This window comes from Chiloscyllium plagiosum, unplaced genomic scaffold (assembly GCF_037043375.1).
Source record: "Chiloscyllium plagiosum isolate Xiang-an unplaced genomic scaffold, Cpla_swu_hap1 HiC_scaffold_1, whole genome shotgun sequence".
In the NCBI taxonomy this organism is placed as follows: domain Eukaryota; kingdom Metazoa; phylum Chordata; class Chondrichthyes; order Orectolobiformes; family Hemiscylliidae; genus Chiloscyllium; species Chiloscyllium plagiosum.
The window spans coordinates 149,359,946-149,432,034 of NW_028270139.1; the positions used below are offsets into that span (position 1 = coordinate 149,359,946).

The following is a 72,089-nucleotide window of genomic DNA, read 5'->3' on the forward strand; positions in this document are numbered from 1 at the left end:
TTCCATACACGCACAACCCTCTGTGTGAAAATATTGCCCTTAGGTCCCTTTAAATGTTTCCCTTTTTACTCTAAACCTATGCCCTCTAGTTCTGGTCTCCCCCACTCTAGGGAAAAGAACTTACTTGTTTATCCTTGCCATGCCCCTCATGATTTTATAAACCTCTATAAGGTCACCCCTCAGCCTCCAACACTCCAGAGAAAACAGCTCCAGTCTATTCAGCCTCTCCCTATAGCTCAAATCCTCCAACCCTGGCAACATCCTTGTAAATCTTTTCTGAACCCTTTCATGTTTCACAACATCCTTCCGATACGAAGGAGACCAGAATTGCATGCAATATTCCAACAGTGGCCTAACCAACATTCTGTACAGCCGCAACATTAACTCTCAACTACTTAAACTTTTAAAACCACACTCTAGAAATAAAAAGCCAACACCACAAAATACCAGGTGAACAGGATCATATTCTTTTTATTTGACGTATAAACAATATATTTGCCTATCCAGTTAAAAGTGTTGCACCAAAATAAAATATCCATGCAAATTGCCACAAAAAGATGTAGAACTCTAAGATAACATATGTGCATATATATTTTTTTAAAATTACTTGGTAAAATGTGAAACCTCAGAGAACACACCAATCATAAAGTTGTTCTAGGCCAAGTGTTGCAACACAGTGTTTCACATAGAGCACTAAGGTGATTGGCGCTTTAAGGCAGTCACATGACCAAGCAACTTGATTCGGCTCAGGGATAATAGTAGAAATTCCCATCAATGTCTGAAAGCATCAAACCAATCAAAGGACCAGCAAATGCTGATGCCAAACATGCAAGTGTGCACCTGGGCTTTTACTGGATTGGAGTGCACATTTTCTAACAGCACTGTGGGTGTACATACTTCACATGCAGTTATTGTCCAATGCAGCAGCTAACCACCATCTTCTCAAGGGCCATGAGAGATGGGTCATAGATACTGGCCATGCCAATAATGCCCACATTCAGTGGAAGGATACCAAATAACTTCATGGGACGAGGAGGAACTAAGGTTGTCGCCCCATTATCAGAATCCCTCTCTTACATGAAGAAAATAGATTAACTTCCCATTCTTCAGACTCTTGTATGGAGGTGATGATGTACAGAATTGCCCAGATAGTCAGGGAGATCACGGAGAATGGAGGACCACAACAAAAGTTAAAGAGTCTAGTCCCATATCTCCCCACCACCAACACACGATCACCTTCCTGGCCCACCCAGTAACCTTGATTTGTGAGTAGAGCTTGAAACAGGTTGCTAGAGGTGCACAGACCCATACACAGTTCACTGTACTTCACGTACAGTTAATATCTGAACCAATTATTCCATAATGATATAGTCAAAAGCAAGGGAAAACCTATTTGGACTCTGGATTTCACAGTCAAGAAGTTAACTGCCTGGTCACTTCAAGGAGAGCTGCCAGGAATTGGTATAATGCCTGAACCATAACCAATTCCTCATCCTTCAAATATAAAGGCAGATATTATTCATTACATGACCCAAGCCAGTTTTCTTTAATATAAAAACAAATAATAGAACAATATTTTTCTGTTTAAAAAAGTGTTAATAAGGTATTTGGCAGAACAATTGATTTAAGGCAAGGTGATCTTCGCAAGTACAGGAAGCCCCAGCTCCCCTCACTCATCACTGAGAGTCTCTGTCTCGGAAACAGACAGATCCATCTTCCAAGCCAAAGTACACCCTTTCTGCCATGCCGATGAATAACCCCGTCTCGACCACTCCTGCAGGGGGACAGAGCAAGTAGAAGTTAGAAGTGTTTCACAGACATTTTGGGACCTTATTCTCTTCCTTCATAAAGATGTTTCAGGATATGAGCTAGCATTTATTGTCCATCCCTTCAGGAAGAGGGTGGCAAGCTACCTTCCTGAACCAGTGTCGTCCACGTGTGGTCATCAGACCCACAGTTTGGGAGGGAATTCCACGATTTCGACACTGGGACAGTGGAAATGATCTTGAAGGTAATGGACGCTCCAATGCATCTTCTACCCTCTCCCCTCATCTCTCAAAGGGAATTGGAAATCCCACAATGCGTGCCAACAACCACTCACTCAAAAGTAGTCTAGATAATGAAAGTTATTTATCTAGGTTTTAGCATAAACAACCAGCTGAACCAACTGGACAGCATCCCAGCCAAATCCCCTCACCTTCCTCCTTCTCCACATTGGATTCAGGTTCGTCAGACTGCCACAAAACTCAGACAGGTTCACCATGAGGAAAGGAAATCTGCCGCCTTTATGCAAGCTAGTGACTCAAATCCCACACCAATGTCAACCCTTAACTGTTCTTTGAAATGATCTAGAAAGACGCTCAATCGCATCAACTCATGGAGCAATAACCAGGGTGACACTCAAATCCTGAGAATTGATACAAACGTAACGGAGTTTGCTGGACTCTAAATTAATATAGAGTAACCACAAAACAGAGGTGGCAACCATTTAGAAGATGCAATTAGTTTGGACGTAGTAGCACAGTGGTAAAGTTATTTGAGTAGTAATCTAGAGGCCAGGGTTAAAGCTCCAGAGACAAGTTCTAATACCTCCACTGTAGCTTGAGATGGCGGGGGGGGGGGGGGGGGAGAAAAGAGGTGGGATTTAAATGCAATTAAGAAAGAAATCTGGAATAAATCTCAGTAACAAAATGACTCGATTGTCAATAATTGAATGACAAATTCCTTTCAGAGAATGAAATCGGACTCCCGTACTCCTGTAGGGCCTACATGTGACTCCAGACCCACAGTAAGGTGGTTGACCCTTAACAGGCCAATCAGTTCACTGGGGCTTCACGGATGAGTGACGAGTGTTGACCTTACACCCCAACAATGATAGAAAGAAAAACGTCAGTATCTGCTAAGAACTGGACGTAACTCTACGACACAGACACAGACACACACTTAGACCGAGAAAGAATGAACATGCAAAATAAAGCCGCAAAATTTTATACATGAAAGAGAAGTAGAAGAGATGGTTAGCATACAAAAAAGAAAGAAGAAAATATGCATACAAATAACAGAGGGAGAAATAGTTTACAATAATCCTCCATATCCAGATCAACCATTTGCCTCAAACAATCAGAATCACATAATATACAAGAAGCCTGAACATGTAGCATTGCTGACTGTACATTACCTACACTCGTCCCACGTTCCTACACTAGGCCCATAGCCTTCAATGTTATGGCATTTGAAGTGCTCGCTCAAGTACTTTTTAAAAGGTTGTGAGGTTTCCTGCCTCAGCTACCCTCCCATACAGTGCATTCCACCACCCGCTGGGTGAGAAAACTTTTCCTCAAACCCCCTTGAAACCTCTTGTGTCTCACTTTAAAATTATTCCTCTTGTTACTGACCCTTTTGACTAAAAAGGAAGTCGCTTCCTATCGACCCTGTCCGTGCCCTTCTATCTTATGCATCTCATTCAGATCCCCCCTCAACCTTCTCTGCTCCAAAGAGAACAATCTGAGTTTATCTCGCCTTTCCTTCGTAGCTGAAATGCTCCATCCCAGCCAATACCTGGTGAATTTCCTTCTCACCCAGAGTATAATCACATCTTTCCTACAGTGTGGTGACCAGAACTGCACACAACTCCAGCTTAACCAAAGTTCTGAGCAACTCCAACATCACTTTCCTGCTCTTATAATCTATGCCACAGCTGATAAAGGCAAGCATCCCATATGCTTCATTTACCCAATTAATCTGTCCTGCCACCTTCCAGGATCTGTAGACAAGCACCCAAGATCATGCTGTTCCTCAGAGCTTCCCAGTGTCCTGAGCATTTATCGAGTACTCCATTGTCTTGTTTTTTTCTTCCATAGTGCATCACCTCACATCTATCAGGGTTTGATTCCATCTGCCACCGATCTGACCAGCTTACACCTTCCTGTAACCAAACAGTTTCCTCCTCACTGCCAACCAAATCGGTGTCACCTGCAAACGTACTTAGCAATCCTCCCACATTCTCAACTCGAATTATTTATGAATCCCTCAAACAGTAAGGGACCTAGCACAGATTTCTGGGGTACACACACTGTGCACAGTGCTCCAGTCTTCACTGTTTCTATACATCGCTCAACTGTTACTAGCAGGCAGTTAACCACACTACCAAAACTCACTTTGAAAGTGACTGCAAACTGCTAATCCATTAAAACAGTGTATCTACACTTAGAATTTAAGCAATTTCCTTACCTGGAATCATTTTAATGCCAACATTCACCTTTCTCCAGTCAGAGACATTATTAAACTTCCAGTCCAGAATGAAATTCCCATTATCTGTCACCACTGGTCCCTAGGAAAAACCGAAATATTGAAACAGTTCAATTCTCTCAAATCCTGGACACTGAAAACCCAAAGAGCACACTCAAGATCCCTGGTTGACACTTGCCATTTCACAAGACATTAACCAAGGCACAGGTGAGAGTACCACCCAATGTGACCCCAAAGATGGGTGAAAATCCCAACGAAGCACAAAATCTAAGAATGACACCAGTGCAGTGCTGGGGGTAGTGGCATACTCTGGATTAGATATTCATCTGAAGGTCCAGTTCATATGGAAATAAAAGATCCTATTTCAGAGAGTTCAGGGTTCTATACTGCTGACCAAATGATCTATGGAGATGTTTCACATTAAGACAGTGATGTAGTGGATGAGCAATCCAGAAGCCTAAGCCAAATGTTCTGGGCAGGAGATATGGGTTCACATCATAGCTGGTAGAACTTAAACTCAGAGATACGGAGCTCACTTCAGTAATGGTGACCATGAACTTATTAACGTTTGTCGTACAAACTCATCTAGTTCACCAAATGTCCTTCAGGAAGGAAATCTGCTGTCCTCACTTTGTCTGGCTTGCATGGGACTCCAGACCTGCAGCAATTAGACAGAGTCTCAACCATCCTCCAAACAAAGTTAAAAATCACACAACACCAGGTTATAGTCCAAGAGATTTAATTGGAAGTGTTGGACTATAACCTGGTGTTGTGTGATTTTTGACTTTGTACATCCCAGTCCAACACTGCCATCTCCAAATCATCCTCCAAACAACCTGAGCAAGCCATTTTAGGGCATGTTTAATGGCAATTAGGGATGAGCAAGACATGCTGGCCATGCCAGTGACAGTCGCATACAATATAGAGCTGTACAGCACAGGAACAGACCAGTCAGTCCAACTCGTCCATGCCAACTAGATATTCTCAATTAATCTTGTCCCACTTGCCTGCATTTGGCCCATAACCCTCTAAGCCCTTCCTATTCATTCTTGATTATCATAGATATCAAGGGTTACAGGGAGAAAGCGGGAGAATGGGTTGAGAAAATTATCAGTTGAAAAATGTGGTGCTGGAAAAACACAGCAGGCCAGGCAGCATCCGAGGAGCAGGAGAATCGACGTTGCGGGCATAAGCCCTTCTTCAGGAGCCCTGCTCCTCGGATGCTGCCTGGCCTGCTGTATTTTTCCAGCACCACATTTTTCAACTCTGGTACTCCAGCATCTGCTGTCCTCACTTTCTCCTCTTTGAGAAAATTATCTGCCATGATTAAATGGTGGAGCAGACTCGATGGGCTGAATGGCCTAACTTCTGCTCCTATGTCTTATGATCTCATATACACGTCCAGATGCCTTTAAATGTTATAACTGTATCAGCCTTAACCACTTCCACTGGCAGCTCATTCCATACAGCTCATCCTCTGCGTGAAAAAGTTGCCCCTCGGGTCCCTTTCCCCTCTCACCTTAAACCTATGCCCTCTAGTTTTGAACTCCCCTACCCTAGAGAAAAGTCCTTGGATATTCACCCAGTGCATGCCCTTCATGATTTTGTAAACTTCTATAAAGATACCATTAAAGAAAAAAAAATAAGCTTAAACAAGACCTGCTTCTCTTTAAAGAGAAAGATCCAAATACCAATGTGCCTGCTCTATCTAGAAGAGAATTCTTGGTTTCGAGTGGGTTCGGCTAAGGTCTGTACTTACAGCTTTACTGACAGCCATTCGCAATTCTGCTTCCCCACCAAATTTAGCAGCAATTGCCTTGGTTACTGGCACATAAGCCATCGGGATGACTTCAATCGGAACGCCTTTTTTCCATTTTTCACCAAGGCTTTTGGAATCCTTCCTTGAAAAACAAAATTCAAAAGATGACATGGCATAAAACAAAAAAATCTGTGGAAACTACGGGAATTCAAACCACAATGGGATTGAAAAGTCTTCACCTGAATCCAGAAAAGACTTTGAACCACCGGAGGATTGCCATTTACAAAGACACTTTCTCTCTGTAGGTGAAAAAAGAAACCGGGGCCTAATGATCCAGCGAGCCACTCACCTGTAATCTGCAACCACAATGAACCTCTTGGCACAGCCAGCAACAATCTTCTCCTGAGTCAAGCATCCTCTATTGGAAAAGGCCAGGGGAGAAAACGGTGTTAGATTCAAAACACACTCTATCATCCCTGCCCAGAAACTTTCCGATGGACTGAACCGCCGCCACTAGCGCACTGACACCTCTACAACGCTGTGGAAGATTGGCTTGCTTGGCCAAACAATTGTTTCATAAAGAGCAGCCCAGGCCTTTTTGCCTCAAAGCATCGGTTCCGAGCTCTGGTCACACGCAGAGAATTCCTATCATGCAACATGCTTAGAGCGACCCTCAAACAAAGCCGGGGGAATTTGCTGAAATTGGAGCAATAAGACATCACTCCCACAGTGAAAGAATGACTGAAAAAGTCACACCAAGGAGATTAAGCAAGGCTAAGAAGGAATTCTTGAGCATTATTTATAGAGGTTCACAGAAAATCTATACTGTCGGAGCAGGCCATTCAGCCCATCGAGTCCACACCAACCCTTTGAAGCGCATCCCACTCAGACCCACGGCCAATTCCCATAACCCCATACAGGGCAACCTTGATTATCAGAGCAACACTGGCGGGGAGTAATTTGTTCAGACAATCAAAGGTTCAGATAACAGTTTACCCAAGCATCGGGACCTTGAGATCTAGTTCAGATAATCAAGGTTGTTCTGTATTTACCACGGCCAATCCACCTAACCTGCATGACCCTGGATACCAAGGGCAATTTAGCATTGTCAGTCTACCTATCGTGCCCATCTTTGGACTGTGGGAGGAAATTGGAGCATCCAAAGGAAACCCACGCAGACACGGGAAGCACATGCAAACACAATGCAGAGTCACCCGAGGGTGGAATTAAACCCAAGTCCCTGGCGCCGTAAGGCAGCATGTGAACACACTGAGCCATCTCTGTTAATGTCTCTATGAAGTTAATTTGATTAACATTATGGAAGGATTCAACAGCAGAGCCTCTCACACAAAACAGAGTGGATGGTCTTTAGTCAAATGGAAGAGGATGGGGCTCTGCAACCGTTCTTGTTGCAAGGAACATTCCGCACTTTTTGATAAACAGCAGGCCCTTTTCCATACCTAATTTTCAAAGAGCAAACACTCACCCTCCACCTTTGATTAAGTTCAGGTCACAATCCACTTCATCTGCACCATCAATAGCAACATCGAGCTAACAGAGAAAATAAAAAAAACATGTCAATCCTGTTAATGCACAGCAATGCCGCTGTCCATGCAGATGGATTAACACGTTATACAAGGCACTTTTGTTAAGATGAAGCGGCAGAACTAGGCCATTCAGCCTAATGAGTCTGCTCCCTCGTGCAATGAGATCGTGGGTGATCTGGTAATCCTCAACCCTACTTTCCGGCTTAACTCTCGATCCCCCTACTGACTAAAAATATATGTCTGTAACAGCCTTGAATATGCTTAACAACCCAGTACCTTCAGCCCTCTGTGGTAAAGAATTCCACACATTCACTACCTTCGGAGAAACAATTCCTTAACGCTCTTAAACGTGTAACACATTCCTGAGATTATGCTCTCTGGTCTGAGACTCTTCAAGAGGAAAACAACCCTTTCCTAAAAAAAAAACAAATTTAATTCATTTGTGGGAGGTGGGCATCGCTGGCTGACCAGCATTTATTGCCCATCCCTAGTTGCCCTTGAGAAGGTGGTGATGATCTGCCTTCTTGAACCGCTGCAGTCCACCTGCTGTGGGTTGACCCACAATAACTCTCAGCATCTACCTTGAAGAAATCACTAAGAATCTTGTATGTTCCAATAAGGTCTCGTATTTCCGTAAACTCCAGTCAGTACCGGTCCAATCTACTCAACACATTCTCATAAGGAAATCCCTTCACATCTGGAATCAACTTTGTGAACTTCCTCTGTACTACCTCCAATGACAGTATATCCTTCGCAAGATAAGGGAACAAAACTATTCCCAACATTCCAGCTGTCCTCCGACTACTGCCTGTGCAGTTTGAACAAAGAACAGCTTTAGTTGGGTGGTTGCTTTACCCAAAACACTACTCAGGTAGTGCCTCTCACCCATCCTCCTCCTTTAACCAAAACAAAACGTTCCGTGCGTCGGTTGGTAAGGTGACAAGAATTTCCTTTTGTGTTCCGTTTGTTTTTTTTCCCGGCAGTTTATTTGGGAATTTAGAATAGCAGGAATGGAGGTTGGGGCAGTTGAACGTTCCTCCTGCAGTATGTGGGAGGTAAGGGTCACCTCTGGTGTCCCTGCTGACCTCATCTGTGGGAAGTGCACCCAACTCCAGCTCCGAGAGAATTGTGTTAGGGAACTGGACGTGGAGCTGGATGAACTTCGAAGCATTCAGGAGGTGGAGGGGTTATTGAGAGGAGTTACAGGGAGGTAGTTATTCCACAGCCACATGAAAGAGGTAGATTGGTTACCGTCAGGGGTAGGAAAAGGACCTGGCAGGCAGTGTAGGGATCTCCTGTAGTGGTTCCCCTCAACAACATGTATACCGTTCTGGATACTGTTGTGGGGGGGGGGAAAGAAAGAGAGAGAGAGAACGACTTACCAGGGATAAGCAATGGGGCACAGGTTTCTGGGGCAGGGTCTGTCCCTGTTGCTCAGAGAGGGAAGGGGGAAGAGGAGATGAGCTTTAGTCATTGGGGACTCCATAGTTAGGGCGGCAGATATGAGATTCTGTAGGTACGAGTGAAACTCACAATTGGTGTGTCACCTCCCGGGGTTTGTGATTTCTCTGGTCGCGTTTGAGACTCTTGAGGGGAAGGGGGAGCAGCCCCAAGTCATGGTCCACATAGGCACCAACGACATAGATAGGAAAAGGGGTGGGGATATAAGGCAGAAATTCAGGTGGAAGCTTAGTGCTAGAACAGAGTTGTCATCTCTGGTCTGTTGCCCGTGCCATGTGCTAGTGAAACGAGGAACAGGGAGAGAGCAGAGCTGAGCATATGGCTGCAGGGATGGTGCAGGAGGGAGGGTTTTTGATTCTTAGATAATTGGAGCTCTTTCTGGGGAAGGTGGGACCTCTTCAAACAGGATGGTCTTCACCTGAATCAGAGTGGTACCAATATCATGGGGGCATGTGGGATGTTTGTTGGTGTTTCAACTAATGCAGCAGGGGGATGGGAAAAGAGGGGAGGGGCATTGTTAATCAGGGGTAGTATTACTGCAGCGGAAATAACATTAGAGGACTCCTCCACTGAGGTAGTTTGGGCCGAGGTTAGAAACAGGGAAAGAGGGGTCACTCTTTTGGGAGTTTTCCATAGGCTCCGAATTGTTGAAGGGATGTAGAGGAAAGGATAGCAAAGATGATTCTCGATAGGAGTGAGACAAACAGGGTAGTTGTTATGGGGAACTTTAACTTCCTCAATATTGACTGGGAATACGATATTTCAAGTAGTTTGGATGGGTCAGTGTTTGATCAATGTATGCAGGGTTTCCTGACACAGTATGTTCAGACCAATAAGGGGCGATGCCATATTAGATTTGGTACTGAGGAATGAACATGGCCAGGTGTTAGATTTGGAAGTAGGTGAGCACTTTGGCAATAGTGACCATAATAGCAATGGGCATGAATAGGTATATATCACAGGGAAAGAGGTATAACTTGGGGAAAGGCAATTATGAAGGATTAGGCAAGATTTAGGATGCATTGGATGGGGAAGGAAACTGAAGGGAATGGACACACTTGAAATGTGTATCTTATTCAAGGAACAGCTACTGTGGGTCATTGATAAGTAGATACTTATCAGGCAGGGAGGGAGATGTTGAGAGAGGGAGCCATGGTTTACTAAAGATGTTGAAGCTCTTGTCAAGAAAAAGGAGGCGGCTTGTGAGGATGAGGCGTGAAAGGGGTGTGAGAGTTATAAGTTAGCCAGAAAAGATCTAAAGAGAGGGCTAAGAAGAGCCAGATGGGGAAATGAGAAGTTGTTGATGAATAGGATCAAGGAAAATCCTAAGGCATTCTATAGGTATATCAGGAATAAAAGAATGACGAGAGTAAGATTAGGTCCAATCAAAGACAGTAGTGGAAAGTTGTGTGTGGAACTGGAGGACCTAAGGGAAGCGCTTAATGAATACTTTTCGTCAGTATTCACATTGGAAAGGGCAATGTTAGTGAGAATACGAAGATACAGGCTACAAGATTAGATGGGATTAAGGTTGACAAAGAGGAGGTTTTAGCAATTTTGGAAGATCTGAAAATAGATAAGACCCCGAGGCCGGATGGGCTTTATCCTTGGATTCTCTGAAGCCAGGGAGAAGGTTGCAGAGCCTTTGGCTTTGGTCTTTATGTCATCGACAAGAGTCGTGCCAGAAGTCTGGAGGATAGCAAATGCTGTTCCCTTGATTAAGAAGGGGAGTCAGGGCAACCCTGGTAATTACTTTGGTTGTGGGTAAGGAGTCGGAAAGGTTAGAAGAGATAGGATTTACAACCATCTGGAAAGGAATAATTTGATTAGGGACAGTCAACATGGTTTTGTTAAGGATAGATTGTGCCTCACTAACTTTAGTGAGTTCTTCGAGAAGGTGATAAAACAGGTGGATGAAGGTACTAGTGGTGTGCCAAAGGATCTGTTTTGGGGCCACTGATGTTTGTCATTTTTATAAATGGTTTGGAGGTGGGCGTCGAAGGATGGATTGGTAAATTTGCAGATGACACGAAGGTAGGCAGAGTTGTGGATAGTGCTGAAGGATGTTGTGGGTTACAGAGGGATATAGATAAGATGCAGACCTGGGCTGAGAAGTGGCAAATGGAGGTTAATGTAGAAAAGTTCACTTCGGAAGGAACAGGAATGCAGAGTCCTGGGTTAATAGTAAAAGTCTTGAGAGCAGAGAGAGCTCGGTGTCCAGGTGCATAAATCCCTGAAAGTTGCCACTCAGGTTGATAGAGTTGTTAAGGAGGCATATGGTGTGTTGGTAGAGGGATTGAGTTTCAGAGCCATGAGGTCATGCTTCAGCTGTACAAGACACTGGTAAAGCCGCACCTGGAATATCGTGTGCAGTTCTGGTCACCACATTGTCAGAAGAATGTGGAAGCTTTGGAAAGGGTGCAGAGGAGATTTACTAGGATGTTGCCTGTTATGGAAGGAAAGTCTTATGAGGAAAGGCAGAGGGAACTGGAGGCTGTTTTTGTTGGAGAGAAGGCGGCTGAGGGGTGACTTAATAGAGACATATAAGATAATCAGAGGGTTAAATAGGGGGACAGTGATAGCTTTTTTCTTCAGATGGTGAAGGCTAACACACAAGGGGATGTAGCTTTAAATTGAGGGGTGATAGATTTAGGACAGATATCAGGGTAGTTTCTTTACTCAGTGTAGTAGGGGCATGGAATGGCCTGCCAGCAACAGTTAAGGGCATTTAAATGGGCATTGGACATACATATGGATCATGATGGAACGATGTAGGTTAGATGGGCATCAGATTATTTTCACAGGTCGGCGCAACAGAGGACTGAAGAACATTACAGCGCAGTACAGGTCCTATGTAAAACCTTACCACTTTTATCTTCCATTCTGTTTGAAATAAAGATCAACATTCTATTTGCCTTCCTATTACCCACAGAACTTGGATGCTAGTTTTTTGCGATTCGCGCAGTAGGATCCCAAAATCCCTTCTTGCTGCAGCTTTCTCCATTTAAATAATAGTTAGCTCTTCTATTCTTCCTACCAAAGAGCATAACCTCACATTTCCCCACATTTTATTCCCTCAGTCATTATCACTACTCACCTTCCCAACTTTTTTATGTCAAGTTTAAGTTCTAAACAGTTCTTGCTTCAGCTGCTTGTCAAAGTGTAAGGAGAACTGAATACCAAAGGGGTTATGCTTCAGTTATGCAGGGAACTGGTGAGCCTACATCTGGCATACTGGTCACCTTATTTATGAAGGATATGAATACAGTGGAAACAGTTCAGAGAAATTTTCCAGGATTAATGCCTGCAATAGGTGGGTTGTCTCATGAGGAGAGGTTGGACCAGCTATGCTTGTATCCATTGAAATTCAGAGAACCAAGAGGCAATGACTGAAACTTACAAAGTCCCAGAAACTTTCAACATGGAGAGAATGTGTCCTCTTTCAGGAGAAACTCAAGACAAAAGGTCGCTATTTATAAATATGAGCCACCTATCTAAAACACGCAAGTTGGAATTTCTTCTCAAGAGACTTATAAATCTTTGGAGCTCTCTTTCTGAAAAAGCTAGAGAGCGCGGAGACATTGAAAATTTTTAAGGCTGAGGTTAATGGATTCTTGTTAAACAAGGAATTGAAAAATTAATCAGGGTTTGGTGAGAATTTGGAGGAGGTTGTTATCAACTCAGCCTTGAGCTCATTAAATGGCAGAGTAATCTGAAGGGGCAAATGGCATACTTTGATTTCTTGTTCATACGCTTATAAGGAATACAGGTATATTTTGAAGTGAAGATAGTTAGCAATTTAGAGGGGGGTTTGGAATGGATTGTGTTCCCACATAACTGCTGTCCCTGTACGTGGTAGTGTTCAAGGTCCTTGATGGATGAAAAGTGGACAGTTTTATTTCAAGTTCATGTGTGTGGAGCACTTCTGTGTAATACAGTTTTGCCTGATTTTTACACTGCTGAAGAATCTACAAACGAGCATTCTGCTTCCTGCATTCACTGTTCATATTACATGCAAGCAATCAGGTCGTATCTGAATACGAAAGCAGAAATAGTTATTCAGTATGAACTGACAATCTCTTTCAAAAAGGAAACACTAACTCCATTCCTTTCTCCACAGATGCTGGCTGAATGCTGTGTTTTTGTGTCGATTTCCTGCAGCCACAAAGCAGCACAACAAAAGACAGAAAAACATGCCCTACCTCCGGGTGTCTGTCCAGGTCACTGAGAGTCAACTGATGCTGTAGGATTAGCTGACGAGCCTGAAGGAGATGAATGAAGACCAATACAGTTAGACACACCATTCTCACTATCTGAACACTTCATCTGAACTATCAACATCCTTTCCCCCTTTGCACTCTACACTCCAACCCACCTCCCCCCATTAACGCTGCCCCCTCCACACTTCATGTCGTCTCTGATGAAGAATCATCTAGACACGAAATGTTAGTGTGCTACCTCTCCATGGATGCTGCCTGACCTGCTTTCATTTCCAGCATTTGTTGTTTTCAGAACAGGAGCTAAGAAATTGGGTAGAATGGGCTGCAGTCCGACTGTGAGGAAGCTGACTGGCAGAACACTTGCATGGAAAGTTCTTTTATGGTCAAACGGTCCACACAAATCTCATGCAAAAGGTACCCACTCTGAGATACAACAATTATTTCAATCAACCTGTTGTGAAATTTCTGATAAACCTGGGTCTTGAACCAGGACTTTCGGGCTCAGGGTTAGAGATGGTATCACTGCACCGCAAGGCTCTTTTTGGAGTTGTAGAGATGTACTGCATGGAAACAGGCTCTTCACTCCAACTCATCCACGCCAACCAGATATCCTAAATTAATCTAGTTCCATGTGCCAGCACCCGGCCCATATCCCTCTAAACCCTTCCTATTCATATACCCATCCAGATGCCTTTTAAATGTTGTAATTGTACCAGCCTCTACCACTTCCTCTGGCAGCTCATTCCATACTCACACCACCCTCTGAAAAGATTGCCCCTTTCCTTTGAAATCTTTCCCCTCTCACCTTAAACCTACGTCCTCTAGTTTTTGGACTCACACATCTAGGGAAAAGTCTTTGGCTATTCAACCTATCCATGGCCCTCAAGATTTTATAAACTTCCATTAGGGCATTTCTCAACATTCAACATGCCAGGGAAAATAGCCCCAGTGAGATTACAATTTTCTTGCCAGAGTCACAGGCATCACCAGAAATATTTTGAAATTTGAAAGAAGATTAATGTTGATATACGGCCTCTTGACCTTAACTTTCATTCCATTCAAGACAAACTCTGGTTGTAATTCAGAAGTTACAACTGACCCAATGCCTGAGAGTTAGGGAGAGATTATCAATGGCTCATAACCATCAAGTGACCCAGTGGAAAGGGTATGGGTAGACAGGAGAGGATTTAAAAAAAAAATCATCTCTCTCTTTCACAGTGAGACTCGCAATGCCCAGGTCAGCCAGGAACAGGCTTCAAGTGAGGAACTGAACCTAACTGGGGAGTAACAGCCGCCCAATTATTATTCAATTCAATTCATTAGTTTGCAGAAAAAAATAAAAAGACTGACGGGTGGTCACTTCAAAGTTGCCATTTGCACCTTTTTTTTAAAGAAATAAAGTGTTCTATCAACAAGGCAATGACAGCCAGCTGCTTTCAAACTGATTTGCATTATCCATCATATTCTGTTACTGCTTATGTTATCACAAGAGTCAAACGGCTTCTCCAAATACAGGAGGAACACACATGACAGATGCACAGTAAACTGGTGGTGAAGGGTTTGCCTCACAATAACTCCTGATCATGCACCCCTGCAACATGACTCAACCCTTCACATGCAATGAATTACTCAGAGCATAAAATACTACAGCACAATAACAGGCCTTTCGGCCCACCACATCTTTGGCAATCATAATACTCCAAACGAAACCCATCTGCTTGTACACGGGCTGTATCCCTCAATTCTCTGCCTGTTCATGTGCCTGTTTAAACACATCTGCTTCTACCACCTCCCCTGGCAGCATGCTCCATGAACCTACCACATGGTGTAAAAACTTGCCTTGCACACCTCCTTTACACGTTCCCCTTCTCACCTTAATCCTAAATTAGCGAGTTTTGAGAAGATTTGTTTTGCCCAAGGCCTACTGAAGATGTTACCTAGTAAGGTAACGAAACGTCTGGAAACTAATCTTGCAGCTCAGCGAGCAAACCTACATCCACATCCTTAATCCTATGTTCCCGAATATTTCACAATTCCACCCTGAGAAAGCGACTCCAATTATACATCCTCCTGTCTCTCAATTTTCTACACTTCTATCAGGTCACCCCTTCAGCCTCCGACATGCTATCAAAAGCAATCCAAGTTTGTCCAACCCTCTTGTAGCTAATACACACCAACCAGAGTAACATCCTGGAAAACCTTTTCTACACCGTCTCCAAAACCTCCACATCCTTCCTATAGTGTGGCAATCGGAACTGCGCACAGTACTCCGAATTTGGCCTGATCAAAGTCTGATACAGTTTTGATTAGATTATTAGATTACATTACAATGTGAAAACAGGCCCTTCGGCCCAACAAGTCCACACCAACCCGCCTAAGCGCAACCCACCCATACCCCTACATTTACCCCTTACCTAACACTACAGCCAATTTAGTATGGCCTGCACATCTTTGGACTGTGGAGGAAACCGGAGCACCCGGAGGAAACCCACGCAGACACGGGGAGAACGTGCAAACTCCACACAGTCAGTCGCCTGAGGCGGGAATTGAACCCGGGTCTCTGGCGCTGTGAGGCAGCAGTGCTAACCACTGGGCCACCGTGCCGCCCACATAATTCAACGTAATTTGCCAAATTTTATACTCAAAGCCCTGACCAATGCCATAGACCTTCTTTGCCACCTCACCCATTTGTGTTGCCACTTTTTGGGAGCTATGGACTTGGACCTCAGATCCTGCTGTATATCAAAGCTGCTAAGAGTCCTGTTATTTACTATATACTTTCCTGTTGCATTTAATCTCCCAAAATGCATCAATTCACTTTTGTCCAGATTAAGTTCCATTTACTATTTCTCCGTCCAGTTTTCCAACTGATCTATACTCTGCTTCACCCTTTGATGTCCTTCCTCACTATCCAGAACTCCATCAATTTTGCATCTGCAAACTTACTAACCAGACCAACATATTCATCCATGTCATTTACATATATTGCAAATAACAGAGGTTCCCGCACTTATCCTTGCATAACACCACTGGTCACAAATGTCCAGTCAGGAAAACAGCCCTCCACAACTACCCTGTCTTCTATGCCCAAGCCAATTTCGCATCCAATTTACCAACGCACTACAAGTCTTCTGGTCTTCTGATCAAGCCTACCATGAGGAACCTTGTCAATTGCTTTAGTGAAGTCCGTGTAGACAACATTCATTGCCTTATACTCAATCATCTTTGTCACTTTCTCAAAATCTCAAATTTGAGAGACAAGACCACCCTGCATAAAGCCATACTGACTGTTGTGAAAATGTCCATTCTCCTCAAAATGAGAAGATCCTGACCTGAAGAATCTTCTCCAATAATGTCCCTACCACTGTTGTAGGGCTCACTGGCCTGTACACATCTGTATTATCCTTGTTACCCTTCTTAAATAAAGAAACATCATTGGCTATTTTCCAGTCCTTTGAGTTCTCGCGTATGATCATTCGGTATTCAAAGACTCCATTTTGCCTGTAGAGCAATCTCACAAAAGCAGAGATATGATTTTTTTTTTTAAATCATTCACAGGATGTGGGTGCAGCTGGCTGCAGAGGGTAATTAAGAGTCAATCACATCACTGTTTGTCTGGAGTCACATGTAGGGCAGATCAGGCAAATACAACAGCTGTTGTTTTTAGTGAACCACTTGGGTTTCTTCCCGACAATTAACAACGGTTTCACGGTCATCATTAGACTCTTAATTCCAGAGTTTTATTGAATTCAAATTCGACCAACCGCCAAGGCGGGTTTCGAACGCAGGCCCCAGAGAATTACCTAGGTCTCTGGATTAACCATCTAGCGATAATACCACGAGGATATCACCTCCTCAGCCAATTGAATGACCAATTAATCTAGTGTTTGGTAATGGCCAACCGTCAACTTGGATCTATGCCCATTGTTGAAGTGCAACACAAGACACTTCCTTGTGGACGGAATTTATTGACTAGCCAGACATAACTAAAATTAGATTTTCAGAAAAAATAAGTTACATATATCTATGTTCATGTTTTTGGGGTGGGACATGTAACATAATGGTATGGTCACTGGGGCAACAATCCAAAAGGATCAGATAAATGCTTTCGGAACTACACCTTAAATCCCACCACAGCACCTGGAGAAATCGGAGTCAAAGAAAATTGAAATTAAAAAAACTAGCCTGATAACAATCCATTGTAGATTGTTGGAAAAACAAACCTGTCTGGTACACTAATGCCCTTTAGGGAATTAAATGTCATCCTTACCTTGTCCGGCCTACAAGTGACTCCAGATTTAAAGCAATGTGGTTGACACTCAACTGTTCTCTGACAAGCCACACAGTTCAAACAGCAATAAAAGATGGACAATCAATCAGTACTGACCCAGCCAGCAACACCCAGAGGCCTTTCGTTCACACTTGGACCAAGGTTGAAATGAGGTCAGGAGCAGAGTGGTGCTGGTAGAAAACAAATTGAGCATCAATGCGCAGGTTACCCTTCAGCAAATGGACAAAACAGCACTTTCGACAATCCCATCACACTATCAGAATGCCAATCAGTCTGCTGTGTTTCGCTATTCGCAAGCTGCCAACACTTCCCTTCTCTTTTCCATGAGCCCTGCAAACTCTTTCTTCAAGGCCTTATCTATTTCCCTCGAAAGCCATTAGGTGAATCTGCCTCCTTCAGACTCTCAGACAGTACAGTCCAGGACCTAAACTTGCTGCATATAAAACATTTCTCTCCTAATGTGTGTCCTTTTGCATTCACTGAAAATCGGTGCCCTGTCTACCTCCATCCTTCCGCTAAGCAGAACAGTTCCTCATTATGTATTCTTTAAATAGTTCTCATAATAAATATTTCTATCAAATCTCCTCTCGACGCTTTCCCTTCTCTTAGGCGAATAGCAGTAACTTTTCAATCTATTCACGCAACCAGAGCTCCTCATCCCTAGAGCTTTTTGTTTAACGTTTGTATGTATCCGCTCCATAATATTCACGTCCTTTCAAATGTTGCCGGAATGGATACAGCATTCAACTTGGACAACCAATGTTTTACAAACAATCACCATAACTTGTTTGGGCAGCATGGGGGCTCAATGGTTAGCACTGCTGCCTCACAGCGCCAGGGACCCAGTTCAATTCCAGCCTTGGGTGACTGACTGTGTGGAGTTTGCACATTCTCCCCATGTCTGCGTGGGTTTCCTCCGGGTGCTCCGGTTTCCTCCCACAATCCAAAGATGCGCATGTTAGGTGAATTGGTCATGCCAAATTGGCTATAGTGTTCAGGGATGTGTAGATTAGGTACATTAGTCAGAGTAAATGTAGAGTAATATGGTAGGGGAATGGGTCTGGATGGGTTACTCTTCAGAGGGTCAGCGTGGACTTGGGCCAAATGGCCTGCTTCCACACTGTGGGGATTCTATGGAACTTCTATACCTTGTAAGCAAGACTATAAAAGCAAAGATTCCCATTTGTTTTGAGCCACTTACTCAACCTGCCCTCACACTTCAATGATTTGATTTGATTTATTCTGGTCATATATATACAGGTCCAGTGAAAAGCTTGGTTTTGCAAGTAGTACAGGTAGATCACAGCAAACAAAGATATATAGATCATGAAGTGTTTAGACAGAGCGATGAATACAGGTTACACTACATAGGAAGTGTGTGAAGCAAGATCAACATTATTTGAAGTTAGCAAGTCCATTCATCAGTCTAATAATGGCAGGGAGGAAGCCATTCTTGAACCTGTTGGTGTGTGCATTCAAGCTTCTGTATCTTCTGCCTGAAAGAAGAGGTTGTAGGAGAGAATTACCGGGGTAAGATGGGTCTTTGATTATGTTGGCAACGAGAAGTATAAATGCAGCCCATTGATGGAAGGTGGGTTTCCATGATGGTCTGGGCTGTGCACACCACCTGCAGTTTCTTATGGTCATAGAATATTTAGAGTGAGGCATACAAGGTGACACTGCACAAGAGGTGCACAAAGCAAGATTAACATTATTTGAAGAAAGAGAGTCCATTCGTCAGTCCAAAAAACAGCAGGGATGAAGCTGTTCTTTAACCTGCTGGAGCATGTTCAAGCTTCTGAATCCTGCAAGGTTTGTAGCTCAGGTTGAGGTTTAGGGTGTAGGTTTGCTCGCTGAGCTGTAGGTTTGATATCCAGACGTTTCATTACCTGGCTAGGTAACATCATCAGTGGCGACCTCCAAGTGATACAAAACTGTTGTCTCCTGCTTTCTATTTATGTTTGTGTCCTGGATGGGGTTCCTGGGGTTTGTGGTGATGTCATTTCCTGTTAGTTTTTGAGGGGTTGATAGATGGTATCTAGATCGGTGTGTTTGTTTATGGCATTGTGGTTGGAGTGCCAGGCCTCGAGGAATTCTCTGGCATGTCTTTGCTTAGCCTGTCCCAGGATATCCTCTGCCTGACAGATGGGGTTGTAGGAGAGCATTGCTGGGATGGAAGGGGTCTTCGATGATGTTGGCAGCCTTTCCGCAGAAGTGAGCTGTGTAAATGGGGTCCATGGATGGGAGGTTGGCTTCAATGATGGCCTGATTTGTGCACATATAACCATAGATAATGCTCTTCCTGCATCCCCTTAAAAACTGTACCCTTTACTTTATATCACACCTCCTTGTTCTTCCTGTTAAAATGTATAATTTCTCAAATATCTACATATTAGAGAAGAGAATCAGAGTTATGGGGGCGGGGGGGGGGGGGGGGCGGTGGGGGTGAGGTTAGATGGAAATGTGGAATTCAAAACAGGAACAGATCAGCTGCAATCTTAATGAATGTCAGAGCAGGCTCAAGACTGCACTGTTGGAGGGTCAATCTTTTGGATGGGATGTCAAACCAAGACCCGTCTGTTCTCATTATTTCAAAAAAAAGAGGGCAGGAGAATTAATTGTGCAATATACACTCATCATGCAACATCACTAAATTAAAAAAACACTACTTGGGCAGCACATTGTTCTCTTCGGAAGTATGTTATGTAGACATTGGCTGGTCTGTTCACTACAGTACAACAGTGACTGAGCTTTAAAGCTAAGTCACTGACCATAAAGTGTGTTAAGATGGAATCATGAACAGAGCTGAAACAAGTCAAACTTTATCATCAGGCCATTGCAGGAACTTCGATTTGTGTTTCAAATATCGAGAGAGGAACTGCACTGAATGTTTGTGCTCTAGAATATTAACTTCAGTCTCACCTGGAATGAGGTAGGTACACAGACTATTTTCAGATTTTCATCTTGAACCCGTTTAGCTGCAGAGAATTGAAACAAGTTTTTAAAATAGGAGAAACCACCAGAAATACCAGTGTGTTCTCTTCACATAAAAGAGGGGTCAGTATATGGACTCAATAGAATGATTTAATTTATCAAATACACACACAACCCTATAAATTAACCTTACACTAATTATTCTTTAAAACCATGAGTACTTCAATTATATCAGTCAGATACCTGCTGTAGGTAAGATGTTGTGAAACTTGAAAGGGTTCAGAGAGATTTCTTAGGATGATGCCAGGGTTGGAGAGTTAGAGGTACATGGAGAGGCAGAATAGGCTGGGGCTGTTTTCCCTGGATGATTGGAAGCTGAGGGGTGACTTTATAGAGGTTTATAAAATCATGAGGGCATGGATAGGGTGAATAGTCAAGGTCTTTTTCCTAGAGTAGGGGAGTCCAAAACTGAAGTTGAGGCGAGGAGGAGGCTAAGATTTAAAAAGTACCTAAGGGGCAAGTTTTTCACACAGAGGGTGGTGCATATTTGGAATGAGCTGCCAGGGGAAGTGGAGGACGTTGGTACAATTACAACATTTAAGAGGCATTTGGATGTATATATGAATAGGATGGGTCTCGAGGGATAGGGGCCAATTACTGCCAAATGGGACTTGATTAATTTAGGATATCTGGTTGGCATGGATCAGTTGGACCATTTTCTGTTTCTGTGCTGTACAACTATGACTATGAAAAGAAGATGAAAAGGGAAGTGGTGGCTTTTCAGACTGCAGGAAGGTATATTTTTGGGTTGTGTTGGAGCTTCTGTTTTTCATCATTTATATGAAGCAGCACACAATTTCAACATCTGATGACAATACAAAACGTGAAAGTACACAGCAGCAAACCTGACTAAAGGGAATTGGCAAATTAGATCAAGGCATAGGTCTAATTGCATGGTAGGCATTTCAGGAGATATTTTAGAAAGACACACAAAAGACACATTCCAAATGAGAAAGAAATATTCCAAGATGAGAACCCACCATCTGTGAATAACTAAAAAAGTCAAAGATTGCATTAAACTTTAAGGAATAGTTGATAGATTGTTATTATTTACTGCAAGGGAAATTGTAGACAAAAGTGAGATGGTTATTGTTTGTGCAGAGCATTGGTGAAGCCACATCTGGAGTAATGTGGATAGTTTTGACTACTACATAAGGAAAGAAGATTACTTGCTGGAGGCAGTTCACAAGACATTATCTGGGATGTTTGTGACTCTGTGGAATCCCCTGCCCAGTGAAGCAGCTGAGGCTGCCTCATTGCTTGGTCTTAAGGTAGAAATAGATAGATTTTTGAACATGAAGGAATTAAGGGTTATGGTGAGCTGGAGCGGTTAAGTGGAACTGAGTCCATGAAAAGGATTGAATGGTGGAGCAGCCTTGGTGGGCCAGAAGGCGACCTCTTGCTGTTATGTTCTTATTGCCAGTTGTCTTATGAGGAAAGGTTAAGCTCGTGCCTGCTGGAGTGTGGAAAAGCAACAGGCCACTTGATTGAAATACAGGATCTTGGGGTGCCTTGGCAGGATAGATATGGAGGGCGTACCTGCTCTTATAGGAGAATCAAGAACTTGGGGTCACTGTTTAAAAATAAGGACGAGGTCAGAAGTCACATGACACCAGGTTATAATCCAACAGGTTTATTTGAAATCACAAGCTTTTGGAGCGCTGGCCCTTCGTCAAGTGAAGTGAAGTGACTTCTGACCTTGTTCACCCCAGTCCAACACCAGCACCTCCACGTCTTAAAAATCAGGAATCATCTACTTAAGGGAAAAAGAGGAAAAGTTTTTTTTCTCCGAGAGTTAAGTGTCGTTGGAACACTCTTCCACTAAAGATGGTGGCAGCAGGGTCCTAGAACATTTTTAAAGGCATTGTCAGATAGATTCTTGAGAAACAAGATAAAAGGTTATCAGGAGTAGACAGAAATGGGGAGCAATCAGATCAGCCCTGAACTTATTGAGTGACAGAGCAGGATGAGGGGCTCCTGTATTAAACCATTTGTTCATATGTACTGTCACAGGAAGTTAGTGATAAACTTCAGGAGGGCCTCAGAGTATGGGAGTGGCTTGGCACTATATAATGGAGACAAGTGTGAAGGAGGAAGAGTTGAGAGAGATAATGAAAAAAAGGATACAATTCTAAAGGAGTTAGAGGAACAGAGCAACCTGCACAAACAGTAAAGGTTGCTGGGTAGGCTGAGAACTCAATTAGTGAAGCATATGGGATCTTAGGTGGCAAAGAGTACACAAGTGTTGAAGGGGTGATGATGCTGTATAAAATGCAGGCTCAGGCTCAAGTCGGACACTGCGTCCTGTTCTGGTTACCAAACTTCACCGCAGATGTTAAGGTGTTACAGAGGGTGCAGAAACGATTAGTGAGCACTAGCTCCAGGGATGAAGAACTTTAGCCACCTGGACAAACTAGAGAAGTTGCGTCTGTTCCTCTCAGCGAAAAGAAGATTAAGAGGAGATTTGACAGAAGTGTTCATGAGGAGTCTGAGGGGAGTAGACAGGGAAATAAGATTTTTGTTAGGGGGAGAAAGAGCAAACCAGAGGACTTTGACTGAAGATGACTGGCAAAAGCAGCAGTACTCAAAAGAGAACCTTCTTTTAAAAAGCAAGTGGTTAGGATCAGAAATGAACTGCCTGAATGTGTGGTGGAAGCAGGATCAATCTAAGCTTTCAAAAGGTAATTGGATACTTGTCTAGTACAGAAAAGAATGGTCAGCTTACAGGGGAGTGGGGCTCGCTGAATTGTTTTTATCATCAGCTAACACCGGCCTCCTTCCACACTGCAGCCATTCTAGTTATTAAAATATAAACCAAATTTATTATTATGTTAAGAAGGAGAAGACAGGGAAATGCTTCATTGGTGAATTTGAGGCTGTGATACTGGCAAGTCATGCATTTTTAAAAGAGATGCATTTAATGAGGTTTCATAACTTTGTGGGAGATAAGACTGCACAGGCTAGATGTGCAAACAATGTACCTGACATTGAGAAGTCCAGAACTGGGGGTCACAGTCTAAGAAGAAGGGATAATCCCTTCAGAGGAAGGATTTCTTCACTCAGTTGTGAACCTGTGGAATCCTGAAGAAGCTGTTGAGGCCAGTTCATTAGATGTAAGCAAGAGGTGGAGGACATGGCCCTTGAGGCTAATGGGATCGAGGGTATGGAGAGAAAGCTGGAATGGGATACCGAGATTGCATGATCAGCCATGATCGTATCGATTGGTGGTGCAGGCTCAAAGGGCCTATTTTCTATGTTTCTATGTTAATGTACACTGGCAGCCTCTTGTCAGTGTATTCAATGACAGATATCCACACTTAAAAGAAAATCAAAGTTAGGATCTAACAAGCCAGTTTTCATTCTGATTTGTCCAGTACTAATATCAGCTGGGACAATATCTTCACTTTAACCATCTCTGCTTTGGTAAATGCAATCCTAAGTTTTCCAAGTCTTTCACCATAGCTTTATCTTATCTTTCATAATCACTTCAGTAAATTGACACAGCATGGCTCCGATATCCTTTCTAATCAGTTACTCTGCCTAGCTCACTCAGATGATCAGGACTGGGAGGTGGGGGGGGGGGGGGGGGGTTCCCTGTAGCCCTGGCTCTTGCTCATCATAGTTTGGTAACCCTTGCTGGGCTGCGGGATTGGGTTGTCCATTCCTGACTCCACACAGCATCACCTGAGAACCCACCAACTCATTCTCAGGCTCACTTCTGGGGAATGGCATTCTATAACCAAGGAGCTGCAGCACGCCACAAGGCAACACCTTCAAATGAAAAGACAAACTAAACAGTTAAAAAAAATCTTCCATATCGACAAAGCATCGACAGAGATGGTTACCTGATGTTATTCATCAACCAGGATTGCCCAAATCATATGTCGACAGTATCCACGTTCCATCTTGGGGCCCAGGTTTGTCAATCTGCTGCTGTGGGCAGTATTATCTAGTTTGTATTGCAGGAAGGACCTTGAATCATTGACCCTTTCGTGAGCATACAAAGGGATATGACATCGGGTGTGTGGTGCTAAGACAAAGTTTTCTGTGAAAGTCAATGTAAAATGGTGGACTGGCAGATCCCTTCAGAACTCACTGCGCCCACATTTCCTTCCCTCAAGGACATCAGTGAAGTTTTTGTTTAAAAAAAAATCCAGTGGTTAACTGATATTGTTACAGGCTGTTAGCAATACTAGTTTTTAATGCATATTTATTTAATAAACACTATTTAAATTCCCCTGCCACTATTTTGGCATTTGAGCTCAATCGATCTTCAAAGTGTTAGGGAATCAATTAGCTCAGTTGGCTGCATGGCTGGTTTGCGGTGCAGCAATGCTAAGGTGGGTTCAATTCCCATAGAAATGGACGTCACCACAACCTTGTCCCTCACCTGAGGTGCGGTAACTCTTAGGTTAGGCCTTCAAATGAGAAAGCAGCTCTATGGTCCGGTAGGACTATAGCAACTTTGTTTTTTCTTAAAACTTTCATCTATTTCTTTCGGAAATGGGCGCCAGCACCCAATATTGCATGCTTATAAATCAATTCGTTAAATTCCTGCTGTAGGAATGTGTCAATTCTGGGCACCACACCTTAGGAAGGATGTCAGGAACTTAGAGAGGGTGCAGAGGAGAGTCACTCAGCAAGCCCCAGAAACGAGAGACTTCAGTAGGGTGGAGAAAATTACAAGGAGAAATCACTGAAGGCTTTACAGATTAAACATGAAGAAACTTTCTCCCTGCCACCAACCCCCTTCCCCTACCATGGGCGACATGGTGGCTCAGTGGTTAGCACTGCTGCCTCACAGCACCAGGGACCCAGGTTCGATTCCAGCCTTGGGTGACTGTCTGTGTGGAGTTTGCACATTCTCCCAGTGTCTGTGTGGGTTTCCTCCAGGTGCTCCAGTTTCCTCCCACAGTCCAAAGATGTGCAGGTCAGGTGAATTGGTCATGCTAAAAAAGTGCCCCTTGCATTAGTCAGGAGTAAATGCAGGGTAGGGGAATGGCTCTGGGTGGGTTACTCTTCAGAGGGTCGGTGTGGACTTGCTGGGCTGAAGGGCCTGTTTCCATACTGTAGGGAATCTATTCTAATCTACAGGCAGGAGGGGCAGGAACTAAAAGTGTAAAAAATAATTGGCAAAAGATTGAGGGGGGAGGCCAGGAGAATTTACACATATGTTGGGCATGTGGGGAGAGTGAGCTGGCAAGTACATAAGAGTATACTTGCACAGCACAAAAGAGCTATAGACTTGATATGTATAGTACAGCTTTTAAAAAACAAAATCACAAGGTGGGGGTTGCAGAATAACTATATTGGAATAAACAGAAAACTTCTGTCAACTATCACTCAGCACTTCACTAAATAAATTCACAAAGCTAAGGGTGAGGTGTTGGTGGGGGGAGTGGGGTGGTAGGGGTTAGGAATTATGAAACAATACTTCTTTCAGATACAGTAGCAGGGACAGCAACAACAAAACAAAGGCTATAGAAAATTAGCACCCACCTATTCTGTCCACAGCATACACGATCGTTGATCCACTTCCAATCCCCAATGCTTGATTGTTCTGAGACAAAGACAACAAACAGGGTCAATCTTTGCAGTTTAAATTGGCATTGTATTGTTTGTTGTCAGGCGTGACTGCTCTCGCTGTAAATATTCACCAACAAAAATAAACTAGGTCCTAGAAGTGTAATTTTCTGTAATAATGTGTTGAATGGCTCACAAAAACAGCAGTCGCCAATTGTCAACCCAAGGCATTCCTAACACCATTACCATGCTCCTGTTTGCACATGGAATTGATGTAGACACTTGTGATTATTGCATATTTTAACACTTAGTTAACTGACTCGTGGGATGTGGGTGTCGCTGATTGGCCAGCATTTATTGCCGCTCCCCAGCTGCCTTTGAGAAGGTGGTGAGCTATCTTAGTTAAATTAAATTCAGAGTTCCTGTTCAAAGACTTGAACAACTGGCTCAGCAGCAGTCCTTGATAGCACGCTTGGCTAGTTATCAGTTCACCACTTGCTCCCAATGATATGTCAGTCTAGTTACTGCACTCCAAGTTGACCTGAATGATCCTCAGTGTCACCCATTCTGGCCGACGTACCGTATCATTTGGACAAGTTGGTACTTATTGTGATTTGAGTTTTATTAACCTTTGCTAATATGTTATAAGGTTGGCACGTTGTACTAAAAAACTGAAGCATAATTCGTTGAATATAACCGAGAACAGGGAATTGCTGCAGATATTAGATCGAGTGTAAGAGCAGAGTGAAGGAAATGCAATGGGAAATTCTATAATCTGCAATTTAAAGTAGAAAAGTCAGCCTATTGCATTTCACACAAAGTGATGTCCAGAAATAATTTAGATTGCACGGTCAAAAATCTGGGAAAATGAAAATCCTGTCTCAGTCCTAAGAGTAGCAGACCATAAACGTGGGACCTGCAGTACAACAAACCAACCAAAACTAACCAACTTTCATCTTACGCGTGGACCTGCACTTGCTGCAGAAACTCTGGGAAATCAAAGTCTGCACTGTCAGGAGGTGCTGACTTTCCAGGTGAGACAAACAAAACTGCAAATGCTGGAATGCAAAGTAGACAAGCAGGAGGCTGGAAGAACACACCACGCCAGGCAACATCAGGAGGTGGAGAAGTCAATATTTCGGATGTAACCCTTCCTCAGGGCTTTCTAGAGAAGACATTAAACCTAGGCCCCGTGAGACCACTCAGTTTAGTGCCAAGAGCTAGGGAGTTCTGCATGCTATCCTGACCAAAACCTATCCTTTGTCCAACATCAGTGAAATGAGTTGGCCCATCATTATCACTTTGGGAGCTTAGCATATTTCCAACATTGTAACTACATATGCTACACTTCAAAACATTTAACAGGATGTAAAGAGCTTCAGGACATTCTGGTGTTGTGAAAGATGCCGAAGAAATGGATGTTTTGTTCCTTCTTTGTTCAATGTTCATCCAATGGGTTGGTAGGATCTGTCAGGGGTTTAGCTTTCTGACCTCCTGGTTCGGAGAGGTACAACAGCAGAACCTTCATAAGCTATCCTAATGGAGGCAATATTGTGGAGGGGTGCCTCTCTTTCTCTCTCCTGGGCTGTTAGTTATAGGGCAGTTCCCACAGCACAACTGAGGCACAACTAAATTTTAGGCAGTGCATGCAGTTGATAAGAGTACAGAAGTCTGGCTCATCTAAATAACTCAGACAAATCTTCATTTATACAACTCACACTAAACAGAAGTTAGGTGATAAAACCCACAAGAAGTCAGTCCTTCACAAAATGTGACCTGGGGCTGTAAGTACTCAAAGGTGAATCTCTCTTTGCCCCTTTTGCATTTTACAAGATTTTCATCAAGAGTAAACGAATCTAAAGATTCACCCAAACTCTCTCTGGCACCCTGTGCACTTTTAGAACTGGATTTCAAGACTTTACAAAAGGAGGGAGAAGTTTGCTTTCAAATCAAAAAACACTACATATAAAACACACTTCTGAATTCCCCAGACCTGCTTAATGTTGAGTAGTACAATCAGTAATCTAACGCAGGATTGAACATACACACCATTAGTTTAGTACAGGGTGATAGCCATCCATAGGAAACACATTATCAACCCTCCACTCTATCTCCACCCCGTGTAGTTCAATATTATCCAAAGAAAACCGACAAGTCTGTGAAATATCACCACAACAGTTGACTTGATGCAATTTTTTTTTGAGAAACATGAATTAAAATGCATTTATGATTGCTCACTTGCACGTGATTATCCACAGCCATGTAGCCAGCTTTCCTTTTTGCCTCTTCCTCCATGCTTTTGCTGAACTTCCTCTTCAATAATAAAAGCTGCTGTTGCTGCCGGCGCCGGGGAGCCGCTCTGAGTCCGAAGCGCAGCTCCAAGGAGCGGAGTCCAGGAAGCCTCAGCCACATTGCCCCTCCCTTCCCCACCTCACACAGCAGAGCAACTCGGGACTGTGCTGCAGCTCACAATCAACCCCCTTCCTCAGCTGGGAAATGTAGTCCTCCATGCTAAACAACTAAAACTACACATCCCAGCCTGCACTGCCTTGCATTGCAATTGAATTGCCACTACAGCTGAATTTATTTTTTTTTTGCAGCAATTTGTTTTTCTGGAACCGTTAGTGTTTCATGCATTCTAGAAAATATTTAGTGATTATTTGGATAAAAATAATGTGCAAGGGTATGGGTGAAAAAAGCAGGAGATTTGGCTCGAGGTAATGATGCTTATTTGACTAGCTGGTGCAAATATGATGGATCAAATTGCTTCCTTCTGTGCAATATCGCTTATGGTTCGGCTTTATTTTAGCATGTAATCTGTTTGGCAAAGTGGTGCAGTAGTTAGTGCTGTTGCCTTACAGGACTAGGGATCTGGGTTCAATTCCAGCCTTGGCTAAATCACAAGGTATAGGAGTAGGATAACACCATTTGACCCATCAGGTCTACTCTGCTATTTGATGTGGGTGATATGCTCTTCACCCTACAACCCCCCAATTAAAAATCTAACTCCTCCTTAAACTTACTCACTGACCCAGAATCTACCACATTTTGGGGTGGCGAATTCCAAAGATTCACAACCCTTTGGGAGATTACGTTTCTCCTCAACTCTGTTTTAAACTTGCTACTCCTGACCCTAAGACTATGATCCCTCATCCTAGAATTCCCCACGAGAGGAAGCATCACATTCCTGGTGAAAAGCTTACGCTTGAAACATTGACTCTCCTGCTTCTCGGATGCTTTTCCAGCACCGTACTTTTTGACTCCGATCTCCAGTATCTGCAGTCCTCACTTTTTTCCAAGAGGAAGCATCTGTCTATTTTATCATCTTGAATACTTCAATTTAATCTCCCCTTACTCTTCTAAATTCCAGAGAGTATAGACTTAAACTGTTCAATCTCCTTTCATACAACATGCCCCTCATCTCTGGGAACAATCTAGTGAATCTCTTCTGAACTGCTTCCAATACCACATCTTCTCTCAAAAAAGGGAACTAAAACTATGCACAATACTCCAGGTGCAGTCTCACCTGAATGTGTGGGTCTCCTCCAGTTGCGTTGGTTTCTTGACACAGTCCAACAACGTGCAGCTTAGGTGGATTGCCATGCTAAATTACCCTGTGGAATCCAGGTATGTGCAAAATAAGTGGATTGGCAATGGTAAATGTTGAATTGAGAGTGTGGAGCTGGAAAAGCACAGCAGGTCAGGCAGCATCCGAGTTGAAGGAGAATCGACGTTTTGGGCATAAGCCCTTCATCAGGGCTTTCTCATTCCTGATGAAGGGCTTATGCCAGAAACGTGGATTCCCCTGCTCCTCGGATACTGCCTGACCTGCTGTGCATTTCCAGCATTACACTCTGGACTCTAATCTCCAGCATCTGCAGTCCTCACTTTCACCTGATGGTAAATGCGGAGTCATGAGAATAGAGTCATAGAGATGTACAGCATGGAAACAGACCCTTCGGTCCAACCCGTCCACGCCGACCAGATATCCCAACCCAATCTAGTCCCACCTGCCAGCACCCGGCCCATATCCCTCCAAACCCTTCCTATTCATATACCCATCCAAATGCCTCTTAAATGTTGCAATTGTACCAGCCTCCACCACATCATCTGGCAGCTCATTCCATACATGTACCACCCTCTGCGTGAAAAGGTCTCTTTTATATCTTTCCCCTCTCACCCTAAACCTATGCCCTCTAGTTCTGGACTCCCTGACCCCAGGGAAAAGACTTTGTCTATTTATCCTATGCATGCCCCTCATAATTTTGTGAATCTCTATAAGGTCATCCCTCAGCCTCCGACACTCCAGGGAAAACAGCCCCAGCCTGTTCAGCCTCTCCCGACAGCTCAAATCCTTAAACCCTAACAACATCCTTGTAAGTCTTTTCTGAACCCTTTCAAGTTTCACAATATCTTTCCAATAGGGAGGAGACCAGAATTGTACGCAATACTCCAACAGTGGCCTAACCAATGTCCTGTACAGCTGCAAAATGACCTCCCAACTCCTGTACTCAATACTCTGACCAATAAAGGAAAGCATACCAGGCGCCTTCTTCACTATCCTATCTAATTGCAACTCCACTTCAAGGAGCTATGAACCTGCACTCCAAGGTCTCTTTGTTCAGCAACACTCCCGAGGACCTTACCATTAAGTGTATAAGTCCTGCTGAGCTTTGCTTTCCCAAAATGTAGCACCTCACATTTATCTGAATTAAACTCCATCTGCCACTTTTCAGCCCATTGGCCCATCTGGTCCAGATCCTGTTGTAATCTGAGGTAACCCTCTTCGCTGTCAACTACACCTTCAATTTTGGTGTCATCTGCAAACTCACTAACTGTACCTCTTATGCTCACATCCAAATCATTTATGTAAATGACAAAAAGTAGAGGATCCTTGTGGCACTCCACTGGTCACAGGCCTCCAGTCTGAAAAACAACCCTCCACCACCACCCTCTGTCTTCTACCTTTGAGCGAGTTCTGTATCCAAATGGCTAGTTCTCCCTGTATTCCATGAGATCTAACCTTGTTAATCAGTCTCCCATGGGGAACCTTGTCGAACGCCTTACTGAAGTCCACATAGATCATGTCTAATGCTTTGCCCTCATCAATCTTCTTTGTTACTTCTTCAAAAACTCTATCAATTTTGTGAGACATGATTTTCCACGCACAAAGCCATGTTGACTATCCCTAATCAGTCCTTGCCTTTCCAAATACATGTACATTCTGTCCCTCAGGATTCCCTCCATCAACTTGCCTACCGCTGAGGTCAGGCTCACCGGTCTATAGCTCCCTGGCTTGTCTTTACCACCCTTCTTAAACAGTGGCACCACTTTTGCCAACCTCCAGTCTTCCAGCACCTCATCTGTGACTATCGACAATACAAATATCTCAGCAAGAGGCCCAGCAATTACTTCTCTCGCTTCCCACAGAGTTCTCGGGTACACCTGATCAGGTCCTGGGGATTTATCCACCTATAACTGTTTCAAGACACCCAGCACTTCCTCCTCTGTAATGTGGACATTTTGCAAGATGTCACCATCTATTTCTCTACAGTCTATATCTTCCATATCCTTTTCCACAGTAAATACTGATGCAAAATATTCATTTAGTATCTCCCCCATTTTCTGTGGCTCCACACAAAGGCCGCCTTGCTGATCTTTGAGGGGACCTATTCTCGAGGTAAAAACAATGACTGCAGATGCTGGAAACCAGATTCTGGATTAGTGGTGCTGGAAGAGCACAGCAGTTCAGGCAGCATCCAAGGAGCTTCGAAATCGACATTTCGGGCAAAAGCCCTTCATCAGGAATAAAGGCTGTGAGCCTGGAGTGTGGAGAGATAAGCTAGAGGAGGGTGGGGGTGGGGAGAAAGTAGCATAGAGTACAATGGGTGAGTGGGGGAGGGGATGAAGGTGATAGGTCAGGGAGGAGAGGGTGGAGTGGATAGGTGGAAAAGGAGATAGGCAGGTAGGACAAGTCTGGACAAGTCATGGGGACAGTGCTTTTGTCCTTAATATATTTGTAAAAACCCTTTGGATTCCTCCTTAATTCTCCTTAATTCTATTTGCCAAAGCTATCTCATGTCCCCTTTTTGCCCTTCTGATTTCCCTTTTAAGTATACTTCTATTTCCTTTATACTCTTCTAAGGATTCACTCGCTCTATCCTGCCTATACCTGACATATGCTTCCCTCTTTTTCTAACCAAACCCTCAATTTCTTTAGTCATTCAGCATTCCCTATACCTACCAGCCTTCCCTTTCACTCTGACAGGGATATACTTTCTCTGGATTCTTGTTATCTCATTTCTGAAGACTTCCAATTTTCCAGCCGTCCCTTTACCTGCGAACATCTGCCTCCAATCAGCTTTCGAAAGTTCTTGCCTAATACCATCAAAATTGGCCTTTCTCCAATTTAGAACTTCAACTTTTAGATCTGGTCTATCCTTTTCCATCACGATTTTAAAACGAATAGAATAATGGTCGCTGGCCCCAAAGTGCTCCCCCACTGACACCTCAGTCACCTGCCCTGCCTTATCTCCCAAGAGTAGGCCAAGTTGTGCACCTTCTCTAGTAGGTACATCCACATACTGAATCAGAAAACTGTCTTGTACGCACTTAAGAAATTCCTCTCCATCTAAACCTTTAACTCTATGGCAGTCCCAGTCGATGTTTGGAAAGTTAAAATCCCCTACCATAACCACCCTATTATTCTTACAGATAGCTGAGATCTCCTTACAAGTTTGTTTCTCAATTTCCCTCTGACTATTAGGGGGTCTATAATACAATCCAAATAAGGTGATCATCCCTTTCTTATTTCTCAGTTCCATCCAAATAACTTCCCTGGATGTATTTCTGGGAATATCCTCCCTCAGCACAGCTGAAATGCTATCCCTTATCAAAAATGCCACTCCCCCTCCTCTCTTGCCTCTCTGTCTATCCTTCCTGTAGCATTTGTATCCTGGAACATTAAGCTGCCAGTCTTGCCCATCCCTGAGCCATGTTTCTGTCATTGCTATGCTATCCCAGACCCTTGTTCCTAACCATGCCCTGAGTTCACCTGTTAGGCCCCTTGCACTGAAATAAATACAGTTTAATTTATTAGTCCTACCTTGTCCCTGCCTGCCCTGACTGGTTGACTCGCTTCTATTCTCAACTATACCAGTCTCAGATTGATCTCTTTCCTCACTATCTCCCTGGGTCCCATCCCCCCACCTTACTAGTTTAAATCCTCCCAAGCAGTTCTAGCAAATTTCCCTGCCAGTATATTAGTCCCCTTCCAATTTAGGTGCAATCCGTCCTTCTTGTACAGGTCACTTCTACCCCAAAAGAGATTCCAATGATCCAAAAATGTGAATCCTTCTCTCATACCCCAGCTCCTCGGCCATGCATTCATCTGCTCTATCCTCTTATTCCTGCCCTCACTAGCTCGTAGCACTGGGAGTAATCCAGATATTCCTACTCTTGAGGACCTCCTTTTTAAATTTCTGCCTAATTCTCTGTAATCTCCCTTCAGAATCACAACCTTTTCCCTCCCTATATCGTTGGTTCCAATGTGGACAATGACCTCTTGCTGGCCCCTCTCCCCCGTGAGAACATTCTGCACCCTCTCTGAGACATCCTTGATCCTGGCACCAGGGAAACAACACACCATTCTGCTTTTTTTCTGCTGGCCACAAGAAACATCTATCTGTACCTCGGATTACAGAATTCCCTATCATAAGACCATAAGACATAGGAGTGGAAGTAAGGCCATTCGGCCCATTGAGTCCACTCCGCCATTCAATCATGGCTGATGCGCATTTCAGCTCCACTTACCAGCGTTCTCCCCGTAGCCCTTAATTCCTATCACAATTGATCTCTTGGAAGCCGACATGACCCTCGTTGCATTACAGCCAGTCTCAATACCAGAAACTTGGCTGTTCCTGATACATTCCCCTGAGAATCCATCACCTCCTACATTTTCCAAAACGGCATACCTGTTTGAAATGGGTATATCCACAAAAGACTCCTGCCCTAGGTGCCTACCTCTCTTACCCTTCCTGGAGTTAACCCATCTATGTGACTGTATCTGAGACTTTCCCCCCTTCCTATAACTTTCATCAATCACATACTGTTGCTGTTGCAAATTCCTCATCGCTTCTATCTGTCTCTCCAACCAATCCACTCAATCTGATAAGATTCGCATCCAACAGCATTTATGGCCGATATAATCCGCAGTAACCCTTAAATTCTCTTTAAACTCCCGCATCTGACAAGAAGTACATATCACTGCAAAGGCCATTTTTGCTCCTTCACAATCTACAGACCCAAAAAATAACACCGTCTTATTCCTCTACAAACACTGCCCCAGGTTAAATTAAGAGCTATGGCTTATATTTTAAGTTTAATCAAGAGACTTATTTTCAAAAACATATAATCAAGAAAGAACCCACTGTACTCACTAAGACAGCCTTTCTCTTGGACAGACTTCAAACAACAATTAACTTATCTGATTCTGTGTTGTGAACTTCGCCCAAACTGGTTCCTCCAAGATTAGTTGTGAAATTCACTGTTTGTTAATTTTCCCAGATGCACTCCGATGTCCAGCAACACATGAATTCAAAAACAGCAAAGGCAGTAACTGTGCAGGCTCTCTCTCTCTCTCTCTCCTGCACTGACCTCACCATGTGCTTCCTTTGTCTGTTCTTCTCCCTTTTAAAACTGCTGTTGTTTGACTTTTTTTTTCCAAAGTTCCAAAACAATGCAACAGCATATAAAACAGTAATTGCTGCACCTGGAATTCGAGGAAATCACCTCCAGCACCTAAAATATCTCAAAAAAAGGAGCTTCTCTTACAGCCAGAAATTTTTCCCGTCCACCATCTTGGATAATAGGGTCGGGGTTTGGGTAGGATGGTCTTCAGAGGGTCATTGCAGACACAATGGACCAAATGGTGTCTTTCTATGATTCAACGTGTTAAATTGGAAAGTTGGATTTTCAAATCAACCTGCTCAGAGATGTTATTATACACCTCTGGAGTGGGGGTCTTAAATCCTGGATACCGCCACTGACCACAAGAGCCTCTAAAGAGTTAGATCTCATCGCTATTAGTGTTCACTCACTTGTTCGTGAAAGGATATTACTATTTGGAACAGACCACAATTTTGACAATACAGTTGTGTCTTGAGAGGGGAGTATTGCACAGAGAATAGCAACAGGATGCAATCCTAACACCTTTTACAGCCAGTGAAGTTATTGCTGTAGTGTAAAAACCATCAAGTTGGAAAACTAGTACAAACAGCAAAGTCATAATGACCACATAATCTGCTTTTGTTATATGAATATAATTCAGCTGAATTTCCAGAATGGGAACACATTGATCACATCACTTGCAAACATTTGGTACCTCAGTTCCAAAATAGAAGTGATAACATTAATAAATATTTCCTAACTAACTTGTGTAGAGATGTTGTTACACACTCCAGGAGCAGGTGTGATTTGAATCTCAGTCTCTTGGTCCATAGATAGAGTCACTACCACTGCACCGCAAAAGCCCAGACTGATGTTTGCCTAGAAATCTCCGAGTGTTCCAACTCCAAAATTTTTACAGTTAATGGATCATTTCTGCAGAATGTTAGAGCAGTGACTATATTTACATCATCAGCTGTATAACGCCTGAGGTGATGTAAGAAACCAGAGCAAATGTACATTTCAATTTTCTTTTACCATCATTCCAACTGATTCAGAGAAAAACATAGTTCAATTGCTGGTTATTAAAAGCAAAATATTTATCTACTGTTTGAAAGGAAAGGCCATAGCACGCAAGCTTTAGAACAATATATATTGAAGCCAGTTAATAATAACTAATACCTGGGATAATGGAAACAATAAAGTTACTCTCCCCATTACAATAGTTCTCAGGAACTATCTCACCCTACGGGAAAGGGACTGAATGTTCCATCCTATTGAGTTTGTATAAAGATCAAAGGGAGAGGTCAAAATATAACTTCAGAACCTGAAAGAGGTGGATTAGATTATGTCATCTATGGGCAGTCACAGAATATTTACGCTGCAGAAGGAGGTTACTTGGACAGTTGTTTTGCTCTTTACAGGAGCAGTGCAGCCTGTCCCACTCTCGCTGCCACAAGTTACCATTAACTGCTCTCTTGGTGATCCTCTCACATGGTGAGAAGTAAGGAGTGCAAACTCTTGCTGAGCAGTAAGGGTCCAGAGCCAACGCTATCCCAGCTGAGGTCTTCAAAGCTGGAGGTCAGTACCTGAACTCTTTCAGTGTATGTAGGAGCAAGGGAACATCCTACCAGACAGGAAGATGCCTCCATTGCTCCACTGAGCAAGTGGAACTTGTCAAACTCACAGCAATTATCGCGGAATCTCAGTGTTCTCCATCACCTGCAAAATCATGATTGAAATCCTTCTGAACTGCCAGGATCCCACAATAAATATCTGTTGCTAGCAAGTGAGAGTGATTTCAGAAAAGGTCAAGGTATCACCGATGGGATGTTTTCAGTTAGAAAGCTCCAGCAGAAATGCCACACACAGAATAGAGACCTCTGCGCCACTTTATAGAATCCCTATAGTGTGGAAACAGGCCCTTCGGCGAAACAAGTCCACACCAAACTTCTGAAGAGTAACCCAACCAGATGCATTCCCCTACCCAATATTTACCCCAAGCCTGAACACTATGGGCAACCTAACCTGCACGTCTTTGGACTGTGGGAGGAAACCCTCGCAGACACGTGGAGAATATACAAACTCCATACAGACAGTCGCCTGAGGCCGGACTCAAACCTGATGCTGTGAGGCAGCAGTGTTAACCAAGGAGTCACTGTGCCACTCCTGTTGACTTGACCAAGACCTTTAACGCAGTGAATGCGAAGGCCTTTGGAAGGTCATGCAGAAATTCAACTTTACTGAAGAATTCATGGTGGCTCAGTGGCTAGCCCTGCTGCCTCATAGCAGCAGGGTCCCAGGTTCAATCCAGCCGACTGTTGGTGTGGAGTTTGCACAGTCCAGGTGACTGTTGGTGTGGAGTTTGCACAGTCCAGGTGACTGTTGGTGTGGAGTTTGCACAGTCTGTCTGTGTGGGTTTCCTCTGGGTGCTCTTGTTTCCTCCCACAGTACAAAGATGTGCAGATCAGGTGAATTGGCCATACTAAATTACCCATAGTGTCAGGTGCATTAGTCAGAGGGAGCTGGGTCTGGATGGGTTACTCTTTGGAGGGTTGGTGTGGACTTGTTGGGCCAAAGGGCCTGTTTCCACACTGTAGGTAATCTAAAAATAAAGTTCCATGACAATATGGTCATTATAGCAACATCGCTGTCTGTGAGATGTAAGTGCTTCTCTTTTTTATGACTAGACTTCTCAACAACCTATTTTTTTTTTCCCTGTTAATTAACTGTTGTCCACTTGCCCAGCAGGTGTTTTCGCGTTTGCTCACAGAGCTTCAATATGTTCGCTTACTTGCCAAACATCTAACGGGATGCCCCTACAGATCCTCCCTTCCAAGTGGATTCAGTCACTGCTTTGTGGGACTAATTATTCAAGCCCACACTGCATCTTCTGCACTTCCTCACAGGTCTGGAGTAATGGCTTTAGCGTGAGCTGCTGTTTGATCCTTGTTGGTCTTTCCACCTGGCAAATTCACCCTGAACAGCCACCAGGACCTAACAGAAACAGGACACAGTTAAATGGAGGAATAATGAGCCAATATATGGAGGAGGTAGAATCTGTCAAGAGTTCCTTCTTCAGTCACAGATTCAGTCTGTCCCAGATTGCGGTTCCAGCACTTCCAATGACACACTGCCTTCCACCTGCTCTTGCTGCACCTCCACAGACAGAAGCTACAACTGGGGTAGCAACAGGTAGGAAACCTGTGACTGGAGGTGATGCAGCATTGAAGAAGAGTCATTGCTGGACTCGAAACGTTAATTCTATTTCTGTCTGCATGGATGTAATTAGACCTGCTGAGTTTCTCCTGTTTTTATTTTGGATTTCCAGCAATTGCAGTATTTAGCTTTCATTGTCATGGATGATGACCCATTTCGCTCTAAGATTTTACCTTCTGCAGAAGTATGAAACTCAAACTTTTAACATCCTCTGGGATAATGCAATGATTAAACAAAAAGCAAAGGAGAAATAATGGAAGCCTGGAATGGGCCATAAATCAAGAAAGGAGCAGGATTGTGAGGTGATAAAGTTGGTATATTCTATGTTGGCACAGTGCTCCTTTCAGAGGCGAGTCATGTAATTACTGATGAATCACAATGCTGAGTCATCAGCCAGCTTCGTTGACCTGTTCAGAGTTGATTTATGCTTTTACATGCCTGTAGGAAAAAACCTCCCTCTATTGGGTTGTAATACACATTGGATTCACATGTTCTTTAGTTCTGGCTAGAGCCTAATAACAGCCTAATACACAATAAAGACCAGACCCAGAGAGCCAGCTACCCCAAAGACAGAGACAGCACTTAGCAGAGAGGAAGGCTTCTGTGTGGGGCCAGTGGTGAACGAAGTTGGGGACTAAGGAGGCGGTGGGAAATGAGAAGGGTCCTGTCCAGATTGATTTCGTTTTCCACAAACACAGCAAACCTGTTTGTGCCGAGCTAGTTTCTGTTTTGTTCCACCAAATAGTTAACATATCGGATGGACTTGATTATCTTGGTTTATTACTGTCGATTAATAATTGTTTTAGGCAATATACCAAAACCATTCAGATGGCAGGAATTACTGAAGCATCATCCACCATAAACCAGTGTCTTCTCCTACTGTTGCTACTGCATGAACTTTATTCTATATGATTTGTACCAACTACATGAAATGTTGAAATGTGTGGTCCCTTTGGTGAACAGAACAGAAGGAGAGTCATATTGGATTTGAAACATTAACACTGCTTCTCTCTCCATAAATGCTGCTAGACCTCTGGTGGAAGATGTAAGACCTAATCATCACTGTTTAAAATTAAAAAGTGTCTTCCATTTAAGACAGAGATATGGTGAAATCATTCTTGACAGAGAGCCATTAGTTTTTGGAACTCTTACATTCAAAAAGCAGTGGAAGGCAAGTTTTTGAATATTTTTAAGGCATTGGTGAATAGATTCTTGGATAAGGAAGGGGATGAAAGGTAATTGGGGTTAACGGTTATGCAGTGGCAACCTGTCTGACCAATTTCATTCCTTTGAGGGGTAACGTGCTGTAGGTAAAGGTCTATGTATTGTTCTTAGATTTGCAGAGGGCATTCAATAAGGTGCCATGTCAAAGCTTATTGCAGAAAGTAAAAACTCATGGAGTAGGGGATAACATATTGGCATGGATAGAAAACTGACTGGTTAACAGGAAGTAGAGACTAGCTGTCAGTGGATCGTTTTCAGGTTGACAAGATCTAATAAAGTGGTGTGCCACAGGTAACAGTGCTGGGACCTCAACTGTTTTTAACATATCAAAATCATTTTGATGAAGGGATACAATTGTCAAATCTGCTGACAACACCAAGATAGACAGGAAAGTAAGTTATGATGAGGATGTAAAGAGGTTACAAAAAGACATATGCAGGTTAAGTGAGTGGGCAAAGTTGTAGCAAAAGGAGTATATTGTGGGAAATGTTGAAACTGTCCATTTTGACAGGAAGAATAAAGAAGTGGTGTTTTATCTAAATGTTAGGAGATTGCAGCGTGCTGAAATGTAGAAGGATCTGGGTGTCCTTGTTTATGGGTTGCAAAAGATTAGTATACAGGTACAACGAGTGAAGAGGAAAGCTAATCATACATTATAATTTATCAGAGGAATTGAACACTGAAGTAGGGACGTAATGCTTAAATGGGAATGTATCTGGAGAACGATGTACAATACTGGTTGCCTTATGTAAGGATGTCAATGTCTTGCAGGCTTTCCAGAGTCAGTTTACTAAACTGATACTTAGAGTGGACAGGTTATCTTTTGAGGAAAGGTTGGATTGGCTAGCACTGTATCCAATAGTGTTTAGAAGAGTAAGATCTTGAGGGGCTTTGACAGGGTAGATGTAAAGAAGACATTTCCTCTTGTGGGAGAACCTAGGTGAGTTTAAAAATCAATGGGCGCCCATTTAAAACAGAGGTTACGCTCAATGTTTCCTCTCAGATGGTTCTGAGTCTTCGGAACTCTGTCCCTGAAAAGGTCGTAGAAGCAAAGTCCTTGAAGGTTTTAAGGTGGAGGTAGATGGATTCTTGTTAAGAACATGGATGCAAGATTGTCAGGCTTGGGCAAGTATGTGGAATGGAAGTTGCAATGAGATGGAGTTGAGGAATGGTGGAGTTGTGTCTCAGCTGGTTGAAACCCCTGCTCCTGCTCATGTGTATGTATTAAACCTCTGATGTCATAGTGAGATCAGATCACAAGGAACTGAAATCTGAGTCTGTAAAGTTCTGGACACCAGTAATCTCTGACCATGCCTTGTAAATTTTGTTGATATTCACACAGGTGAGTTACCACACTGCCTACCTTCAGTTGGGATCTACAAGATGAACGGCTGAAATTCAACAATCCTTAGATAACACCTTCCCAACCCACAACCACTTCCAGAAGATACAGGGAATAACATCACCTGCAAATTCCCCATCAAGCCATACACTATTCTGACTTGGAAGTATATTACCATTCCTTCAATGTTGTTGGGCCAAAATCCTGGATTCCTTCCCTCGGGGCATTGTGGGTCTACCTGCAATGCTCAAACTGCAGCGATTCATGAAAGCAGCTCACTCCCACCACCTCCTCCTCCAGAGTGAATAGGGATGGGGAATAAATGTTGGCCCAGCCAGCACCATTCATGTCCCACAAATGATTAAAAAATATTTCTCCTTATCAAATCCCATCTTAATTTTTAATACCTCCATTAAACATCCCCTTAATCTTCTCTGTTCTAAGCAAAATGATATTAACCTTAAAAATTCACTTCACATAAATTAGTTCCCTCAATCCTGGTATCATTCCAGTTAACATAGAACATATAACAGTAGAGCACAGAACAGGCCCTTCAGCCCACGATGTTGTGCTGACTATTGATCCTCATTTGAGGTAAACCTAATGTACGAACCCTCAATTTTCTGTGACCATATACATGTCCAGCAGTCTCTTAAATATCCCCAATGACCTCTCTTCCACAACTGCTGCTGGCAACACATTCCATGCTTTCACAACTCTCTGCGTAAAGAACCCGGCTCTGACATTCCCTCGATACTGACAATTTCTGCCCTGGGAGAAAGATTCTGGCAATCAACTCTATCTATGACTCTCATTATCTTGTACAGCTCAGTTAGGTCCCCTCTCTTCCTTTTTTCCAATGAAAAATGTCTGAGCTCAGTCAATCTCTCTTCGTAAGATAAGCCCTCCATTCCAGGCAGCATCCTGGTAAACCTCCTCTGAACCCTCTCCAAAGCATACACATCTTTCCTATAATAGAGTGACCAGAACTGGACATAGTATTCCAAGTGCGGTCTAACCAAAGTTTTATAGAACTGCAACAAGATCTCACGGCTCTTAACCTCAATCCCCTGTTAATGAAAGTCAAAACACCATATGCTTTCTTAACAACCCTGTCCACTTGGGTGGCCATTTTAAGGGATCTATGTACCTGCACACCAAGGTCCTGCTGTTCCTCCACACTGCCAAGAATCCTGTCTTTAATCCTGTACTCAACTTTCAAGTTCGACCTTCCAAAATGCATCACTTCGCATTTATCCAGGTTGAACTCTATCTGCCATCTCTCAGCCCACCTCTGCATCCTGTCAATGTCACGCTGCAGCCTACAACAGTCCTCTATACTGTCAACAACATCTCCAACCTTTGTGTTGTCTGCAAACTTGCTGACCCATCCTTCAATCCCCTCATCCAAGTCATTAATAAAAATTACAAAGAGTAGAGGCCCAAAAACAGAGCCCTGTGGAACACCACTAACCACTGACTTCCTGGCAGAATATTTTCCTTCCACTACCACTCACTGTCTTCTGTCGACCAATCAATTCTGTATCCAGACAGCTAAATTTACCTGTATCCCATTTCTCCTGAACTTCTGAACGAGTCTACCACGGGGAATCTTATTAAATACCTTACTGAAGTCCATATACACCACATCCACCGCTTGACCCTTATCAACCTGTCTAGTAACATCCTCAAAGAACTCAATAAGATTGGTGAGGCATGACCTGCCCCTCACAAAGCCATACTGAGTGCCTTTAATGAAGCCATGCTCTTCCAGTTGGTCATAAATCCTATCCCTCAGAATCCTTTCTAACACCTTGCAGATGACAGACGTGAGACTGACTGGTCTGTAAGTGCCGGGGATTTCCCTATTTCATTTCTTGAAGAGAGGAATTAGATTTGCCTTCATCCAGTCCTCAATTACGACTCCGGTGGAGAGCGAGGATGCAAAGATCTTAGGAAGTGGCGAAGCAATCACATTTCTTGCTTCCCAAAGCAGCCAAGGACAAATCTGGTCTGGCCCTGGCGACTTGTCAATCTTAATGTTTGTCAAAATTTTCAACACATCAGCTTCCTCAATCTCTATCTGTTCCAGCATGCTTACCTGCTCCTCGATGGTTTCATTCACTATAAGGTCCTTTTCTTTAGTAAAGACAGAAGCAAAAAACTCATTTAGGGCTTCCCCTACCTCCTCAGACTCTATACACAAGTTCCCTATGCTATCCCTGATCGGCCCTACTCTTTCTTTGATCATTCTCTTATCCCTCACATACATGTAAAATGCTTTTGGAATCTCCCTAATCCTTCCTGCCAAGCCTTTTTCGTGCCCTTCCTGGCTCTCCTCAGACCATTTTTGAGCTCCTTCCTCGCCTGCCTGTAATCCTCTAGAGCTGAGCAAGACCCTTGCTTCCTCCACCTTACGTAAGCTGCCTTCTTTCTTTTGACGAGAAGTTCCTCCGCTCTCGTCATCCAAGGTTCCTTCATCTTACCCCTTCTTGCCTGTCTCAGAGGAACACATTTGTGCATCACTCGCAACAACTGTTCCTTAAACAGTCTCCACATGTCTATAGTGCCCTTTCCATGGAACAGTTGCTCCCAGTCCATGCGTCCCAACTCACGTCTGATAGTATCATAGTTTCCTTTTCCCCAATTAAATATCCTCCCATTTTGCCTAATCCTCTCCTTCTCCATAGCTGTGTAGAATGTGAGGCAGTTGTGGTCACTATCACCAAAATGCTCTCCGACCGCAAGATCTGACACCTGCCCCGGCTCATTCCTGAGCACCAAATCCAAAATGGCCTCTCCCCTCATCGGCCTGTCAACGTACTGAGTTAGGAAACCCTCCTGAACACACCTTACAAAAACAGCTCCTTTCAAACCATCTGCTCGAAGGAGGTTCCAATCAATATTGGCAAAGTTAAAGTCACCCATTACAGCAACCCTACTACATTCACACTTTTCCAAAATCTGCCGACCTATGCTTTCTTCAATCTCCCTGCTGCTTTTGGGGGGCCTGTAGTAAATCCCTAATGAGGTGACTGCTCCCTTACTGTTCCTAATTTCCACCCATACGGACTCAGTAGGCAGACCCTTCTCGACAATGGAAGCTTCTGTAGCTGTGATACCCTCTCTGATGAGCAGAGCTACATCTTTCTGCATTCTCTGCAATGTGCATTAATTTTCTTTGAGGTTTGGTTTTGTGCAACTCATCTGCCCATCAACAATTTGCTCACTCAAGATAACAAGCTGTAATTTTATTGATTTGGTTCAATCCTGATGAATTAGCAAACCCTGTGTTTCAACACACACACACACACACACAAAACTGGTGACACACAATAGCCAATGAATTTGCAACATCATGGTCATTATTAGAATAATTTATTCATTTTTCAGCTATGCACAATCTATTTCCATAATTTAAAAAAAAATCCTGTTGGAGTCATTAATGAAATAAACTATTTGTCAAAGCTGCATCCATCCATTCTCCGCCCTACTCAGCAAAATTCACCAAATGTTAAAAGTCTCTGCATTCACTAAGGGTTTATATAGCTCCCAGCTCCTCTTCACTAAAGTGTGGTGGGAAGCCCACAGGAGAGGTCACATCCAGAGTGTTCATCACTCCTTGCTTAATACCTTGGGGAAGGTCTGAGATAAGAGCCAATCACCACCCTTGCAGGGTGTCACCTGATGCAGGTGAGGAAGTTACCAGGCATGTGGTTCAGGCAGTGACAGAGAGCAGGAGAAGCAGGCCCAGCACTGTGGATGCAGTTACTGCCTGGAATGGGAAAGGCTTCTGGCTGGCTGGGTGAGCTCAATGTGTGGGATGAGGTAAGGGATCTCACAACCCAATTCAGACTACTCTCCTACCACACACCCATTTTTAAAACCCAGAAGGGAGATCGAGCAGCTGTCAACACAAATTAGAAAACAGTTTCAAATTTTTATTGTCTGAGATCTGCCATCAGGCCTGGGTACCAAAAAGCATTAACTTCTGAACTTGGGGAATCCAAACTGAAATTTAGCACAGCTTTCAAAGATCTTGCAAACTGATTTGATTTATTTATTACAATTACAGTGAAAAGCCACTTTCTGGCACCATCTTAAAACACAAAAAAACCCAAAAAAAAACAAAAAAAAGGGATGAAATGCCAAAAGAAAAACCAGTGTGATCCTGGAAAAGCACAGCAGGCTGGGCAGATTCCAAGGAGCAGGCGAGTTGATGTTTTGACCAAAAGCTCTTCATCAGGAATGAAGAGCCTATCCTTGAAATGTTGACACACATTCCTGATGGACACCTTATGTTCGAAACATCGACTCTCCCGCTCCTCGGAATCTGCCTGACCTGCTGTGCTTTTCCAACGCCACACTTTTTGACTCTGATCTCCAGCATCTGCAGTCCTCACTTTCTCCCAAAAGAAAAACCAACAAAGTTTGTCTCATCTCAATAAAGTTATGTGGGTCTTTGGAACAGCTCCCACTTCAAGCTCAGCCATTGGCCTGATCCAGGCTCCTCCATCCAAGTGCTGAGTCCATGCTTCTAAACTAATGACCCTGCTGCAAACGCGCTTCACCACCGTTACTGGAACAGAGAGTTGTTACTCTCCGGCCCCATCATGCTTCCCAAAGCCGCCAACGCCATGAGTTGTTGCTGGACCAACCTCGCCGATGCAGCCACTGCCAGTCCCGCAGGGTCCTGCACTGGAACCAAACCTGCAGCCATCTGCCACCTTCTCTGTAAGGTGCCCGGGCCTAGCTGTGGACTTGGCACCTTGGGTCAGCCTGTGAGTCTGGACAAGCGGGTCCTCCACAGAAGTTCCATGGCCGTAGAGCAGAGTCTTTGGTTTGTTGAGTCGGTGCCCGTCTATTTAATAAGGAAGAGTCAGCATGGATTTCTCAGGGAGAAATTGTATTTAATTTAACTGCATTTTGCAGAGGTAACAGAAGGGCTCAGTGATGTTGATATTGCTTAGATGACTTTCAGCACGTGTTTCGTTGAATGGCACAATAGGCCTGAAGAAGGGCTTATGCCCGAAACGTCGATTCTCCTGTTCCCTGGATGCTGCCTGACCTGCTGCGCTTTTCCAGCAACACATTTTCAGCTCTGATCTCCAGCATCTGCAGTCCTCACTTTGTCCCACAATAGGCCTGTCAGAAAAGTTATGGTTCATGGAATAAAAACATACAGTGACTGCATGGAGACAAAATTGTCTGAGTGACAGGAAACACAGAGTAATGGTCAATGGATATTTTTCAGGCTAGAAGGTTTGAAGTGGAGTTCAATGTTTGCAGATGACAAAAATCTCGGAAGAACTGTAAGTTGTGAGGCGGACTAGATAAAACTCCAAAAGAACATCGACAAGTTGTTGGGGTGGGCGGATAGGTGGCAGGTGAGATTCAATGGAAAGAAGAGTGAGGTGATGCACTTGGTTAGAAAGAGGTTGGAAGGAGGTTGAAAGACAAAATAACATCACAGCTACAATTCGAAAGAGGGTGCAGGAGCAGTCAGCCAAGTTGTATATGTGCACTGATCACTGTTAGCAGCAAGAGAGGTTGAGGGAGCAATAAATGTGCATCCAGTATGCTTGGTCTTATTATTAATGAGACATAAAATACAAGAAGAAAGAGGTGGTTGTACTTGTGTCAGACACTTGATTCAGCTCAGTTGGAGTGTTGTGTCTGAGCACCAAATTACAGTTTCTCTTTTTCTTTATGTGATGTGGGTGTGATGTCTAGGCTGATATTTATTGCCCACCTCTAATTGCCCAGAGGGAAGTTAAGACTCAGCCACATTGTTGTGGAGTAACATGTGGGTCAGACCAGGTAAGGTTTGCAAATTTCCTTACCATAACGACGAGTAAAGTAGGTGGGTTTGTATCGAGAGTGTGGTGTTGGGAAAGCAGAGCAGGTGTGGCAGCATCGGAGGAGCAGGAAATTCCTGATTCCTGATGGAGGCCTGTGACCAGTGGTGTGCCACAAGGGTCGGTGCTGGGTCCAATGCTTTTTGTCATTTCTATAGATGATTTGGATGTGAACATTAGAGGTTTTGTTCATAAGTTTGTAGATGACACCAAAATTGGTGGTGTAGTGGAGAAGGTTATCTTAGTGTACAATGGGATCTTGATCAGATGAGCCAATGGGCTGAGGAGTTTAATTTCGATAAATCTGAGGTGCTGCATTTTGGAAAGGCAAATCAGGGCAGGACTTATATGCTTAATGGTAAGACCCTGGAGTGTGTTACTGACAAAGACACCGAGGAGTGCAGGTTCATAGTTCCTTGAAAGTGCAGTTGTAGGTAGATAGGATAGTGAAGAAGGCATTTGATATGCTTACTTTTTTTGGTCAGTGAATTGAATACAGTAGTTGGGAGATCATATTCTGGCTGTACAAGACATTGATTTGGTCACTTTTGGAATATTGCATGCAATTCTGATTACCCTCCTGTAGGAAGAATGTTGTGAAACGTGAAAGGATTCAGAAAAGATTTATGAGGATGTTGCCAGGTTTGGAGGGTTTGAGATATAGGGAGAGATTGAATATGCTGACGCTATTTTCCCTGGAGTGTCGAAGGCTGAGGGGTGACCTTATAGAGGTTTTGCAAAATCATGAGAGACATGGATACGGTAAATAGACTCGATCTTTTCCCTGAGGTGGTGGAGTCCAAATCTGGAGGGCATTGGTTTACGGTGAGAGGGAAAAGATTTAAAAGGGACCTAAGGAGCAACGTTTTCATGCAGAGGATGATGTGTGTATGGAATGAGCTGCCAAAGGAAGTGGTGGAGGCTGGTACAAGTACAAAATTTAAAGGAAATTTGGATAGGTGCATAAATAGGAAATGTTTAGAGGGATATGGGCCAAGTGCTGTCAAATGGGACAAGATTAAAGTAAGATATCTGGTTGGCATGGATGAATTGGATTGAAGGGTTAGATTATAATGCTCTTTTACTCTAAGATGAAGGCCATCAAGGAATTTCCAAGACCATCCTTGAAGTAGGAAGTGCTAAAATTTTTCGGATTGAGTGGACTCTACAGAAGTTATCATCACTATCCTCTTCATGAAGCCTAACATCCAACTTCAACCCCATCTTGTTACCTTGACTTTCCTGCCTAATTAAACAGCTTGTGAGGCCTTGGGTTTTGTTTTCATTTGGAACATGAGAAGCAGCCTGAATGGGTAGGTCAAGCTCCCCCAGAGTCAAGATTTTTTAAAAAAGTTAACCTTCAGTAGCAGGTGCTGAGGTCTTAAAGCTGGATGTGGAATCTTTTATCCCTCCCTCTGTTACAGCAAAAAGCTGGGGTTCTCTTCCTGCTGCTAGAATTGCATGTGAGACAATCTATTTTACCGAATTTGCATTTGCCAAAGGTGTGTTTATGGGATGTGACTATATTGGAGCAGTTAATTAGTAGTAGTTAATATACATATTACTTTACTAATCATTTCAATAGAGTTTCAGTTAAGTTAAAGCTTTTCTTTTTATTTTGTCTGTATTTTAATTATAGTGCCTGAATAAAGTATGTTTTGTTTAAAGCCTGACAAATTGAATTGCATCTGGAACACAACACTTTACAGTTACATTTAAAATAAGAGAAAAATTAGGGCCTAGACTATCATCTTAATATATTTTGAAGGAGTTTGGCCTGGTCCATGACAATAGGCAAACCATCAGTGTGGATTGACAGCAGCATCCCTGTCTGGCAAACACCTTTTGTGCTGTTGCTACACAGTAATCGTGTGAAATCTGTTCTTTAAATAGTTGTGATGCTTTACCTTTGGATAATCTGACGTAGGCAGACACTTTCTTTGGTCTTGTCTTTGCTCTTATGTGATGTTTGAGTGACCATTGTACTGAGGGAGCTGTTCTGCATTTTTAGTGAAAGGCGTATTTTCTCACATCTTTGGGAGAAGGTGATAATGACCCTTTCTGCGTGAGCATGCAAGAAACTTCATCTGCACATCGAAGTTCAATGATTGAAGTTGCAATATCTTTGTAGCTGTATTTTCCACAGGAGCCACTGTGTGACAGTAACATTCTGTGTTTGAACTCGAATATTAATCAGCAGCTTGATGTTAGCTCAAACGTTATTCTCTGGCTCAGTTAAACATCATCAGGCACAGCCTCATCGGTGAGATCCTGAGCTCGATGATCTCCTCCTGGAACATGTATCACTTGCTCGACTTCATTTCTCAAAACCAGATCCAAAATGTTTTCCTTCTTTTGTGAACTGGGCAGATTTGCAAGATCATCTTGTCAAATCTTCAAAACTCTTTTCTTCCCCAAAGCTCTGTACTATGTTCATTCCTGGTTTATATTAGTGTAACTAATATCCCCTAATGCTAATACTTTGCTTTGAAACTTGCAGAAAAATTACAAATTTTATAATTCTATTTCCTTTTCCACATTATGCTCAGAAGCTTCCATCAATTTGAAAGCTCCCTCTCAGTCTCACAAAGCAAGACGTTAGAGCTATAATATCGACATTGTCAGGGCCCTCTCTTTTTCCTTCTCTGTCACTCCTGAATAGTCGGAAAGTAGATTCAGAAAGTGTTGGAGAAACTCATCAGGTTTGGTCGCATCTGCAGAGAGAGAAACAGAGTTCATGTTTCAAGTCTAGTATGACTGTTGTTTGAACAGAAAGGGGTTGGAAGATGTTGACAGGGCGGGGGCGGAGGGGTGGGGGGTGGGGAGGAGCAAGTGGAACCCCACACAGGGTAAGATTAGAAGATGGGATAGAGGCAGAGGTTAAAGGAGCACAGGGAATCCAGAGGGTGTTGGTACCTGTGAGAGTTTGGAGCTTGCCTTTCTTAACACCTGGAAAGGGAGGGATGAAGCTTTACTCTTCCTTGTACCTCCCCTCTCGGCAACAGCATAAAAACCACTATTGTCCAGTCCCTCTCACTTCACAGACAAAGGCAATTTCCATTTTTATTTCAGATTTGCAGCATCTGCAGTGTTTTGCTGCCCATTGGAGAGTGAATCAGTAATATGTGGCTCTGGGAAAAGCACAGCAGGTCAGGCAGCTTCCAAGGAGCAGGAAAGTCGATGTTTCCGGCAGGACCCTTCATCCTGAAGGGTCATGCTTTAATGAGTCTGACTCTCCAGCATCTGCAGTCCTCACTAATGCCTGAATCAGTAATATGACTATTGACTGAATTCGGAGAGTCCTGGGAGACAAAACTGATGAAGCTCACCTCTTGGTTGGTGAATTAGTACACCTCTATGTTGAACACCATTTGGAGGAAGCATTGAGTGTGGCAAGGGTACAGAATGGGTGGGAGAGTTGAAAGTCCACCAGCAGGAATGGCTCAGCAGCAATATTACTTATCGAGCTGGTCGGGTCCCAAAGGACATAGCTGCTAGACTGGGTCTGCGGCAGGTGGTGAGAGATATAACAAGAGGGAAATCCATATTTGGTCTTGTCCTTGTGAATCTTTTCAGAGCAGATCCGTCCATGATAGTATCAGTAGGAGTGACCACCGCTTAGTCCTTGTGGAGGGATTCTTTTATGAGCATAGACTAAACAGGTCTGGACTTTACTCACCAGAGTTGAGAAAAATGAGAGGTGAAAGGATTCTTAATTGTCAATGTGTTACAATTTGTGTCAAAGTGTGTAGTTCAGGAAAATAGCCCACAGCCAAGGGGAAACTAAAAACAAAAGAACTTTCACCAACTAATAACAGGAGGAGTGGGTAGGATGAGCCAAACCGCCTTAAAAAAAACTGGGCACAGTGGTTAGCACTGTTGCTTCACAGCGCCAGAGACCCGGGTTCAATTCCTCGGGCGACTGTCTGTGTGGAGTTTGCACATACTCCCCGTTTCTTCATGGGTTTCCTCTGGGTGCTCTGGTTTCTTCCCACAATCCAAAGATGTGCAGGTTAGGTGAATTGGCCATGCGAAATTCCCTGTAGCGTTCAATGAAGGGGAATGGGTCTGGGTGGGTTGCTCTTCGGAGGGTAGGTGTGGACTTGTTGGGCCAAAGGGCCTATTTCCACACTGTAAGTAAGGGATTTGTCAAGATAAATGCTGAGAGGATGTTTCCCCTCATGGGAGAGCTTAGCACCAGAGTGCATAGTCTAGAATTAAGGGACATCAATTTAAGACTGAGATGAGATGGAATTTCTTCTCTCAGAGGCTTCTGATTCTTTGGAACTTCTTCTCAAAGAAAGCTGTGGGGCATCGTCCTTGTGTATATTTAAGACTTGGTACTTTATCGTTCATGAGAGCAATCACAGGTTACTGGGAAAACACAGGACAGTGGACATGAGGAATCTTGGATAAGCCATGATCCTATTGAATGGTGGAGGAGGCTTGATAGGGCCGAATGGCCTACTCCACTTCATATTTCTGAAAGGCCTCGTGGCTTTGTGGAGATGAAGCCCTATCTTTACATTGAGGATACATGCCATTGTGTTGTGTGGAACCATCAGCATGTTAAATAGGATAGATTTCCAAAAAAAAATAGGCAATCAGGACTACATATTCAGAAGATGCTACTCTCAGCAGCAGAGTTTTATTCAACTACATCTGTTAACTTAAAACTGGTCTATGGCATACTCTGCCATTACCATCAAGCCAGGGATCAACCCTGGTCCAACGTAGTGTACAGGAGAGCTGGTCAGGAGCAGCAGCAGGCATACCTAAAAATGAGATGTCTACTTGATGCAGTTGCAGCACAGGAATGCACGTGTGCAAACAACAGAATCAGTTTACAACTGAGTGGACAAAGCGACCCCAGAAATAATGGATTCAATCTAGGTTCTTCTGTCCTGCCACATCAAATCATGAGTTGTGGTCGACAATTAATCAAAAAACAGGAAGACAAGTCTCCACAAATGTCCTGATTGTCACTGATGGGGGAGCCCAGCACAAACATGCAAAAGCCAAAGCTTAAGCATTTGCAAACATCTTCAGCTAGTAGTACCAAATGGGTGATCCACTTTTGGCCTCTTCCTGATCCCCTGTATCATAGATTCAGTTCATTCAATTCACATAATATTTTGAAAAGACTGAAGTCAACAGATAGTGCAAAGGTTATGAGTCCTGATGATACTCCTGCCATTGTACTGAGGATTTGATCTCCAGAATTAGCCATGCCCCTAGCCAAGTTGTTTCAGTAAAGCTACAGCACTGGCACTTAGCCAGCAATGTGGAAAATTGCCCAGTCAGGTCCTGTGCACAAAAAGGAAGATAAATCCAGCCAGACCAATTACTGCTCCATCAGTCTGCTCTCGATCATCAGTAAAGTTATCGACAATGCTATCAAGCAGCATTTACACAACATAACTTGCACAATGAAACTCACCAGGGTCATGCACCTCCTGACCTCATTATAGCCTACACCAATCATGGACCAAAGAGATTAACCCGCAAGGGCAGTATCATAGATAAAGGCCTAAAATTAGCTAGGTTTGTTCAAACAAAATGAAATGAAATGAGAAGAAAAAGCATATGAAGCTGCATGGTGACCTAATAATTAGAAAGGTCATTGGTTTTAATGTGTCACTGGTCTGAAAGAATATGTGTGTGTTTAAGTAATAATGGACTGAACTATCAGAGTGACTCTGAAAGGCCGAAATCTTGGTTGAATAAACAGTGATAATAAGGACTACTTATCAACTTCTTGGTCACAAGCTCAGTTGGACTCCAATGTTTGTTTGTTTCTTCATATGCTACTGTACAGAACTGAACTGCTTTAGTGACTATGTGTGCATATAAAGATATTTTTATGACTCAAGCATATTTTTGAAATTAAAGAAGAGTTGGCTGGCATACAGTGACACCAACAGCATGAATTTAATTCCTGCATGGCTGAAGTTACAATGAAGGACTTTCCTTTCAACCTCTCCCTTCACCTGAACCTCAGGTTAAAACACCACCAGTCTTTAATGAGAGAGCAGCCCGATAGTCTGTTAAGACTATGGCGATCTTGCCTTACCTGACTTGATCACAGGATTGTGCTGTGCATTTGATGACATAAAGGTGACAACAGCCTGTCAAATGTAAGAGGTAAGCCTCCTTCCTGGGAAAACAAACAAGTAAATCAATCAAACCAGCCATGGAAAACGTGACACATTTCTGATTCCTGCCAGTGGTCAAACTGATCGTTTGCTGAGACTGGACAGTGTAAAGCTTTGGATGCACAACTTCTCTGTATGGAACAGCATATAAGAGAGTTTGCCTCAGAGTATAATCAGGTAGCTCTCAGAAGATCATTTAGTCAGTGGCTAGAAATGGGGATGGAGCAGGCTGATCTCCTGTTTCAGTCTGATCCTTGGACAAGTCCATGTAACCTGGTTCACTTGTAAATATAAGCAGTGTGTTACTAAGATTTTTTTGCAGTATTTGGTAAAGTACTTTGCTTTAATGAAGAACATTGGGTATATCCCATTGTTAGTATTGCCTTGGGTTATTGATCGCCAAAGTAAACCCAATAGTCTAGGGAAAGTAGGAATAAAATCTTACAGTATGGCAACATGGAGACCCAGCCAAACTGGAGTAAATTGAAATCAATGGGAAAAATAGAGCAAGATATCAATGGAAGTTGAAGTCAGTCATCTCAGTCAAAGGTCTTTTTCCTGGGTAGGAGAGTTCAAAGGTAGAGATATTGGTGAGAGGGGAAATATTTAAAAGGGACCTAAGGGAAAAATGTTTCAAGCAGAGAGAGAGAGGGTTGCACGTATGGAACAAGCTGCCAGAGGAGATGGTCAAGGCTGGTACAATTACAACATTTAAAATGCATCTGGATAGGTTTTTGAATAGGAAGGATTTAGAGAGATATGGGCCTTATGCTAGCAAATGGGACTAGATCAGTTTAAGACAACTGGCCGGTGCATTTAGAGTCTTAGAGTCATAGAGATGTACAGCATGGAAATGACCCTTCGGTCCAACCCGTCCATGCCCCAGATATCCCAACCCAATCTAGTCCCACCTGCCAGCACCCAGCCCATATCCCTCCAAACCCTTCCTATTCATATACCCATCCAAATGCCTCTTAAATGTTGAAATTGTACCAGCCTCCACCACATCCTCTGGCAGCTCATTCCATACACGTACCACCCTCTGAGTGACAAAGTTGCCCTTTAGGTCTCTTTTATATCTTTCCCCTCTCACCCTAAACCTATATCCTCTAGTTCTGGACTTCCCCACCCCAGGGAAAAGACTTTGCCTATTTATCCTAAACATGCCCCTCATAATTTTGTAAACGTCTATAAAGTCACCCCTCAGCCTCCGACGCTCCAGGGAAAACAGCCCCAGCCTGTTCAGCCTCTCCGTGTAGCTCGGATCCTCCAACTCTGGCAACATCCTTGTAAATCTTTTCCGAACCCTTTCAAGTTTCACAACATCTTTCCGATTGGAAGGAGATCAGAATTGCACGCAATATTCCAACAGTGGCCTAACCAATGTCCTGTACAGGTGCAACAATGACATCCCAACTCCTGTACTCAATACTCTGACCAATAAGGGAAAGCATACCAAATGCATTCTTCACTATACTATCTATCTGCGACTCATGGGATTAATTCATGGGATGTGAGCATCATTGGCTCATTTATTGCCTATCAGAGGACAGTTAAAAGTCAACAACATTGTAGTGGGTCTGGAGTCACATATAGGTCAGATTATATTAGGCTGGTAGTTTTTCTTCCCTGAATGACATTCATAAATCAGATGAGTTTTTAAAGCAATTAACAGTGGTTATCATTAGCCTAGCTTTTTATTTGCATATTTTTCCAAAATTGTATTCAAATTTTGCCACCTGCCATAGCGATATTCAAACCATCATCTATAGAACATGCAGGGCTCTATATTACTAGTCTACTGACAATGGCACTACATCACGACCTCCCCCAAATAGTTATCATGCTCAACATTGCATTCACAGGCACATCAGTGTTGGGGCTAATCTTAAATTAAAATTTAGCTAACTTGTTCTTTAAGTGACCCAAGGTAACATGAGTATGCAATCTTTATATCCTTAGGTACACAATAAGGTACAGTGAATTGAATTGATGTTATGAGCATATTAAAACTCCTAAAAGGATAATGGCATACTGATGCTGGGACAGCCCATGGTCAGTAGTGGCACAATATGGTCAGTCCCCAGGGCCTGATGGTCTACATCTCAGGGTACTGAAGGAGATGGCTCGAGAAATGTGTTGGTGATTATTCTTCAGAGTTCGATAGATTTGGGATCAGATTGGAAGGTGGCTAATGTTGTACCACTTTTTAAGAAAGGTGGGAGAGAGAAAGCAGGAAATTATAGACCAGTTAGTCTGACCTCATTGGTGGGAAAGATACTGGAGTCTATTATAAAGGATGAAATTATGACACATCTGGATGGTAGTAACAGATTAGGTCAGAGTCAGCATGGATATATGAAGAGGAAATCATGCTTGACTAATCTTCTTGAATTTTTTGAGGATGTAACTCTGAAGATAGATGAGGGAGATCCAGTAGATGTAGTGTATCTGGACTTTCAGAAAGTTTTTGATAAAGTCCTACATAGGAGGTTAGTGAACAAAATTAGGACGCATGGTATTGGGGGCAAAGTACTAACTTGGATTGAAAGTTGGTTGGCTGATAGGAAACAAAGAGTAGTGATAAACGGCTCCATTTCAGAATGGCAGGCAGTGACCAGTGGGGTATCGCAGGGATTAGTGCTGGGACCGCAGCTTTTTACAATATATGTTAATGATATAGAAGATAGTATTAGTAATAACATTAGTAAATTTGCTGATGACACTAAGCTGGGTGGCAGGGTGAAATGTGAGGAGAATGTTAGGAGATTACAGGGTGACCTGGACAGGTTAGATGAGTGGTCAAATGCATGGCAGATGCAGTTTAATGTGGATAAATGTATGGTTATCCACTTTGGTGGCAAGAACAGGAAGGCAGATTACTATCTATATGGAATCAATTTAGGTAAAGGGGCAGTACAAAGAGATCTGTGTGTTCTTGTATACCAGTCAATGAAGGCAAGCATGCAGGTACAGCAGGTAGTGAAGAAGGCTAATAGCATGCTGGCCTTCATAACAAGAGGAATTGAGTATAGAAGCAAAGAGGTTCTTCTGCAGCTGTACAGGGCCCTGGTGAGATCACACCTGCAGTATTGTGTGCTGTTCAGGTCTCCAAATTTGAGGAAAGACATTCTGGCTATTGAGGGAGTGCAGCATAGGTTCACGAGGTCAATTCCTGGAATGGCAGGATTACTTTATGCTGAAAGACTGGAGCGACTGGGCTTGTGTACCCTTGAGTTTAGAAGACTGAGAGGGAATCTGATTGAGACATATAAGATTGTTAAAGGATTGGACACTCTGGAGGCAGGAAACATGTTTCCGCTGATGGGTGAGTGCCGAATCAGAGGACACAGCTTAAAAATACGGGGTAGACCATTTAGGGCAGAGATGAGGAGAAACATCTTCACCCAGAGAGTGGTGGCTGTGTGGAATGCTCTGCCCCAGAGGGCAGTGGAGGCCCAGTCTCTGGATTCATTTAAGGAAGAGTTGGATAGAGCTCTCAAGGATAGTGGAATCAAGGGTTATGGAGATAAGGCAGGAACAGGATACTGATTAAGGATGATCAGCCATGATCATATGAATGGTGGTGCAGGCTCGAAGGGCAAAATTGCGTATTCCTGCACCTATTGTCTACTGTCTATTATCTGTTGGCATAAATATGGCTGCAAAAACAGAATTAGCTTGCTTGATCCAGCATTAAAGTGAGGTCATAAGTTAGCACAATGATGGCGGGGTCTACTTTGAAAAAGAATCTTATAAAGTAATAGCCAGGGGGGTTCTGTAAAATACAATAGCTATATATGTTTATAAGAAATGTCTAGGAACAGACAGCCTGAAGTTTGTAGCAAACATTATAAAGGAAAGTATGATGCCACAATAACAGAGACAAAGGATAAGGATGAGGTTATATCTTAAGAGATCTGGCAATTTCATTGTGCGATGAAAGCAATTGAATTTTAGTCTAATATTAATTAAATATACTGTGTAGAAATATTCAGAGTAAGGTAAATACATTTCATCTTAGAAGAGAGTATGTAAATAGAATGAGTCATCGTGTGGCTGCAAGATAAAGGGGCAGTGTTTACTTACAAGGTCAGGTCAGGTAAACACTGCCCCTCTACCTTGCAGCTGCACTAAGAGGAACACTTCACCTGGTGAAGGAGCAGTGCTCCAAAAGCTTGTGACTTCAAATATACCTGTTGAAGTATAACCCAGTGTTGTGTGACTTCTGACTTGTTTCACAACCTGCTGGCTAAATAATTCTAGCATTAGGTCTAACCATATAACTTTTTTTGTACTGATGTTACAAATTTTATAACAATTCGTAAGAATAGTTTTTTTTTGTATGCCCAGTAATGAGATTAGAAATATATATAAAACATAATTTTAAGAAGTCCTTAAGTGATAGGTAAGTGAAATATGGGGAGAAAGACACTGCTCACAATTTATTAGTCAACTAAGTAGACTGCGTACAGTTCTGGTCACCACATTACCAGAAGGATGTGGATGCTTTGGAGAGGGTGCAGAGGAGGTTCACCAGGATGTTGCCTGGTACGGAGGGTGCTAGCTATGAAGGCAGGTTGAGTAGATTAGAATTATTTTCATTAGAAAGACAGAGGTTGACGGGAGACCTGATTGAGGTCTACAAAATCATGAGTGGTATACACAGGGTGGATAGCAAGAAACTTTATCCCAGAGTGGGGGACTCAATTACTCGGAGTCATGAGTTCAAGGTGAGAGGGGAAAAGTTAAAGTTAAAGGGTAAGTTCTTTACGAAAGGATGGTGGGTGCCTGAAAGGAATTGCCAGCAGAGGTGGTAGAGACTGGCACAATAGCATTATTTAAGACGTATCTAAACAGATACATGAATGAGCAAGGAGCAGAGGGGTACAGATCCTTCGAAAATAGGTGACAGGTTTAGATAAAGGATCTGGATTGGCGCAGGCCTGGAGGGCCAATGGGCCTATTTCTGTGCTGTATTTGTCTTTGTTCTTTATTCTTAGTGACAATATTTAGGCTTTCAGAGGTGCATTTTGTCCTGTTGAGTTTTGAAGAGAGGTATGAAGGCAAGGGAACCAAGCAGTCTATTCTGAGCCACTCAAGTAAACTGTTTGAGAGTTGTTGGGGTTTTTTTTAAAGTTGGAACAATAGAAGCAGCCTGAATGGATAGAGTCAAGCTCCCAGAGAAGCAGGATTTTTAGTTTTTAGTTTCAGAAGCAGTTGCTGGGTCTTGAAGCTGGGAGGGAACTGCAGTATATTGTGCCCTGCTACTCACTCTCTCAGATGTTTTTCCTCCTGGACTGGAGAATTGCCTGTGACAATCTATTTTTCTGAACTTGCTATTTTCAAAGGTCTGTTTATGGGATGTTTCTATATTGCAACAGTTAATTAGTAAGAGTTGATAATCCATTATTCTGATAAGTTTTTCAACAGAGTTAAATTATTCCAATGTCTTCTTTCTTTTGTTGTACTTTAACTATGCTGTATCAATAAAGTGTGTTTTGCTTCAAATTTGGTAGTTTGACCAGTTGAATTGCAACATCATAAAATAAGAAAAAGTTAGGGTCTAAGCATGGATAGGATAAATAGACAAAGTCTTTTCCTTGGGGTCGGGGAGTCCAGAACTAGAGGGCATGGGTTTAGGGTGAGAGGGGAAAGATATAAAAGAGACCTACGGGGCAACATTTTCACAGAGAGGGTGGTATGGGTATGGAATGAACTGACAGAGGAAGTGGTGGAGGCTGGTACAATTGCAACATTTAAGAGGCATTTGGATGGGTATATGAATAGGAAGAGTTTGGAGGGATATGGGCCGGGTGCTGGCAGGTGGGACTAGATTGGGTTTGGATATCTGGTCGGCTTGGACGGGTTGGACTGAAGGGTCTGTTTCCATGCTGTACATCTCTATGACTCTATGATCTGTTCCATAACAATAATGATACAACTTTATATATAACTACGCTATATTAGAACTAATATAATGAATCTTATAGCAATTAGTAGGAATTAATAACTTTTCTGTGATTAGGAAATGTAAGATGAGTCATAGAATTTGGTAAGGATAGCTATGAATGCAATTTGTGCAATCCTTAGAGATAAGCAAGTCTGGGAAATGTCTGAAAAAAGAGTATAACCATTAATAATGGAATGTAGATCAATGGGGTATATTGTATGACCCCCATGGCCTGACAATAACATTGTCTGGTAACATTGTGAGATAATGGGGAACCTCGGGCTGTCCTTCATTGATCAAGTTTTTTGCAGAATTGGGGGTACAGATAAAGGGGGAAGGAACACAATGACAATGCTGCATGTTGTTATCATAATGCAAAATGTATAAAAATGGTGTCTCCCTCTGGGGAAATCAGCATGTCATTGACCTGTTCCCTGATCTGAACTGTGTTTATGAGGACACGACTGGGCCCCACATGAAAGCCAGATTTGGTGCGGTCTATGGCCTTTCCCACATCTGGATAGCTTTCTTCTCTAGAGCGTAGGAGGTTAACGAGTAACAATATTGAGGTCTATAAAATCATGAGAATCATAGGTATGGTGAATAGCGAAGGTCTTTTCCCCAGGGTAGGGGAATTCAAAACTAGAGGACATAGATATAAGGTAAAAAGGTAAATATTTAAAAGGGATCTAAGGGGCAACTCTTTCACCAGGGGTGGTGCGTGTATGGGATGACCTGTCAGAGGAAGTATATATTTAAACATAGGTACAGTTACAACATTTAAAAGACATTTGGACAAATGCATGAATAGGGAAGGTTTAGAGGGATAAGGGCCAAATGCAGGCAAATGGGACTAATTTAATTTGGGAAATCTGGTTGGTATAGATGAGTTGGACCGAAGAGTCTGTTTTGGTGCTAAATGACTCTTTGATTTTAATAAATCCTTATTTCAGTTTTAAGGACCATTTTTAACCAAATAGCTCCTCTCTCCCATTGAAAGAATTGGCTGTGCTGGTGTACAATTCTACAGTACCATACTTGTTCTAGTATCTTGCCTCGTCTTTATGATGGAGGTGCCAGTATTGAACTGGGGTGGACAAAGTTAAAAATCAGATGAAGGGCTTTTGCCAGAAGCGTCGACTTTCCTGCTCCTCAGATGCTGCCTGACTGGCTGTGCTTTTCCAGCACCTCACTAATCTTGGCTCTAATCTCCAGAATCTGCAGTACCCACCTCCACCAAAGTTAAAAATCACACAACACCAGGTATAGTCCAACAGGTTTATTTGGAAGCACTAGATTTTGGAACGCTGCTCCTTCATCAGGCCCACAACCACCTGATGAAGAAGCAGCGCTCCAAAAGCTAGTGCTTCCAAATAAACCTGTTGGACTATAACCTGGTGTCGTCTTTATGATGATACGGACACTGAGCAGTGACCAGCTCATGGAGGGCATCACACTGAGATGTTTTCTGACCTCTTTTGAGATTCACTCACTTGCCAGCAGAGTAACTGCATGGTAATTCGGATTGGAAGTTCATTTCATCATTTTCACATCTATTGTCCAATAAAAAAATAGCAGCAATAACTGAGACCAGACAGCTAAGGGAAAACCTGGTCTCAACCCCATAAAAATGTTGTTATTTGGAAATTTCAATTTCGCTTCATTACATTTTTTTTCTCTCTCAGTAATTTTGAGACAAGATTGAACATGACGTCATAAATTCATACAGTTATACAGCATGGAAACAGACCCTTCGGTCCAACCAGTCCATGCTGAACATAATCCCAAACTAAACTAGTCCCACCTTCCTGCTCCTACCCCATATTCCAAACCTTGCCCATTCATGTACTTTTCCAAATGTCCTTTAACCATAATAGTACCAACATCCACCACTTCCTCAGGAAGTTCATTCAACACACAAAACTACTTTCTGTGTAAAACATTTGCCCCAATGCCTTTTTTTAAAGTCTCTTTCCTCCCACCTTAAAAATGTGCCCCCTAATCTTGAAATCCCCCATGCTAAGGAAAAGACAATTACCATTAACTCTCTCTATACCCGTCATTATTTTATAAACTTCTATAAGGTGGCCTCTCAACCTCCTACACTCCAGTGAAAAAAGTCCAAACCTATCCAGCCTTTCTTTATCACTCATTCCTTCAATACCTGGCAACATCCTGGTAAATCTCTTCTGAATCCTCTCCAGCTTAATAATATGCTTCCTATAATTGGGAGACCAGAACTACTCCTGATTGGGTTCCATTTGGTAGTACTGTGTAGCTTTACCACACACAATGCAAATCCAAAACTGCACGAAAATTATTCCTCTGTGTGTTCTTGAATGTTGGCTTGACTCTCTGCTCAGTACAAAAGTAAACACTAGGGGGAAACCTTTCTCAGCTTCTCTGTATGATGGTCAGAGAGGCACCGAATAAATTCGTGTTCAACCACTCCTGTACAATAACTCAGGAGTGGCCGCACAGACTAGCTTAATTCAGCAGCTTTGAACATTGAATTGTGATGCCTCAAAATCAACAAGCAACCTGTCCCACCAACCAACAATAATATCTCCCAAAAAATCAAAGTACTGTTTCGTGGGTTGTGAGAGTGAATGAAATTTGAGCTGTAACGACATAAAGGGAAGATGGGGTTGAGGGGAATGGGGTTTCGTGGTTTGAGTTTTGTTCTTTCATGGCAATAAGTAAAACTTGAGCAAATTCCAGAGCAAGGAGTTGACCTCGACTGAGTGCAGACTGGAACATTCCAAGGTCAAAGACTACATGCTGAAGGATATACTAAAACTTGGGGCAACCAAGGCGGTGTGGGGAAAGACTGCTGTCTACAGCACTTCTACTGAAGCACAAAATTGGGTCCGTTAGTCATCAGATCCTGATGTTGCCTCAATGTATGTAAATATAATACTGCATGAGCAAGAAATGCTTTTGGTTTTTACAACTTTAGGGAATGTCAAATTCCAATGTTTGTTTTTCTTGATAAGCAAAGACTTTACAGAACTTCTTTAGCACCTGGGAATGGAGATTGTTTTAATGAACAAAGTATATTTTTCTAATAAAATGTTATCTGAAGTTAACAAGTGTTTGCATCTTGCTAAACACAAATGTACAATCCTTACCACATATTACAATGTCCACTCATACAGGCAGACAGCAACATTGATCAACCCACACATCATCACCATAGAGGTCAAGACTGAGCTTACTATGAAGGACTGAGCTTACTACTCAATCTCTCTCCTCATCTCAGGTGTGGTGAGCCCCGAGTTAAACCACCACCATCAGGCATCTCTCTCTTTTTAATGAGAGAGCAGCTGTATGGTCCCCTGCGACTATGGCAATTTTTGCCTTTTACCTCTAAGAGTCAAGGCATCACATATATGAAGTGCACAGACTATGTTGAGGGCTCAGTTAGTTCTTGACACCTCCTTTTTAAACCTTAACACACCGGTTCACATGGTTCCCCTGTTTGTGTGAATTTCTTATGCTCTGTGGTTCTCAATTACAAATTGTTCTGAGTTGTCTGATGACAGAAAGGAGGACATTGAGAATAGAAACTAATCAAAGAAATGATGGAACCAGACATGATAAACAGTTGGTTTGAGAGGCATCATGAAGTTACTTGATCTGACTATTTTAGGATACATGATACTGAGTGGAAATAAATTAACATTGAGATGCTTGTGATCAATTTTTTGTCAATGAAACAGAGTATATTTTACTGCCCACTGCTAATGATTTGATTTTTCTTGGTAACGTATACCTAATGACAGTGAAAAGCTTTGTTTGTGAGCAATACAGGCAGGTCGTAGTAAGCAAAGACATACAGATCATAGATGCTTAGATAGAGTGAGGCATACGGGTTATGTGAGGGGTGCGTGAAACAAAATCAACATTAACAAAATCATCGTTATTTGCAATTAGAGAATTAATTTATCAGTTGAATAACAGCAGGGAAGAAGCTGTTCCTGAAGCTGCTGGTGCACAAGTTCAAGCTTCTGTATCTTCTGCTTGATGAAAGAGGTTGTAGGAAAGCATTACCAGGGTGGGAGGGGTCTTGGATGATGTTGGCAGCCTTTCCACAGTAATGAGAAATGTAAATGGAGGCCATGGATGGGATGTTGGTTTCTGTGATGGTCTACATAACCTTCTGTAGTTTCTTATGTTCCTGGGCAGAGCAGTTGCTGTATCAGGCAATTTACACCCGGAAATGGTACATCTGTAAACATTGGTGAGAATCCTTATGGATATACCGAATTTCCTGAGGCACCTGAGGAAGAAAAGGGATTGTTGTGCCATCTTGACAGTTGTATCTATTTGGGAAGTCCAGGACAGACTGTCGGTTATTGTCACTCCAAGCAACTTGAAGCTCTCAACCCTCTCCACCTCAGCTCTGTTGATGTCGATGGGGTTATGTTCTCCTCCTTTCTTCCTGAAGTCAATGAGCAGTTCTTTAGTGTTGCCAACATTGAGAGAGAGATTGTTCTCTTTGCACCCTCTATCTGCTTTCTGTATTCTGACTCATTGTCATTTGATATTTGTGCTATGACAGGTGGTATCGTCAGCAAACTTATAAACAGTGTTCATTCAAAATTTAGTCACACAGTTGTGGGTGTACAGGGAGTACAGTAGGGAGCTGAGGATGCATCCTTGTGGGGGGGAGGTTCCAGAGTTGAATGTTATTGTGTGGGGAAGATGTAGATACCTATCTTCACTGATTGTGGTCTGTGGGTCAGGAAACTGAGGATCTAGTTGCAGAGGGCAGCGCCAAGACCTAGGTCTCAGAGTTTTGAGATCAGTCAGGAGGGGATAATGGTGTTGAAGGCAGAGCTGCAGTCAATGAGCAGGAGTCTGACGTAGGTGTCCTTGTTGTTCCAGGGATGAGTGCAGGGTTAGGGAAATGGCATCCGCTATGGACTTGTTATGTCAGTAGGCAAATTGTAGGGGATCAAGACAGGCTGGGAGGCTTGAGTTGATGTGGGCCATGACCATGATGTGAGTTTGCATCCAGCAGAGTATTTTACGTTATCTCCAATTACATAAGCCATGGATTTCATGGTATTGAAGAATCCAACAAAAGTTTACTACAACACACTATTCCGTATTCCTCAGAATATAAGTGACTGGGCTAATGAAGATGTTAGATTACTTTATTGAGGCATGCTACCATTAGAATGCCATGCTTCAGATGATTTGAGGTAACTTGTGGAATCAAATCTTGCTCCTTCCAGTCACATGCTATGATAGAGTGATGATATCATTAATATGTGACTTCAAGGTAAACTGACCATGAGATGTAATACAACAGCAAATAGAGGACAAATCATGTAAACTCACTGTAACAGTTGGGGACTGTAGGTAGAACAATAGACCCCTTTACATACTTTCATCCCTGGAACCATTGGCCTGAATACTTCTGCACCTTTTCTAATGCTATCACAATCTTCTTAAAAGTATGGTGCCCAGAATTGGACGCAATTCTCCACTTCAGGTTGAATCACAGCTGCCTTGATTTTATACTCTGTTTCTCCACTTACAAAGTCCAGAATAACACGATTCTTTAAAACACTCACATTAAACAGGCAACATGATCAGATTTCTTTGCTCATGCACCCACTTTAGAATTGCGCTCTTTATTTTCTATTGCCTCTCGTTCTCCTTCCAAAAATGCACCACCTCATCTGTATTATGATTCATTTGTCACGTTTCCATCCATTCCGTCTGCCTATGTTCTCTTCACAGTTCGTAACAGTTCCAGGTTTTCTGTCATTTGGCCTGCACACCAATGTTTAGGTCTACAACATGGATTAGGGAAGGCAGTTGGCCTTTTGGGGAACTCATTGTTATATCTTGCCTGTCTGAAAAGCAGCAATTCACCATGACTCTCTATTTTCTGTCACTCAACCAATTTACTGCTCCTCAGATGCTACCTGAACTGCTGTGCTCTTCCAGCACCACTGATCCAGAATCTGGTTTCCAGCATCTGCAGTCATTGTTTTTACCCAATTTCATATATATTCTGCTTTTCACACTTTCGCTTTGTGGGTTCTGAGTTGCTGATGAATCTTTAATGTGGCAATCTATCTAATCCCTTTGGATGTCCATGCACATCACTTCAATCAGATTTCTCGTATCAAAGCCCCTCATCAAAAGCCTCCATCGAATTATTCACCTTTAATAAATCTATGGTGGCTTTCCTTAACGGATCCTTTCTTTTCAAAGTGACTGTTAATTTTGTCCTGGGATTATAGCTTTCCAGTCTTTTTTTTAATGTTTACAATGATTTGGAGGAACAAAGCAAATGCCTAAATTTGCAGATGACCCAGAAATAGGTGGAAACACAAGTTGCAAGAGGGATACAAACAGTATACTGAGAGATATCGATAGGTTATGTAAATGGGCAATAAGTTGGCAAATGGACTATAATGGGGGAAATGTTTGTTCCTTTTGGATGGGAGACAAAAGAAGAATATTATGTATATAGAGAAAAGCTGCAGCGTGAAAGGACTTGGTGATACTTGTGCATGAAACACAGAAAGCTAGCACACACTACAGCAGGTAACCAGGTAGGCTAATGAAATGTTGACCCTTATTTCAAGGGGGTTGGAGTATAAATATAGGGAGGTTTTATTGCAACTGTACAAGGTGCTGGTGAGACCATATCTGGAGTATTGTGAGCAGCTTTGGTCACCTTACTTAAGAAAAGATATTTCATTGGAGGTAGTTCAGAGAAGGTACACCAGGATGATCCGTGGGATGGTGGGATAGTCTTGTGAGCAAAGGCGAAGCAGTTTGAAACTCTACTCACTGGAGTTTAGAACGTGCGGTGAAACATACGGCACTCTTAAGGGGCTTGACAGGGTAAATGCTGAGGGGATGTTTCCCCTCATGGGAGAGCCTAGGACCAGAGGGCACAGTCTCAGAATAGAGGGGTGCCAATTTATAGCGTCATAAAGTCCTAGAGATATACAGCACTGAAACAGGCCCTTTGGTCCAACGCATCCGTGCCGACCAGATATCCTAACCTAATCTAGTCCCATTTGCCAGCATTTGGCCCATATCCCTCTAAACCTTTCATATCCAGATGCCTTTTAAATGTTGTAATTGTACCAGCCTCCACCATTTCCTCTGGCAGTTCATCCCATACACACACCACCCTCTGCGTGAAACAGTTGCCTCTTAGATCCCTTTTAAGTCTTTTCCCCTCTCACCCCTAAACCTATGCCCTCCAGTTCTGGACCTCCCCACCCCAGGGGAAAAACCTTGTCAATTTATCCTATCCACACCCCTTATGACTTTATAAACCTCTATCAGGTGTCAGCCTCCAACACTCCAGGGAAAACAATCCCAGCCTATTCAGCCTCTTTCTGTAGCTCAAATTCTCCAACCCTGGCAACATCCTTGTAAATCTTTTCTGAACCCTTTCGAATTTCACAACATCTTTCCAATAGGATAGAGACCAGAATTGCATGCAATATTCCAAAAGTGGCCTAACCAATGTCCTGTACAGCCGCAACATGACCTCCCAACTCCTGTACTCAATGTTCTGATCAATAAAGGAAAGCATACCAAGCACCTTCTTCACTATCCTATCTACCTGTGACTCTACTTTCAAGGATCTATGAACCTGCACTCCAAGGTCCCTTTGTTCAGCAACACTCCCCAGAACCTTACCATTAAGTGCATAAATCCTGCACTGATTTGCTTTTCCAAATGCAGCATCTCACATTTATCTAAATTAAACTCCATCTGCCACTCCTCAACCCATTGGCCCAACTGATCAAGATCCCGTTGTACTCTGAGGTAACCTTCTTTGCTATCCACTACACCTCCAATTTTAGTGTCTTGTCACAGAGAACTGTAGGGGCAGAGTCTTTGTGTATATTTAAGGCTGATACAAATAGATTCTTGATCAGTAAGGAAATTAAAGGTCAATTGAAGACGTGACAAAGAAGATTGATGAAGGCAGAGTAACAGATGTTGTCAATATGGACTTCCGCAAGGTATTTGACAATCCATATGGTAGATTGGTTATTAAGGTTAGATCACATGGAATCCTGAGAGAGTTAGCCATTTGAACACAAAACTGGCTCAAAGGTAGGAGATAGATGGTGATGGTGGAGGGTTGTTCTTCAGCTTGGAGGCTGATGAGCCATAAGGATCAATGCTAGTCCATTGCTATTTGTCATTTATATAAATGATTTTGATGCAAATAGTGGAGGAGTGATTAGTAAGTTTGCAAATGACACAAAAATTAGTGATATAGTGGACAGTGAAAAAGGTTTTCTTAGCGTATAACAAGACTTTGATCAAATGGGCCGATGGGCCGAGGAGAGGCAGATGGAGTTTACTTTCGATAAAAGTGAGGTGTTGCATTTTGGAAGACAAATCAGGGCAGGACTTATACATATAATGGTAAGGCTCTGGGAAGTGTTGCTGAACAAAGAGACCTTCGGGTGCAGGTTGAAGGTGGAGTCACAGGTAGACAGGATAGTGAAGAAGGCATTTGGTACACTTGCCTTTATTGGTTAGCACATTGAGTATAGGACTTGGGAGATCATGTTGCAGCTGTACAGGACATTGGTTTGGCTACTTTTGGAAATCAGTATTCACTTCTGGTCTCCCTGATACAGGAAGAATGTTGTTAAACTTAAAAGGCTGCAGGAAATATTTACAAGAATGTTGCTGGGGCTAGAGGATTTGAGCAATAGGGAATGGGCTGGAGCTATTTTCTCTGCAGTGTCAGGGGTGACCTTATGGAGGTTTATAAAGTAATGAGGGACATAGATAAGATGAATAGTCAAGGGCCTTTCCCCAGGTTAAGGGAGTCCAAAACTAGAGGGCATAGGTCTAAAGGGAGAGACCAAAGGGGCAACATTTTCATGCAGAGGGTGTCACATGTATGGAATGAGCTGCCTGAGGAAGTGGTGGAGGCTGGTACAATTACAACATTTAAAAGGCATCTGGATAGGAACATGAATGAGAAGAGTTTAAAGGGATATGGGCCAAATGCTAGAAAATGGGACTAGGTTAATTTAGGATATCAGGTCAGCCTGAATGAGTTGGACCAAAGAGTCTGTTTCCGTGGTGTACATCTCTGTGACTCTACAGCTGTGAAGAATGTCAGATCATTCCAATCGAATGATCCTATTGAATGGCAGAGCAGGCTTGAATGACCGACCAGCCTATTCCTGTTCCTGTTTATTACTGTCTCATGTTCCTATGAAGTTGAACTGGCTGGCCTATAGTTGCTGGATTTATCTTTCCACAACTTCTTTGAACAAGAATGTAACAGTTGCAAAACCCCAGTCCTTTGACACCAACCTTGTATATAAGGAGGGCAATTACGGCCAGAGCCTGTGCAATTTCCACCAGCTTATATAAGGCCAAGTTGCTGAATATATTCAAGAAGAAGATAGAGTTAGAGCAGCCATGATTATATGTGGGCTCGAAGGCCCTCTCCTGTACTTAGTTTCTGTGTTTCCATGTTTCTCTCAATGTCATTAACATTCAATCTTACAATGTGCTAATTACTAGCAAGGCTAACATTAATTGCTCATTTCTAACTGACCTTGAGCAGATGGTGCTGTTCTGCAAACAACTGAGTATATTTTTTATTCTTTCACAGAATGTGGAGGTCTATGCTCTGGTAAGATTAGAATTGTTAGCCCACTAATCAACCTCAAACTGAGTGACTTCTTCAGCCATTTCAGAGGGCAGTTAAACAGTCAACCACATCTGGAGTCACATATAGGTCTAAATTAAAGATGGCGGATTCCCTTCCCTAATGGGGAGTATTTACAACAATCAATGATGTGGTAATTTCACTATTGTTATGAAATTTCAGTTCCATCAGTTGGCAAAGCAGGATTTAAATTGCGTCCTCAGAATATTCTAGTCCTATAGAGTAGACAATCCCACTGTGACAATTCTTCTCCTAAGGGCAACGGATTGCCTTCTCTGAACGTTACTAGTGAATTGGGTTGGTATTTACTTACATTCTAACAACTTCCTGATGACTATTAATGAAACTAGCATTTATTTTGAATTATAGATATATTACCTATTTGAACTTAAATGATGAAATTTAAACAAGATGACTCCAGAACATTCCCAATAATGTTAAATTAATGCAACCATCCCTCCCCTGTCCTCTTGTTCTGATCACTAACTGACTTCAAGTATAGCCTCCTTTTCCAATAACTCTCAAATACTAGCTTGTCCAACCCACTTTAACTCTTTCCTCTTCCTTATGAATTGTGCAGCAGCATCTTTCTTGTTAAAGGCAAGTAAACTGTTCTCATTTACTACTTTAACCATTTTCACTGCCTTGATGTGGAACTCCACTTCTTTACTCCGCTAATTGGACCCATACCTCCTGTTACTGCAATTTGACTACTTATGATGCTCTGGAGGAGCTTTATATCAGCTTTCATCTTCATTTCCAATCTCTTCTGATAGTCGCTCATTTCTTCTCTCAATTGTTGTCTCATTTCATTTCTAACATTTTTGTTCAGCCTAGATCCCATGTGTGTTATCAAACTGACAATTATCATTCTCCACTCTTACTGCTTTGAGTTACACCATCTCTTTTTTCATTCATTCATGAGATGTCACTATTGCTGGCCAGCCCAGCATTTATTGCACATTGCTAGTCGCTCTGGAGAAGGTGGTAATAGTCTGCATTCTGAAGCCATTGCAGTCCTTGGGACATAGAGATACCAGAGTACTGTTAGGATCATCCAGGGACCTCCGGCATTTGTTTTGTCCTATCTTTCCCTCATGTGGACATTTATTGCAAAGGCATCCAAAATATTCCACCTTTAAAGACAGTCCAATGTCCCTTTATGGTTTTGCCTATCATTTTGGTTCCAATTTATCCAGGTCAGATTCATTCTCACACCACTGAAATGGGTCTTCAGCCTATTTTTAAAACAAGTCATTGATGGAATGTGACTTTGGTGGTTGGGCAAGCGTTCGTACTAATCACTGGTTGTTGCTGAGGTGAGCTGCCTCTCGAACCATTGCCATCCATTGGTGTAAGTACACACTGTGATGAAAAAGGTCTGCTTTATGTGTGTACTTTAACATTATTTTTTAGAATTTGCCTTTCAAAGTACAGGTATATGTCTGTTGATGCTGCTCCTTTCACAAGGTTATTCTGTCCTTTCTTTTGAGGGGTCATAAAGGCAGAGGTGCCGAAATGTCTGAACTGGCTACTTTAATAATGGCCAACAAATGCTGCCTAAGTCAACAATCAGAAAAGGCTTTCAAGTTTTTTTTAAAAAAATACTTCTACAATGAAAGGGAAATGGCCAGTTCTGCCACTTCAGGGTTTTTTGTAGTGTTGAGTTAATTTTAGCTGGGGACCCAAAGAAACAGTTCCATTTTGATCCTCTCTCTCTCTCTCTCTCTCTCTGACATCTCTCTTCTAAGAACCTGTGTTTGAATTTACATTTCTGCCAAGGGGGTGTTAATGGGATGTTGCAGGAAATCAGAACAGCTCTTTGTGAAGTTGTATTTTTGTGTCAGTTGGGTTTTCAAATAGTTATGCTATTCTAAATTCTGTTTGCTTTTGTGTGTGTGTAGAGAATTCGGTTTTGTTTAAACCAAATGGTTTGACCAGCTCCATCACTCCTGCGACATTCACTTCATATTTGCTTAAAACAACTAGAAAAGTTAGGGTTTGGTCTACTTTCTTAAAATGTTTTAAGACCATAACATATAGGAGTGGAAGTAAGGCCATTTGGCCAATTGAGTCCACTCCATCACTTAATCATGGCTGATGGGCTTTTCAATTCCACTTACCCACACTCTCCCCGTAGCCCTTAACTCCTGGCGAGATCGAGAATTTATTAATCTCTGCCTTGAAGACACCCAACGTCCCGACCTCCACTGCGCTCCGTGGCAATGAATTCCACAGGCCCACCACTCTCTGGCTGAAGAAACGTCTCCTCACTTCCGTTCTAAATTGACCCCCACTAATTCTAAGGCTGTGCCCAGGAGCCCTAGTCTCCCTACCTAATGGAAATAACCTCCCAGCGTCCACCCTTTCTAAGCCATGCTTTATCTTGTACATTTCTATTAGATCTCCCCTCAACCTTCTAAACTCTAATGAATACAATCCCAGGATCCTCAGCCTTTTGTCCTATGTTATGCCTACCATTCCAGGGATCATCCGTGTGAATCTCCGCTGGACACACTCCAGTGCCAGTATGTCGTTCCTGAGGTGTGGGGCCTAAAATTGGACACAGTATGTTAAATGCGGCCTAACTAGAGCTTTGTAAAGTCTCAGAAGCATGTCACTGCTTTTACATTCCAACCCTCTTGAGACAAATGACAACGTTACATTCGCTTTATTAATCACGGACTCAACTTGCAAATCAACCTTTAGAGAATTCTGGACTAGCACTCCCAGATCCCTTTGGTACTTTGGCTTTATGAATTTCCTCACCGTTTAGAAAATAATCCATGTCTGTATTCTTTTTTCCAAAATGCAAGATCTCGCACTTGCTCAATGTTGAATTTCATCATCCATTTCCTGGACTCTCCTAAATTGTCTAAATCTTTCTGTAGCCTCTCCACCGCCTCAGAACTACCTGCCTGTTTGCCTAACTTTGTATCATCGGCGAACTTTGCCAGAATACCCCCAGTCCCTTCATCCAGATCATTAATATATAAAGTGAACAGCTGCAGCCCCAACATTGAACCCTGCGTGACCCCACTTGTCACCAGCTGCCATTCTGAAAAAGAACCTTTTATCCCAACTCTCTGTCTTCTGTCAAACAGACAATCCCCAATCCATGCCAATAGCTCACCTCGAACACCATGGGCCCTCACCTTACTTAGCAGCCTTAATTAAATGCCTTTTGGAAGTCTAGATAGATAACATCCACTGAGTTTCCCTGGTCTAACCTACTGTTACCTCTCCAAAGAATTGAAGGGGTCTTTTGTTTGTTTATTTTTGTGAAGGGGTTTAATAATAAATTAGGTCACCATTGATGGCTTTAAGTAAGTATGTATCATGGAGCAGATAACTAAAAACCTCTAGGAGTGTTAATGGAAGTTTGTTTATCTGTTGGGGATTCACAAAAGGAGAGAGAAAACACTGAAAGACTTCAGAATGCTTTTGGGTTTAGAATAATCAGGAATTAATTTTACCTTAAGAAAAACTCAAAATGTTTTGAGCTAGTTCAAGGCAGATCTGACTGGTGTCAGATGTCAGTACACTCTCTCCAAGCAAAACAAAATTATTCAGAGCAGTTAAGGGAATACCATAGAACATAGAATATTACAGCGCAGTACAGGCCCTTCGGCCCTCAATGTTGTGCCGACCTGTGGAACCAATCTGAAGTCTATCCAACCTAAACTATTCCATTTTCATCCACATGTTTATCCAGTGACCATTTAAATGCCTTTAAAGTTGGCAAGTCTACTACTGTTGCAGGCAGTGCATTCCATGCCCCTATTACTCTGAGTAAAGAAACTACCTCTGACGTCTGTCCTATATCTATCACCTTTCAATTTAAAGCTATGTCCACTTGTGCTAGCCATCACCATCCGAGGAAAAAGGCTCTCACTGTCCATTCTATCTAACCTTCTTATTATCGTATGCGTCT

General features: G+C 42.8%; 1 protein-coding gene and 1 non-coding gene across 3 annotated transcripts; one reads left to right on the forward strand and one right to left on the reverse strand.

Moving 5' to 3' along the window:
* Nucleotides 1–446: 446 nt before the first annotated feature.
* rpia (ribose 5-phosphate isomerase A (ribose 5-phosphate epimerase)) lies at nucleotides 447–28,482 on the reverse strand. 2 transcript variants are annotated; one of them, XM_043698885.2, is made up of 9 exons: nucleotides 28,282–28,482; nucleotides 26,020–26,080; nucleotides 20,449–20,504; nucleotides 13,218–13,277; nucleotides 7,494–7,558; nucleotides 6,357–6,425; nucleotides 6,008–6,149; nucleotides 4,231–4,330; nucleotides 447–1,774 (listed from the first exon to the last, which is right to left on the reverse strand). In XM_043698885.2, the coding sequence occupies exons 1-9, from the start codon at nucleotides 28,453–28,455 to the stop codon at nucleotides 1,677–1,679; spliced, it is 825 nt and encodes a 274-aa protein (XP_043554820.1). In that variant the 5' UTR covers nucleotides 28,456–28,482; the 3' UTR covers nucleotides 447–1,676. The 2 variants fall into 2 exon arrangements, with proteins under 2 accessions (XP_043554820.1, XP_043554909.1); XM_043698974.2 differs by lacking the exon at nucleotides 13,218–13,277.
* A 15,583-nt stretch (nucleotides 28,483–44,065) lies between these two features.
* On the forward strand, nucleotides 44,066–44,362 carry LOC148152242 (Nuclear RNase P). Its single transcript, XR_015758851.1, has one exon.
* The last annotated feature ends 27,727 nt before the right edge of the window (nucleotides 44,363–72,089 follow it).

Bases quoted from the DNA above. Each gene is read 5' to 3' on its own strand.
- rpia (XM_043698885.2), bottom strand. From the start codon at position 28,455: ATGTGGCTGAGGCTTCCTGGACTCCGCTCCTTGGAGCTGCGCTTCGGA. The intron at 13,278-20,448 runs GTGAGACTGAAG...CATCTCCTTCAG, and splicing joins GTGTACCTACCTCATTCCAG to GCTCGTCAGCTAATCCTACA. The intron at 6,150-6,356 runs GTGAGTGGCTCG...TTGTTTTTCAAG, and splicing joins ATTGTGGTTGCAGATTACAG to GAAGGATTCCAAAAGCCTTG.